Source organism: Tinamus guttatus, unplaced genomic scaffold, assembly GCF_059628265.1.
Source record: "Tinamus guttatus ecotype Peru unplaced genomic scaffold, ASM5962826v1 Tinamus_guttatus_pri_ptg000403l, whole genome shotgun sequence".
NCBI lineage: Eukaryota > Metazoa > Chordata > Aves > Tinamiformes > Tinamidae > Tinamus > Tinamus guttatus.
The window spans coordinates 1,798,843-1,870,412 of record NW_028288937.1 but is presented as its reverse complement, the minus strand read 5'-3'; the positions used below and the strand labels follow the sequence as shown (position 1 = coordinate 1,870,412).

At 41.3% G+C, this 71,570-nt stretch overlaps 2 protein-coding genes across 2 annotated transcripts; both read left to right on the top strand.

The window, feature by feature from the left end:
* Positions 1-14,238: 14,238 nt before the first annotated feature.
* On the top strand, positions 14,239-29,047 carry TMX4 (thioredoxin related transmembrane protein 4). The gene is made up of 8 exons (XM_088531247.1): positions 14,239-14,438; positions 19,403-19,518; positions 22,934-22,979; positions 23,810-23,938; positions 24,857-24,902; positions 25,475-25,576; positions 26,488-26,551; positions 28,038-29,047. The coding sequence occupies exons 1-8, from the start codon at positions 14,239-14,241 to the stop codon at positions 28,322-28,324; spliced, it is 990 nt and encodes a 329-aa protein (XP_088387373.1). The 3' UTR covers positions 28,325-29,047.
* Positions 29,048-34,646: 5,599 nt separating this feature from the next.
* On the top strand, positions 34,647-60,819 carry HAO1 (hydroxyacid oxidase 1). Its single transcript, XM_088531246.1, has 8 exons — positions 34,647-34,788; positions 41,953-42,104; positions 51,624-51,879; positions 54,224-54,399; positions 55,346-55,437; positions 59,517-59,675; positions 59,954-60,023; positions 60,695-60,819. The coding sequence occupies exons 1-8, from the start codon at positions 34,652-34,654 to the stop codon at positions 60,817-60,819; spliced, it is 1,167 nt and encodes a 388-aa protein (XP_088387372.1). The 5' UTR covers positions 34,647-34,651.
* Positions 60,820-71,570: the final 10,751 nt, after the last annotated feature.

Here is a 71,570-nt window from a genome sequence, read left to right as displayed (position 1 = left end):
ACTTAAGGCTTGACTGGCTGCTGAGACATTTCTAGGCCAGTGTTAACTTTGTGTCATTTTGTTGAAGGAAAATTGTGAAAACCTTCCAAGTCTCGGCAAGTGCCACAAAGCTGCTGTTGACGCCGAGGCCCTGCACAGCAAGCAGGGCTAGCAGTACCAGCAAGGAAACCAAGCTCAGAAACAGAGCGTTCGTACCGAGTGCCGATATCCTACAAGAAGCTAAATCCATTTAGCAGGAGCGGCTATCCTAATTTTGCTATCCTGCAATCAGCTGTTGACAGACTGTTAATTGACTGAGCGCAGCATCCACCAACACAAGCAAATGTTGAGGAGGACATGGGTTCTCTAACTGGATGCATTCCCAAGCTGTCATTGCATTTCCGAAGATAAGTACACAAGTGGCTCATCACTCAGACCATGGAAATCACACCTGCTACAAGCTGTCGTTAACATATTACAATGCCAAGTAGCTAGGAGAGAGGTAGAAACCGCCAATTGTACTGGCATCTACAGTAGGCATCTGCTTTCACCTCGTAAATCAGCGGTCCAGATTCTACCACAGTCAGTAGAGCAACACGCAAGCTACAGGATCCAGAAAGGATGTGGAGTAAATAGTTATTCACGATTTCTTACAGTGCTAGGACTAGGAGGCAAACCCTCAGATATAGGGCTGCAGGTCTTGAGCGAATAATGGAAGCCCTTTCACTACACAGAGCATAATAAAATTGTGGGACTAAAGGATCTCATGATGGTGAGAACTGTGAACAGGTTCAAAAAGAGGATAAACAGATTTACAGAAGCTGAGTCTGTTGCTGACTATTGAATTTGAATGAAATTCTTCTCTTCCGGATACCTTTGAGGTTTCGATGGGCAGATGTTTCCAAGGCGTAGGAGGAGGCACCATACCCTTTTTTTCTTGTACTTAGGTTGACTCTAGCTTAAGTTTAGTCAGATGAGAAAGAGGAGACAGGTCTCCAAAGCCCATAAATAGGAAACTAAGGAAAATGTAGCAGATTCACATAATCTTAGCAATGTGTAGAGGAGTTTTTCTTCTTTTTTGGTGGTGGGGGGGTTGGTTTGGGTTTTTTTTCTTTTTGTTTGCTGGCTTGTTTGTTTTTGGGGGGAGGTTGCAACTTCATAGTTTCAGACTGGGTTGTCACATGGCATTTGCTAAAATTTCCAATTTGTAGGCACATAAAACAATACAATATTAGCAGCCTTCACTATGGTGTTTCTGGTATACAAATAAGTGTTTTTAAGGATACTCCATTTATGCAAGGTATTACTGACAGTACCAGCAGCCGTGAAGGAGATATGTGTTGGAAAAAAAAACCCTTGCCTCATTTTTAATATTATATGGCTTTTCAAATAAAGCTGTTCACAGAGGTTGAGCCCCCAAAATAAACACAATGAGTTTCAAACCAAACTCCTAGATCTGCCAGAAAAATCTTTCAAGATGATAAAATAGAAAGCAGGCTGCAAAAATCCTATCAGCAAATACAACAAGGTAACACTTGGGCTCACAAGAATAATGGCTATTCAGAAGATGATGAGCTGCAGGCGTTTGTTTTGTGAGAACAAACGAAGTACCAGGAAGACACGCGCAGGAAAGACGACCGAGTTCTCCGAGCAGTACAAGGAAGGAAGCGGGATCCGTTCAACGCTCCTCAACAGACCAGACGGGTGACTTTGGGCTCTGTTGCTTATTCTTTATCTCCACCAGCTAACCCTATTGAGATATAAGGATAAAATACATCTAGAGTGTGCACATGGTATTATGGATAGGAGGGCACAGAGCCTCTCAGAACCAGAGACTCCAAATAAGAAAGTTTGTTTTACCCCTTTTGTGTTCATTTACACTCAGGTTCCAGCAATGCTCCAAAATAGTGAGATGTAAAATGTACTGGCAGAGGGGAAATATTTGTCTCAAGTCAAAGAGGAGGTTGATGTGATGTGATATTTTTACTAGGCAGTCATGCTGTGGAGGAGGTAATGCATTCCGTTATTTTCTTATGCCTCAGGAAGGCCCAGAAGTTCAGATATCCCCTCTAATTTCTTTCCTCTTGCTCTCAGCTTGTATTTTAACAAATTCTCTTCCCATTTCTTCACAGCAAAAGTAGGTTGACAGTTAAAGCTGTGAAAGCAGCATGGCAATGTTATTAAGTATGCCGGGTTTTTATGCTCTCCTGCAGAAAAATACAAAATGATGCTAATTAGAATCCAGCCATAAGGAGATGGGCATATCTGATTCAGTGAGGACTGAAACTGTGTCATTTTGTAAGGCTGCAACACAGTCTGGGCATACACAGCAATATATACATATTCCTTATCTAATTTCTCCAAGAACCCATTGCTGGCTATACGTGGAGACTGGATACCTTGCAAATGGATATTTCATCTTAATATGACACTTACATTCTTGCTTTCTGGTCATGCACACAAGTCATACAGAGGCTCTGGCTATAGCAAGCACTAAACATCTCACTTCTCGGCTCTCTCCTCCCGAGCAACTGACAGTAATCTGCATTTCTCTCCAGGCTGAAAGCAAGTAGCTTCTTTCAGAAGATTAGTTCAGCATTCAGTAATCTGTTTCTCTAAACAGCCTATTCTGAACTACAGAAGCAAATCCGGCTCTCTGTAATCCTGCTAGTTTCTCTGACAGGAGTGGGTGACAAGCATGCATCCCATCATAACAGAATGCCCTGCAGCACTTGCCATGCAGAAATGTTACCTTCTTTCCTTGTTTAGACCAATTAAACACTGAGATAGTCCAATGAGAGAAATGGTGGGTTGCCCATTCCTCAGGATTTTCTTAGCAAGACTGAATGTTTCTCAGCGTTACTGAAATCTGAAAAGAGATTTGCCATTAAGTTCGTAGGTGCAGAAACGCAAAGGTCCTTTTCATTTTGATCACAGGGAGCAGATCAGTGGTTGGCTGCAGCTCACACCAGGTATTTGACATACTATGTTTAACTGCAGCCGAGATTTGCTTTTACGGGTGCTTTTATGGGTGCATTCACCATTGGTCCAGCAAAATTTCCTCTATGCTAGTAATCATAAACTCTCACCAATAACCCTAATTCTGTCTGCCTCTGCCTGGAAATTGTAATTATTTCTACATTTTTTTTAAAATGGAAATGCTTTTCTCTGGCTGCTCTGGCTCTTCACTGTAGCTATTGCAATGGCTTTTGACACTAGTTTCTCTTTAGCAAGCACATCTACTGCAGTGGTCTCTGTCTTTCCATAGATCATAGAGTAGTAGAAAACACCTGTCTCACATTTTGAGCCTATGAAGGTGTTATGAAAGTAGCTATATACTCTACTGGAGTTTGTTTTACCCTTAACAAAGTGTTTCCACTTGGTCACATATACTTCAGAAAGCTGAAAATACCTGTGAGATTGCATTTTTCTTACACCACTTCTGTAAAACACGATTTCCAAGTCCGCGTAAGGTCCTGGTGGTTACTTTGTAGATCAGCAAACAGCCTAGAACACAAGGGCTGGCTTTATAAAAACCATCTGTATTAGTATCAGAAACCCTTCAGAAAATCAGAACAGACTGCAAAAAAAACACCAAGGCAGGAGCCACCTCTTCTTTTCAGTCCCCAAGAATCATTAGGGTTTCATACTAGGTTTAATTTTCACGGGACAGACCTTACTGGGGAATAACTGTGGTGCAAGTAGCAACAAATGGTGTGCAGACAGTTAAAAGGACTTAAAAAACACACGTTGCACTTCCCCAAGGCAGCCCTCTGTCCTCAGAGCGGGAGAGAGGAGCTCCTCTCCCAGGATGTGGTGGGACTCCCAGCACTGCCTCCCTGCTGTGCCTCCGAGCTCCTCTTCTGCCTGCTGGAACAGAAACTTCATGGCTGAATTTAAGAAGCTACTTGGAGAGTTTGGTCATATAAAATAATTTCTACTCTTTTTCCAAAGTGTAATAAAATGTCTTTTTCCTGCACTCTGATGAGGTACGTAATTCTGTTTCCCCACAGAGGTTTGTACAAGCAGCCTTTGTAGTCCCAGGGGAACAGGAGAGCTGTAGTGTTAGAAGTGAAGGTTTAAATGGACATATTCCCTGCATATGGGTCTGTACTTAGATCAATCTGAAAAAGGTAATTGATAGATCTACCATAACATTTCACTAAAGTACAACTCCTTATAAAGCCAAACCACAAAGTAAATTTCCCACTATTATGACCAAGGTTCTCTTAGTCTTATTGGGATCGATGTCTTCTCGGACATTTAATACAGCTGCTGCACGATACCTCCCCTGAGCTGCCCACAGAGTTACAGTGCTGGTCATCTTCTTCGGTTAATATATCTTTGACTGAGGCAGCAGCAAGACGTCTGCCTGGGGCTTTCAGCTATAAACCAATGAATCATATTAGAATGTCATTGTCGTCTCATGTGTTCCTGTTTTGATCTATTCAGTCGCCACAGAAAAATTAACAGAAAATAATGGGAGAACAAAGTGTAAAACATTGGTTTACAAAATATCTACCACTTATGCCAAGGAAGCACTTGGATCAAAAGCTGTTGTGCTGGGCGAGGCTCCGAAATATGAATTCCACCCTTTTCACAGTGCTTTGAACAGTAGGACAGTTGCATTCCCACTGGGAAAAAGCACTGTGGCATGAGCTATCATCAGGATCATGCGTGCCAAATGCCAAGTGGTGCATTTGCCTCGGGGATGGAGCTCTGCAGGAGTGACCGGAGCGTCACAGGACGGGAATGCAGGGCTGGGATCTTCACTATCCTTGCCAGAGACAGGAGTGTCTGACACCAAAGGGGACTCGCTCTGGCAGCTGCTGCTTAGCAGTTCTCGACTTTGCAGAGAGCCTCATTTCCCTGTGCTGGAGCATAAACCAAGAGCACAGTTACTACAAGGTCAGGACTGCTTCCCTGGAGTTAATCCTCACTGATTTTAATATAGCAAACAGTGTGCAATTAGCGAAGCAAGGTAAGTTAACCAATAGGTCGTGGATGGAAAAAAGAAAAGGATGTTTGGGGACATATAAATCTTTGTGAGTGCCCAAAACTTTTCAGGTTTCCTTTCAGGGGAAAAGGAGTTATTTCTGTGCGTGGGGAAGGACGGGTCAGGTGTCAGAGCACGTGGATGCAGCTCAAAGAACCATCAACACTCTTTATGAAGCTGTTGCCACCAGGAGGCTGCACCTTGGTTGGAGATATTCTGGCTTCCAAAACAGTGCTCTTCTGGAAAGAGCCATTAAAGACCACATACCTACATCCTTACAGTGTCCTTTGGATTGGTACCATGTATGATGTACTTATTGACCTGTTTTGTGTTGTCCTTTTGGGAACACTTAGGAATCCAACATTCGTATGCCTTACCAAACATGCTATTTCTAGATATCTGCTAAATCAGTCCTTGGCAAAAGGGCAGGAAGGAAAGAAAGTTTTAAATAAGCCACCATATCAGTGTGCATCCCCTGTACTTTTTCTTCCTTCTTTCAAAAGAAAAAAATAGTATTTGAAAAAGCTTGTGTGTCTGGCACCCTTTTCTTTTAGGGCTGGATCACACACGTACTGCACGTGAAATTCTTAGAGAAAAATCAGTACTTTCCGTTATAGAGATCACCTTCACTATCAAACAACATGTTTGACAGCTGCCAAATGCAGTACATTAAATATGTAGGGACACTTTGAATGTTGTATTTAATCCCAGGATGAGAACTAACCATGTGTCTTTGCAGACTTGAACATTTTTGTGGACTTGGCAAATAAAGGGCTAGCATTTCAGCAGCCTCTAAGGTTGTCTAGAGGGTTTTTGTTTTGTGGGGGTTTTTTTTTTGCCTTTTTTTTTTTTTTTTTGCTTTTTCCTAGACAGCTTGTGTTTAAGAAAATTTCTGCCTCGGTATATCCCAGCAACAACATAGGATTTCTCAGTGTAACCAACTGTAGCCTTATCCAGCACTAATTCTGCACCAGACCTCCTGCTACATCTAGTTTTGCCTGAAAAGGGCCTGGAACCGCAGGCCTGTGCTCCCTGTCCCACTAGTGGAAAAGCAGCATCGGGCCTGAAGGACCTTTCCACCAGTGGCAGCATTTGGGCCTGCAGCAGCTGCCGCGGAGCAGCAGCCGCAGTGCAAGCTACGGGACGCCCTGTGCCCGACGCACACGGCGCAGGAAGCAGAGGTATCCGCGGGGCCCATTCTGTTCTGCACCTGGAAGAGCCCTTGCTCACCAAGCCTGGAAACCCATTCATAAATATGTCCTTCAGATGCCTATTGATCTACACGCTGCCTCTCGGTGGTGCAGAGGGAAATATTTCTATGGGCACATAAATTACTATGAAATGTAAGCAATCTTCTCATTCCATTTTGTAGGAATGCTGCAGGGACAACTCAGCTCTCTCTCAACGGCAATAAAATCACCTTGTGTTGTCATCCTTCATTCATCTGCTTTTTGCTTATGAGAAGCAAAGGTTAGGAGCAGGAATTAACTTAACTTGCTTTACATTTCAGTATAGAAGAATTTTCGGACCAAACCCAATTCTCATACAAGTAACCTCTCTAAAATCAGTGGAGTTACTTGATGACTTTGACTGAAAGAGTGAGGTTTTATTCCTGATATTCCAGGAACAATCTGAGATCACTGTCAAAAAGATAAATGACCAGAAATGTCTAATAGACACTAGCGCTACGAGTGAGCGATGTGATAAACTCTGATTATATTGCAATATAATTCTTATTTCTAGTAACTTATTTTGAGGTGTCCCTAGAAAAGGAGAGCAAGGAGAATTACCCTGGCAAAGCTGTGGCAGAATATAGTTACTATTACATTTCTGCCAGTAAGTTTCTCTGCATGGGTAGGTTTCTCCACCACCTTGCACCTTGTATAGTTATTTACTTCCTTTAAACGTTTACCCCCGCAAAAAAAAGCCTGATGACATTGCTTTTGCATTCTCCTTGATCAGTACGTGGCTGATATAACACACAGGTTAGTGGGAAGAGAAGAGGAGAATTAATTCACAGAACTTCAGGTGATCAACAGCTAAATATGAATTCCAGGATAAGAATTTTATATAATTTATAATATTGCAGAGACAAATACTATTTCATGAGAACTCAAAAATGATTAGAGTCTATTCCCACAGGAGCCTCTGAAATTTCAGCATACATGTCAAGCCAATGTCCTCATTATTGTTCAGCTGGGGCAGGAACTGCCTTTTTCACAGTATTTAGATAGAACTGAGATTTAACTAGATTTTTTACTTACTGTAGGAGGGATGGACTACAAGCTGGTTTGTGGGGGTTTGTGGCTTTGATGCTGTATGCCCCCAAAACCCAGATCCAAAAACTGATTGCAAGCAAAACTTTGGCTTATGACATGTCAGTTTTCTTTTTCTTAAACAAAAAAATATGGCAATATTTTCAGGTGAGCTTTTAGTCTTTCCACAGAACGTTCCTAAGTATGTGACATTTAAAAAGCTTACAGCTTATATTTATGTTGCAGTGCACAGTAGGCACCCAGCTATCTGTGAGCTTAGCCTGGCTGCACATCCATGCCTTTGGGCAGTCTGCTTTGAGCACTCAGAGCAGGTTTAAAATGAGTGTAACATATTGCCACAGTATAAGGTCCTCGCTGTGCTCACTGTGCCTGGGGCAGCCCTCAGCCCTCCGTTCCTGTGCAGGCCCTGCTGCGGTCAGGGGAAGGAAGTGCTCCCTGCCTCTCACTTCTATGCGCTTTGAATCATCCCTTGAACACAATACGCAGCTGCTGGAAGGGAGCAGAAGAAGAAATATCTTTGAAATAAGACAACACTGATGGTAAACAGCCTTGTATAAATACATGTTCAAGCCAAATACAACAAATCCTACTCTCTATTGCGATAAAGATCTGGATTTTGGACTCATACACAGTGTAAGAAAGCATAACTCTTTTGGCTCTAATAGCATTATTCCTGATTTAGTTTGGGAGCACATTCAGAATCGTTCTACGTCAATGACTGTTCATGTTGTAAATCAATCCCTATGTCCACCTGTGCCTTTCTGACAGTTGCTAGAAGGGAACCAGTTTCAGGGGAGAGAGGATTACTGACCATACTCAGAGCAAGATGTATGAAAATAGGATTTGGCCATGGATGTTTGCAGTAGATTTGCAGTCTGACAAGCCTAGCCAGCTTGAGCTTGCATCATAATCTAATAAAAAACTAATAATACCTTTTCATCTAGCTCACTCAGCTGCATATATCAGGCTTTGAAGGTGTCAAGTCTAAAAAGAGAACTCTGCTTCTGTCTTGGAGATATTTTTATTGCTGAAGAAAAATATATTGCTAGGAACAGCTCCTTACCCAGAAGGAGAGTTCCATTTTGGAAAAATAAAACAAGGAAAGAAGAAGTCAGGCAATAAAAAATCACTTTTGTCATTCGATCTGTCCTGGTCTGATGCATTCAGACTTGAAAGCTTGTCCTCCTATCTGCTGCAACTTCCTTCTTTTCAGTTCTGAAGAGGCTTGACAGGCAGAAAGTGAACAGATGCACATTAGAGGTGGGAGCTGATCTTGTAGGAGGCCGGAGTTTGAATCTTGCAGAGACAAGGGTGTGGGCTGTGTGGAGCAGAGGAACTCCAGCATGCACCCGCTTACAGGATGGGATATTACATAATACCATAACATGCAAATGTCCTCCTCTTCCTCCACTTTATATCTGGGTGGATATGTAAAGGTACAGATCCAGGGACATTTCCTTTTGGCCCTGTTGGCATCTTGTCTGAATCTGGGTTTTTCTATCCCACCTTGTGACCTTCTTGTTTATAAGCCATCAAATACTCATTCTTCATGACTGTGACTGCTTCCTCACCAGACACAGGTTGTCCTACAGATTGCAAATCTCCTTCTTTCTGTCTCTGTTTCCTGACTCAGCGTCTTCAGTTCCAAGGCATCGAGGAAGCGGTTTCTCTAGCTTTCAGGTATGTATCTGCTGCCACCTGAACCCAGCTCTCTCTCATAATCCATAATCCCAGACCACTAAGAGCAGCCAGGTAGCCATGTGTGTGATGCTGACTTCCCTGTACAAGAAAACCGATGTGGCAAATGAGGCATCAGATTTTTTAAGAACTTTTTTCAATACTGAGTACGTCTGATAATGTAGCCTCAAATCAGGATGCAAGATAAAACAACTATAATTCTTCACATTTGTGCAGGACAGCAAATCTCAAAGCTTGACAGATTCTTAAAAAAAAAAAAGAAATGTTTAGCTAGAAATATCATGGGTAAAGCACCCTGGATTTCTGGAAGTGCAAACTAGTATTTCCTCTAGTCATTATATTCCTATCTTTTGCTGGAGAGTGAGCTGAAGAACTTTAAACTCATATGAAGAACAAAATTCTTTATACATGTATAGATATTGAGTATTCTAGGGAGTTTTGTATTGATTTCTTAAGAAGAGATACTAGCATTACTGAGCAAAAGTTAAACGTTTATATAAAAGTTTTGATTCATTTTAAATAGATACCAAATGTAGAGTCACGGAGAATTTCCAAGAGTTAGTTAACTGCACTACTGTGATGTCTTTACCAAGTTATTTAAAAACTAAAACATTCATCTTAAATGTGACATGCTTTAGGGTTAGCAAGTCAATGTTATGCATGGAATGCTTATTTGTGCCCATATACTGTTTATTCTCTAATAAGACTATTTGTCTTAACTTGTAAGTGCAAATTCTTTTACCATTCACGTACTGGGAAGTATATTGCATCTATTATTTCATTAGGCACATGGATGAATCAAATTAAACTTGAATTTTTTAAAGTATTTTTTAAAGGACAATAAGAAATCCTAAAAGTTGAGAAAGACATTTCTGGAAATCCAGTACAGAACTGAAAAAAAAAATATCATATAGATGATGCAATTAGGTATATTTTGGGAAAATGAGTGTTACTATAATCTATTCTGCTCTAGGGCTTGTCATGTATCTGTCATGACGGAAAGAAGTGAAATAAGTTACTTCCAGAATGCTGGAATACCTTTCTTTACCACAACACACCCACCCAAAGTAATAATAGCAGAAAGTTCAACTAGGTAGAAAACAAACCTAATAGAAACAAGCTTACAAAAGAAGTCTTGTAAACACACACTTTATCCCACACACCTAAACTGATGGGACTTTCATTGACATCTTTTTCCAGTGGAAAACCACACAATCAAAGAAGGATAAATTTTAGCTCAGTGAACACCTCTCAAACACTCCTGGAGCACAGTCCTCCACACAACCTTCTAGAAAAGCACACACATTTCTGCTACAGAATTCTATTTTGGTGTTCTCCTCTGTTTAAGCAGGGACAGACTGACACACACACCGACCAGTCATTAAGGTAAATAAACCTTCCAGTACAGAAATATTTATTACATGAGGGCCCATAGTATCACAGAACAGAAGAAAGACATTTTCTTTGTGCCTGTCTCTAAGTGCAGACACATTAATTTCTTTCCATATTGTAATTGAACTTTCCATTTTATAATCAAAATAGACCTGCATTTCCGGAGAGCACTTCTAAGCTCCTCGTAATGCCCTGTCCTCCTTTTGTTGGAAGAGACTTCCTTAGGCAGCTTCCCCCAGTAATACGTACTAAGGATTTAAAATAATACACTTGGCTGTGAGCATACAGGTAGCTGGAAAACACATCTGCTTCTGCTGCCAGGTTTGTAGCAGAAGGAGAAGTGGAATCAGGAGAAATTCTAAAACTAACCCTAAAAAGAGATTTTGAGGTGGAGGCTTGAGAAGCTGATATCCCAGTTTGCCAGATATTATCTTTGCTTTTTTTTGCGTGTGTGTGGGAGGAGGCGGGGGTATAACAGAAAGGGGTATATAGAAGTTGGAAAAATTTGGTTCTTCTGAGATCTCTGCAATGCCAGCAGAGCAAAGACATGCAAATGGAGTAACGTTAAAGAGTTTAACAGAGGCTCAGTGATGCTAAAGGACAGTAAGCTGTGTATGGGTCGGAGTGATTCAAATTATCAGGAAAGTAATAAACGCCCTGGCCCTGATTATTTCCTCTAACTGTTCAGCCCTCCCTAATTTTTTTTTTATCCATTTCCCATTCCATATTCCTAGTCAGGTTCAAATGAGATGTATCTGCTCCCTCTCTGCAAGCTTGACCTGCTTTTCTTAGAGGCATTAACAGCACTGTGGCAACTCTCCCCTGTTTTAGGAACAGTTGGTTCTGTTTTAGGAAGGAAAGTAACTCTGCCTTGTTCCTGTGCGGACTTTGCCTCAACTACAAACCTCTTCTATGTTGAATGTTTTTGTTGAATGAAAAATTATTAAAACCTAATCTATATTAATTGGCACTCAGAAGTTCCCTAGATTTAACCCAGAACTTTTGTTCTTTTTATCCTAGCTTGTCCTTTTGGATTCAGAGGAACCTCCTCATGTATTTGGGGCCATCATTTCATAGGCTCTTTCTTAGCTACATTACGGAAATCTGTTTTATGGTCTCTCCCATTCACACACTCTTTGAGATCTACTTATTTAACACCTTTTCCATCTAGTTTCACTCGTCCTCACCAAGCAATGGAAAAAAAAGTATTTCTGTACTATCCCCTGCACAAGGGAAGTTCTTCAGCTTATTACACATCTTTTCAAGTAAGTTCTCCTGCTATTCAGTATTTCTTTCTCTTCACTACTTGTCAGTATCAGGACCTATTCTGAGGGCTAAATATTGCTAAAATAACACATCCAGTTTTCAAACTAGCAATTCAAGAAGGGCATTGATAGATTAGAGAAAGTTTTTTTTTCTCATGAGAATAGCTACAGGATTACAAAAATTGTATTACAGAAACTTTACAGGTTCAGTCTATGTATATATATCAAATGGAAGATATTAGACGATACATATGTTCCATGAAACTTTCTCCTTAATCCTCAGATGGCATTAATTGTGTCAGTAAGAAGCTTACTGTTCAGAAAAGCAGCGTTCTCTACAGAGATATAAAGCTACAGACAAAAATCTTCTTTAGTAATAGCAGGTACTATTTTAATACCTGGCGAAGAGGCAATGTATAAGACTTTACTGAGTCATAGGGAGAGGTAACCTACACTTGAGAAGAGCAAAGGACTGAGGAAAATTGCTGTCAGTGTTTCATTTCCATGTAAAGCAAGTGGTGCAAGGGGCAAGACCATTTCCAAGTCGTGAAAGTCCACAGCTGCTTCCAAAGCCTTCTTGATTATGAGCTATGCTCTGCTTCTGCTCCCATGTACTGTCAATAACAATAAAGCCCACTTGGCTGTCAATAAATAAAGAACAGACTTCTATTCAAGCTTAAAGTAATGGCTTGATCACAGCCAACTTCCTTGAGGGAACATGGAAAAACTGTAAAGGAGCCTCATTAGACAAGCTGGCAAAGTGTGACAAAGTCCAGAACTGGTCACTGTTATTGTTTTCCCAAGTGGAAAAAAAATGTGTAAATGCATTAGCAACAGAGCTGATTAACTTTTGGCGCAACTTCTTGAAAATTCTTCATTACAAGTTTCTTGTAAGCCAAGACCCCCCTCAGAAAAACAAGAACTAATTTCAGGAAATCCTACAATCAACAACAGGCAGGAAAGGCAAACCGACTTCTCTTCTGATATATTCCGGTCAATCTATATGGCTGACTAAGGAAGTCGGCTGTCCAAATTACCATTAACTGAGGCAACACAAAGAACACCTCCCACCCATGAAGGGAGAAAGGCAAAAGTTCAGTCCATCTTCAGAAAAGGCTAGATGCCTTTTCTGTTTCTTTCTAGCTTTCAAGCTAGGGAACTACAAACAGGTCAGTCTCATTTCAGTCCCTGGAGAAAAAAATATGGAGCAAATCCTCTTGGACACCAAAATGGGAGCACAGTCAATACACTTGAGGGCAGGGCTGCCACTCAGAGAGACCTAAACAAGCTAAAGGACTAGGACAAACGGGAAGATCATTAAAGTCAGCAGGACAAAACGTGAAGTGCTCTACCTGAGATGGTGCTGGAGGCACTGGTGCAGGTGACACTGAGTGGCCAGGGAGCAAAGGCCCTGAGGGCCCTGGCAGACGGAGGACCCAGCACGAGCCAGCAGCGCAGCCGGGCAGCGAGCAGAGCCAACAGCACCCCGGGCTGCATGGCCAGGAACGGAGCAGGGTGACCATCGGCCTCACTCCATACTCGTAGCAGGACATCTTGGATACTGCATCCAGTCATGACCCCCAATACAGGAAATTTTGATAAACCTGACCAAGTCCAGCAGTGGCCACCACAATGAGGGCAGAAGCGCTTGCCTCGTGAGGGTCTTCTTGAGCCTGGAAAGCATTGGATTTGAGGGGGACTCAACAGCCACCCCTTAGTTCCTGCAGACAGGTGACCAAGAAATGGAGGCATTTTGCTGCAGATTCATTGCCGGGTGTGCAGTGAGGCAATAATCACACACTCAGGAGAGACATTTGCTTATTTATTTCGGATCTGTGCAAGCCCGGTGCTCCATGGTTTCCCACAAACCAAGCACACCCTCCTGGCTTTCCAAAATATATTTACGCTTAGAAGCTTCCCAAGTCCATCCCTCTTCCACTGGTTGCTTAGGAATTTACATACGATTCTAATATTGCTTGCTCAACATCTCCACTTACTTATGCTCAGGGGAAGGGTCTTTGCCTGAGCGAGGGTCTTTTTGACCTATGGGTGTGATTTTTAGAATTATAATGAAGACAGTTCGCTTCAGGATACATGGAGCTTGGCTTTTCCTGACAAGCTTGCACTGTGTCTGTGTTAAAAAAAAAAAAAAAAAAAAAAAGTATCCTTACAGCCTAGCAGTTTCAGGATGTCCTTGGTTAAAGAATCCTAAGTCTGTTTTAACGATCCCGCCATCCTACCCAAACACAGTGGACACCTGTCCTGCTTAGTTTAAATCACCCTTCAACAGTGGTGATTTCCAGTGGTCACTGGAAAACAAGGAGACAACGATCACAATTTGAAACGGGAGTGAACATTAGGGCAACTTATCACTACGAGGACGGTTAGGGGCTTGGGCGGCCGAGGCGGGGAGCCGCTGTGGGAGCTCCACGCGCGGGGCTTGCCCGGCGGGACGAGCCCCGCAGCTCCCGGGGGCGGGCGCCGAAGCCCGCGCCTCAGGCGAGAGCCGTTGGGCGACCGCGCCCCAACGGCTCCCGCGCCCAACGGCCGCCGCGATCCCGCCCCCCGGCCGTGCCCGTTACCGGGCGCCCGCCCCGCCCCGGCTCCACTTCCTGGGCCGGGCTCGCGCAACATGGCGGCCGCCCGCGGGGGCGGGCAGTGGCGGCGGCGCTGTCTCTGCGGCGGTGCCGCCGCGCTGCTTCTGCTCTCCCTCTCCGCCGGGCTCGCCCGTGCCTCGGCGCGGGGCGGTGGCGACGAGCCGCGGAGCCGCGTGCAGGTGCTGGGCGGCTCCAACTGGAGCCTGGTGCTGCAGGGCCAGTGGATGGTGGAGTTGTGAGTAACGGAGCCCTCCCCTGCCGTCCGCGCCCGCCCCGCCGCGTCCCGTCCTCGGCGAGGCGGGGGGCGCCGGGGGTCGAGGCTGCGCTCCCACCCCTGAGCTCCGGTAGCGGAGGAGCAGGCCGGGCCCGGCCCGGCCAGAGTCACCCGAGAGGCGCCTCGGCAGCCCCGGGAAGCGGCAGCCCCGGCCCTGCAGGCCTCCCCCGAGCCTCTTTTAGCAGCGCGATGCTCTAGTTAGTGTCTTTCCCCTCAGCTTTTCGTCTGGAGGCGTTGGCAGAGGGCACTCGAGTGCCAGCAGGCCAGGAGGCAGTGGCTTAACCAGGATTTCGGCGTCTCTGTGCACTGGTTACTCCCTGTGGGGTCACGCTGGGCAGCGTAGCCCTAGCTCTCACCTAGCTGCGGCTTTGGCAGCGTTTTGCACCAGGCTGAGTCTGGGGGTGCCATGCGCTCCAGGTGTCTGTCCTGATGGCACCTAGGGAGGGTTTCACCTCAGCTTGTAGGGACAGAAGTTTAAATAATTTCACAGATATTCTGGTTTCACTTGTGGTGTAATGCTGCTTGTGAAGTGCACGTGCTGCATTGTATTGAAGGCAACTCGCTTGTTTGTGTTCACAAGGGGAAAAAGAAACCTGAGGTGTTTTTAATAGAGCAGTGAGAAATAATTTGGACAGGTTGTATGTTCACATGGAATTGGTGTGCTGTGCAGCTGTGAAATGTTTTGCTTTTTCTGTGGCACGTGGGCAGCTTTGGAAGTGTTTTGACAGTTTTAATCAGATTAAGTAGTCATACTAACAAAATCATGATAGCATCCCATGTGATCATACTCGAAGATGAAGGAGAAAAACGTTTCTGGAAGAATATATGTCACAGTAAAGACAAGCTGCTTTTTCTTTAGGTGCTGCCCTGAGTTATGGTAGATGGCCAAAATGTGGTTGTTATTTAGCTGTTGTCCTCCAGACTTCCTAAAAGATGTGGGAGCTCAGTAGCTTGTTTGAAGACTTAGTGTCTCAATGGGTGTGAGATCAGGGAGCCTGTGAAACAGGATATGCACCATCAACATCTGAACTCATGCTCCTTCTAAATGCTTCTTTGAGGCTTGTTGTTCAGTTTTAGTGTTGAATTTGCATTGCTTTGAGTAGAGTTTCTGATTGGGGAAGAGGCTATTGCCTCGCCTATGACTTTATTGCCCTGGATCCTACTTTACTCATTAGTATTTATAGCTGAACATCGTTCTGTGCTAGCTATTTGGCCAGACTTGTCACAATGCTTCAGCACTTGTTAAGTCCCACTACCATGTTTGTCTTGAGTTTCAAAGGAGTAGTCTGAAAATCTAGCCGAATGTTTTGGTGTTTACATGGGATTAGTGCTTTTAAGCACTTTGGCTCTAAACAGCTTGTGTAAATAAGCTGATCCATGAATAATTCTACAGGTTATTTAACTTTTACTGTAATTTAGATTTAGAGCTCAGTGAGGTTGAGGAATCTTCTGACTGTAGCTTGTAAGAGTGTAGACTTATTTCCATCTTGATTTGTTAGTGGTCAGGTTTCTTTTGCCCAATTAATAAAAGGGAGGGGGGTCAATGGAGGGAATATTCAAGTTGCTAAAACTGGTCTGTTTGCAAAGTTTCTGTAGATGTTCTGGCAGAATTTAGAGGAAGTGAACAAATGAAGTGTGAACTCCTGTTAATTGATAACTGAACATATGGCCAACTACTGTGCTGCATATTGGCTGATCAGAAAATGATAAAATGTTAAACTGAAATACCCCTTTTAGCAGCTGCTTTACTATTGTAGGGAGGATGAAAGTATATAGAACGATGGAACTTAATTTGCTGATGTCTTGGAACATCTTTAATCGTTTTTAAGTGATCTTATAAATCACTACTCAAGCTTAAAACTCCTTTGGTGGCAAATGGAAAGGTTTTCTGAATTGCATATGGCAGTTTTTTTCCTCTTGTTTATTCGTTTTGCTTATTCCAAAAGGAATTACTTTTGGCTTTCTCTTCTTGTTCTTGTAATATTAAAATGTTTCTTTACTGGTCTCTAAAATAAGTAAAAAGCAGTGTTCCAAATATTGTCTTAAAGGATGCAATTGGATTATAGAACATCCATAGTATACATTTACTATCCCCTTGATCAATGTATTATTTAAAAAATCTATGTGTATCAAGTTAAAAATAATACAGTGGGGATTTACAAAATTACAGGTCAAGGTGGCAGCTCCAAAGCATTTGTTCTAGACTGTGCCTCAGTATGTTGCCAGTCCAGTCGCCCTGTGGCTGTGGTTAGTTCCAGCTTTAGCTTTGTGAACTTTTGTGATAGCTTGTGCAAATTGGCTTTGGTTTTGGGCTTGTTTGGGCTACAGCAAATGACCAAAGTAGTAACAAAAGTCAAAGTGGGGCTGTGACTCTTAAAATGGTCTCTTGGTAAACTTTAGTGAGATGTTGTTAATGCTTTGACATAGTATAGCAGTTCATTAGTGAAATGTTGAATCTCAGAAATGGATTTGTAGGAGTATGAGTTATTTAGTATCTAGCAAAAATCCTCAGGCAGGCCTGCAATTTGGAGGCACTTGTGTGTTTGGAGGAGAATCAGAAGAAAACCAAGAATTTCTTTCCTTTTTGATCTTCAAAATCTCTAGAGTTTCAGCAATTTTGAAACTTTTACCACCACTCCACTGGTGTGGAGCATCCACTGGGAACTTCTGTTTGTGCTAAAGTGGGAATGAGGGGGCAGGTGGCACTGGAAGAAACGTCCTGTGTCAGCGTTCAACATCTGTTCTGTTGTGATAGGGTTAGTGGTAGATTACAAGGACTAAAGGGTGAATCTTTGACTAGCACCCTCTGACTTAGTCAGTTGTACATTTTTGTTTGTTTTTATCTGAAACCTACCTTATCAGTTAGAATACCACCAGTCTTGCATCTAATTTTTCTGTTTTTTGTTTTATTTTTTTAAAGAACAGGTATGAATCAGATGATAGTCTTAAGATAACACCCAAAGAATCAGGCAATGCCTTTATTTTGTTATATATTTGTTTGGGAGGAGGGGAAAAAAAAAGTCCTAGCACACGTAATGACCAGTAACAGTAGAAGAATATCCCTCCTCCCCCTTAATCAGTCTAGAGCATCCAGGCTTCTGGTCTTTCTGTTGATCCAGTGAAGTTCAGTGTGATGGGCGCTGCTTAGTGCGCTGAATTAACGAACACGACTGAGTGCAAATAATGGCAATGTTTGGCTGGAATGACTGGATCTTGTACTTCCATCCTATTTCTGATATTAGTATAAAAACCAGGAAGCTAAACTAAGTTCTGTCATTACTGAATTGTGGCTTAAGTGGAGTTTAACATGTCTTTGGGCTAAAGAAAGGTGATTCTAATTGTTTGATATTATCCTGGCCATGTTGGCATTCAATTTTCCACTTTAAGTCATTTAGAAAGAATTCTTATAAATATGAAATTAAAACATGCATGTTGACATTTGCATTTTAAGGTCAGATGTTACTTTAAATAGGCTAAAGGATTCTTTAATCTTGGAAATCCTATGACATGAGTGTGGCACATCTAGAGGAGCTGCGTTTAGAATAAATTCCTAATTCTGTCTGTATTACAGAAAGAGCAGCAGCATTATCTGTCAGTCATGCAGTTTTTAACTATCAGTCAAGCTATTGTTACAAACTGTTGGTCTATTTTAATATACAGATTCTGTCAAGCTAGTGTTAAAAAAAAACTCTGTAGGCAGCATAATACAAAACAGCAGTTCTGCATGTGATATTTCCAGTATACTTCCAGTATATTTTAGAAAGCTACTGAAGGTTTGTTTCCAGGCAGGATAAGGCCCATGTTTTTTTCTGGATGCTGTAAGGCACAATGGCACTGTTTCACAAGCTACTGTGTTAATTTTCATTCTGAAATCATATATCTGTAGCTTTTTTTCTGTAAAATGCAATGCCTGTTTTTGACTTCATCATTTAGAACTTAAAAGGATACAGGTTCTCATGTAGAAATACTTACTTCGGTTTCAAAATTACCGTAGACTGTACCACGGGTAATGTTCTCATCTGAGGGATTAGTTGTTTTCACTTATTTTTGTCCAAGCTGGATGCTAGGTATGGATATCTCAAGTGCCAGAAAGCCATTAGGAGGTGTTTGTAGACCGTGGTTCTTCTCTCTTGCTCCCAATTCTGCAAAAGCATCTCCCTGATTATTTCTTTTCAAGATCTGGTATCTCTAATTTGATTAAGGCTGCTCCTGTTCAGGAGATCTGAGGTTATAGCTTTCTATGTGGTCACCATGAACACTCATAGTTTTTCTTATTATTCTGTATTACCCTTTCTAAATCAGTTCTTCCCTTTGTGTTTATGTTGTCAGTAGTAACTGCAGCTTTTTTTGATATTCCAGATGTTAGTATTGGAAATTCAACTATTAAAACATGCTGCTCTCCCCCTACAAATTAATCATGACAGTAAAGGAAGCTTGGAAGAGACACGGAATGGGCACTAGAAATTTGACTTGAACCTTTAAATCACTGAAGAGTGCAATCAAAAGGGGCATGTTTTGATGTATTGAGTAGTGGGATAAAGCAACTATTACTTCCAGAAATTCGGAGGTGTGTGGAATCAATATGAAATGTTACATTGAGGGATGCCAGGACAGCCTGGGTTCAGTAATTCAAAGAGCCGCTGGGTAAATTGATCCATTTTTCTATGTAAATATAGTAAATTATACATTCTGAGTGGTGAGGGATTTGGTTATGAATTTTTCAAGTATGGGGATTTGTTTTTAATAACATGAGGAACGTATGTAGGGATTGATGGAAAGCTATTTGATTGTCCTACTCAATAGACTTGATTAAGGACTGCAGTTTTTCTGTGATTGATTCTTTGGTATTTTCTCTGTGTGGTAAATCAATTTGAATGCATATAAGGATAAGAATACTAATATATTTAACCTGCTTCCTCCATTAGCTATGCTCCTTGGTGTCCAGCTTGTCAGCAAATTGAATTGACATGGGAGACTTTTGCAAAGGAAAGTGAACCTCTAGATATCACTGTGGGAAAGGTGGATGTCAGTCAAGAACCAGGTATGTGTGAAATAGACTGTGTTTTAATAAAATATTCAATTTAAGTAGCACCTGGGACTGTGCTGCATTCTATTTTTTTTTTTTTTTTTTAAAAAAAAAGCTCATTTCTGTCTTGGCTGATATCCCAGGAACTCCGATGATTTTATCCACATTTCACTTCATGTAGCTCGCAACTGTGAGCATAGGAGTTATAAACTTAATTGTAAAATTAAAAAAAAAAAAAAAAAGATGAGTGATCCAACATATTGCTGTGCTAAAAGGGGCTTATTTTTGATTTTAATCTGCTTCACAGAAAGCTGTTGTCTGTCTCATTCTTTGTTCTCCCCACAGCTATATCCTGTTCCTAGCTTGAAGTCCCTGAGATTTTCAGGGTGTGGTAGTAATACTATGGTGTGAGTCATCTTTAAGTTCATTTCATTTAACTGTTTTCACTATGGTGCTGGCTAATTGTCTTGTTTAATTGTAATAGTGCATATGACATTTTTGTTGTGGGAGAAGTGTATATGCAGAAATGACTTCAACCACTGTATTTGCGCTTATGTGCATAGGTAGGAAGCAGCCTTATCTTTAGTGACTCCTTTCAGAGTTTTGAATGCGTGTTTAAGCAATACTAAGACTGTTTATACTGCTACATGTTTTCGGAATACTTCATGTTTATTTTGGTTTTGAGGGGATGAACATTTGTATCCATGTGTGGGTTTTTTTTTTTTTTTTGACAGAGGTGGGGAGAAATGTTACTAGAATTAAAAAGGCAAAACTTGGCCTTTTTTTCTTTAAACCTTTTGAAACATGTGCAAATCTTCCCTTATTATTCAAAAATGTGGTTTTCCAAGTAAGTTAATTTGATAAAGTTAATAGCAAAGGGATGATTTACAATTCAGAGCCTGAGGTCACAGCTTAAATTCATAAGAAATGTCAATTGTTCCAGACCTAAAGTTGTTTCATGTTTTGTTAAATGTTTGCAGGTATACAAAACTTTTGATGGCAAAGAGCTCTTGGTGTGGGCCTCTTTAGTGCATATACTAATCATTAACAGCTTAATAAACAGAGGATTTTGAACATTGGAGCTTTTTGTGCAGAATAAACTTAATTTAAGCCAACTTCTGTTGCTTCATGCTGACAAAATCAGAGTGCTTATTGTGGTGTTCTTGACTGCTGGTTAAGGCTACGTTTGGGGATACATTATAAACCCATCCCATTATCTTGTCTCATTTATCAGATAGCCAAAAGAGTACCTTACGTAGTGTTGAACAAATAGGGTCTTAGCCTTGATTGCTGCTTTTAGGTGTGACTAACCTAAAAATGCTCTATCAGCAGTGAGGCCATAAAAACAGAATATAGAAGTTCTTAAAAGTCTTCTTTCTGGTAAAGACCTTGAATAGAAGTACTGGGACCTGGTAGGGTAAGGGACTATTTCTTTCATTTCTTTGTTTTTGTCTGAACTCTGACTACTGAGTATCATAATTATGAGCACTTAAATATCTCTTAACTAGAAGTCTTCTTAGATTGCAAATTCTCATCAATATTAGATTTTAAAACCTCTAAGAGTGTTTGACTTCTGCAAGTCAAAGGGCTGACCAAGTGATGGATTCACAGTGGTAGCAAAGCAGGCCCAACAGTGCTACAATATCTACTTCCATATGAGATATCTGTATCTGCTCTATCCACTGTCAACTGTGTCCACTTGTGAAACTAGTGAAACAAACTGGAAAACAAGTATTTATTACTCATTTAACCTTTTGATGCATTTTTAAGGCGTTTGAGCTCTTTAGAAGTATTTCCAAGTTCTTTGGGATATTTTTCACTGCAGTTCTATGCTTCAGCCTTCTCCTTGATGTACTCTCAGTGCTCCATCCCTTATTTATTTATTTTTAAAATCTACTGGATGGTCCCTTAATTAGCTTTGGTAATTTAACACCTTCATCAAAATCAATGTAGTCACATTGCACTACATACTTTGGATATATGTATAGTTGCATGAAATTGCACTTCTAAAACCTGGAGGAAAAAGTTGCCATTCATGGTTCTTAATTACAGCACATGCCAAAGAATGGAGGATTACAGGGCTAGCAGAGCCTTTATAGAATTACAGCACACTCCAATCACTTTACTTGCCAGTCTTAATGTGCATAGTTTCCCCTTTGTTGCTACTGTTGAAACATTCAGCATATTGAGACCGGAAATGGGGATGTTTCACTGGGGTACCAAACACAGCAGTGATGCTGGAAGTCCTTTCAGTTATTACTTTGTAGTAGAACTGAATGGAAGACTAGAGGAGTTCAGACATCACCACTCACATTTTTATTTTTCTTTATAATTTAGAGAATTTCCTTGCCCTGTGAGCTGAATTGCCCTGTCCCTGGTAAATTGATACTTGTGAAGAAACTTATTTCCCAGTCGGTGGGACAGCAGCCACCACAGCTCCTGGTGTGGGAATCACTTAGCCTCATGAAGCCCTGCTTCATCTTCCTTTGTCCTTTCTGCCACCTTTGGTGTAGGGCTCAAAATGCTGACATGACACCACATTTTAGGTGATGAAAAAACTGTATCTCATGACTAATTTTGCAGTATTTAGCAAAACAGAATGCTAAAACTTTCCAAGCTTTACTAGCAAGCTGTTGGCATTCTTTTTTTGCTCACCTAGAGGAAAATGAGATAAGGGAATGAAGAATGAGAACCTAGAATCTAAAACATCGTCTTCTAACCACAATCATGTTTGAAGGGGGAGACTGTTTTTCTACAGCATATCAAACAGGCTGGTTGAATTATTTGGAAGAATCAAGCAAGCAAATATGGAAATAAATTTTCTGTCTGCTTTGTGTGACTTCAGAGTGCCTGAAATAGGAAGTACAATCCTCTGAATAGTTTCACATCAGTCGGGATGAGTTAAAATCAGGGACCAGATTCTGAGAGCTGGGGGTAAAATCACCTGAAGTAGCCCAGCTTTCTCAATTAAACAGTGATCACCTATATGAGATTAGTCACTGATAAAGGTTCATAACAATTAATTCTTTGAGATGTTACCTGAATAGATTTCAGTCTCATGCAAAATGTGAAAATAGGTAGAATGAGTGCATTTATGTGGTATTCCTTTTGATTGGAGGGGCACACTGTAGATGTAGTCAAATTTCAAGTGTGTGCAAATATGCATCCTGGGTGAGATCTGTGCAGAAAAATCATTCCATAGTAAGCATTTCTTCAAGACAAGCATTTTCCCTTAACATGGCAGCAGTAGTTAGAATCTGTTACTGTTTGCAGGCAAATTGTAACCATGTTCATATGAAGTAAAGCTAAGAACTATGCAGACTGTTTAGTCTATGAATATAGTATTTAGCAGGTATTTACTGATAATTTAGAATGCTGAGAAATTTCATTTTTATTTGTTTAAATTTACTTTTTCCCCCCCTCTTTCTAGGCCTGAGTGGTCGTTTCTTTGTCACAACACTGCCTACAATTTACCAGTAAGTTCATAATCATGAAAGCAGTTGCCCATTCTGTACATATTTATTTCCTCTCTTGTTTACTGAAGGGTAGCATGGTAAATGTAATGGAGAAGTAGCTTATTCCAGTTTTTATGATCTTGAAGCGTTTCTCAGGAGTTCAGTATGGTTATGAACATAAAGTATGTAACTATATATTTTTAAATTATTTGAAAGGTTTTCCTATATCTATATCCAGATACATGATGCTTTCTTCACTGAGGAAAAAAATATTTAATAATACTTGGAACAACTGCTAAGTTTCAGTAAGAGCTTTTAGAAACCAGAGTATATGAGATCAGAAACATTGGACCTTATAAAAGCTTCTTATTTCGTCATTTGTATAACTGACTATATAGATAATATGGAAAATAGTGCAAATACCTTTCACTGCATAGGTAATAATGTAGAATTTCAGTACTGTTGGGATTCTTAATTTATTGATATAGAGTATTAATATGCACTTGTGCTTATGCACTTGTACTTTTCACCTTTAAACTGCGACTATAAAATGTAGGTGAAAATGAAGAAACCCTCTGGCTTCTAATATGAATTCAGACTATTGCTTAGAACTCTGATGATACTGGTGAAGCTCTTATCTGTGTCTTTTCTTTAGCCTGAATGAATTGAGTAAACTTCTTTCCTATAAATACTGTTTAAAAATTGAGACTGTCCATCATGGATACAGTTTTGAAGCATTGGAAATCATATTGCCCAGAAAATTGAAAACCTAGCAAGTATGTAATTTATATGTTACAATATTTTTTACCAGGTAGAGAGTTATGGGATTTGTTATGTATTTATGCTTTTAGTGCAAAAGATGGAGTATTTCGCAGATATCGAGGCTCACGGACACTGGAGGATCTTCAAGGTTATGTTTCAGAGAGAAAATGGGAAGCTGTGGAGCCTGTAGCAGGATGGAAGTCTCCCTCTTCTATAATGTAAAACTTTCTTTTTATTAAGAGTGAATATAGGCATTATAATTCATTAAAGATTCTATATTGACAGCATAAAGACACAAGACCTTTATTCCTTAATCATGTAGAATTTGCAGAAGCAATCTCTATGGGCAGTCTGTTTTGCACCTCCCACCTTTCAAAGTAGTTTATTATCTGCACTCAATTTCGTTCATGCCTGCTGAGGCCTGTTTGTATCGCCTTTGAAGATCCAAAAAAAAAAAAAAAAAAAAAAGTATAGCCATGACCATTGTGCAAGTGTCAATTATCTGCTAAGTTTTGGAATGAAGTGCGTATTTATGTAGGTCTTTACTGTGTGATTTCTGGTCACGTGGGACAGGCAGACAGACTTGAAAAATTTCCTCGTAATCAGCTTTTTTTTTTTTTCTTTTTTCTTTTCTTTTCTTTTTTTTTTTTTTTTTTTTTAAGCCCATCATCTTGTGCCCTTATTTGGGACATTAGTCAGTCTTAGTGCTTGCATTTCCATGGGGTTGAGTTTGTTTTGAAATAACATAAAATGCCTGCATGATTTAAAAGGTGAATCAAAGTTAGATATTCTCTGCATTTCGTTCTGGCTCAAGGTGTTCTGTATAGCATGTATTAAAAGTAGAGATTTAGAGGATATCCTTATTTTTCATCTGAAAATGCAGGAGGCTTGCAGGGTATTTAATAGTAGGGAACATGACTACGAGGCTGTATGCTGCTAGGAAACGAATTATGCCCAAATGTAATCTCTCAAGTCACTATGCTATCCTAGTCAGCTGTATGTTGAGCTGACTACATTTTCCCAATATTATGTTCATTTACTTGCAATTTCTAGTGACAACTGTAAGTATCCGTTTGTTTGAAGTATTTTAAATGTTATTGGGCTTAAAATCTGTGCTTCTGATCTTGATTTTCTAGGATGCATGGCATGGCAGGACTCTTCCATCTCTCTGGGTGGATCCGGGTAAGTAACTGTGGGGTAGTGCTTCTATTTCTAATTTTCAAGAGAAACTTCAAAATGTCAACATAATTCTGAAAAAAAAATAGCAAATTTCCAAATTTTAACTTCAAAATTTTTAATTTTCAAAAATACAAATATTCACATTTCAACAAATGTTCAGTTTTCAAATATGAAATCTCAAATGTCATAAGTCAAAACTTCAAGATTCCAAACACCAAATCTCAATATTTCAAAAGATCAAATAATATCAAATGTCAGTGTCAAAAGTAGATTTTTCAAGTCTTCAAAATTTCAAAAATTCAATTCTAAATTTAAAAATTCTAATGTCTTTTTTTTTATTTTCAAATTTCAAGTTCTTAAAATTTGAACTTGTAAAATTTGTTCAAATATCAAACTTAATTTTAAGGTTTAAAAATTTAAAATTAAAACAAGAATTGAAAATAGAATTGGGCTCTGAAGGATGACTAGGATTTTAAAGACTTTAGTATAAATATTTTTGAATGAGAAGTCTCAATTAGATGCTAAATTATTTATGGTGTTATAAGTGATTCTATAATAAGTCTTCTCATTTGCAGCAAATTCATAGCTACCTCACTGGCACTCTTGGACTTCATGTTTGGGTTTCCTATGCAGTGTTTGTCTTAACAACCTTATTGATTGGCCTGACCCTGGGTTTGGTAAGAGCTTAGTATTTTACTTCCTTAGACTTTCTTAGAACTTTTGCTTTAGTGTAATTTAGAGGTTAGGGAAGGGGGCAGAAAAAAAAAAAACAAACTCCAAGTGACCTTTTTTAAGCTGCTTTTTATGTACACCTGCAACTAAAATTCTTATCCTAGGTATTTGGCACTGCGGTGTACCGTGTATACAGCTGTACGTATTCCCTCATTGAGGAAAAAGTACCATGTTTTACCTGTAGACCTGAGATGGTATCCTCTCCTAATCCTTAAATGATGTAGCTTTAACCTCTCTAATACCTATGTCAAGTTCTTACAGGGCTACCTGTAGAGGTGTATGTGCCTGATCTGCAACTCCCAAGACAGTTTAAAACATCTGGACTCATATCCTGAATATTAGAGCTCTGTGGTTGTTAGAACATCTCTCTGCCATTTGCATGACTGGCCTAGGGCAGTCACAGCTGTCCTCACTGTGAGCCAATCTTAGGGAAAGCTTTCCCTAGTAAATATGAACACTGGGGGGTGACTCTTAGTAAACTAACAAAACTATTGTTTTGGTCAATAAGGATCTGAATTTTTAGAAAGTGACTGGAAAGATTTGTTAGATTATATGTTGGTACTGTTGGTACTGCGTCCCTGACAGTGGAAATCTGAATTTCTTTTAGAAATATGTTTTCTTTTTCTGACACTGCAGGGGCAAGATGATAGTTTGTTGTGTTTTGTGTTGTGGTTTCTTTCTTTCTTTCTTTCTTTTTTTTTTTTTCCCCCTATCCTAGAGAATGCTCTATATTTTACTGCAAATTTTATCTTTTAGTTCTTCCTTTTAATGGTATTGAATCACCATTATGTTTTTCTGATGTGCTGCTGGGATAAAATGTGTATTGTTAATGTCATATTTTATTCTCTTTACTCAGGTATTGGTTTTGATTTCAGACTGCCTTTGCCCATCCAAGACAAAAAACAGAGATGAAACATCTGGTAAGAAGTTTAAGGGAGTGAGATACTATGGATTTTAAATGTGCATATTTGGGAAGGAGGGCAATAAATTGTCAAGGATTTAGTTGTGAACCAATAATCAATATATTTCAGTCAAACTGTGGAAAAAAATTTGATAAGCACCAAAATATTTTAAGTATCTAACTTTCCACCTGGAGGTCAGTAAAGTAACCTTCTGTCAGATAAAAATTCACTACTCAGCCTATTCAGCTGTGGAAGCTGAAATAAAATGGATTCCAAATCAGAAAGTCTTTTGAAGAGAGGCGCTGGGTTTTTTAAGTTTTTGTGCAGCTGCTCTATTGCCAGATCTTTTATTTAAATCCGCAAGGAATCTGCTTTGGCTGGATGTTTCCCCACCCTTAAACAAACTTCATACTGCATTGGAGGTGCTGCGTTCTGCATATGTGTGGTTGAGGGATGAAGGAGGTGGAAGGAAGAAAATGAATTTAGAGTCTATAGGATATAATAAACTAGTATAAGAAAAGAAGTTCAAAAAAAATCCATATTTGAGAGTGCTGGGTGAGCAGACTTCAGCTGTGTTGTCTCACTAGCTGTGGATCACACCTGGTTGCAGTGCTGAGGCTTTGAGTCCCCACAAAAACCTTTGTGCGAAGAAAGAATAGAACCAAAGAGTTCCTAGCTTCCAGGTTCATGAGATGATGTTTTTAAATTATATATCCTGGACGAGCGGAGTTTTGGGGTAGATGTGTGTGTGGTTAAAGACTTTCTGCTGCAATACTGGTTATCCCCCAAGCTTTCTAGGAAGTAATAATGAGGAGGGGGGAAGCATATGTGGGGAGCTGTTTCTGCATCGTTTTTCCTCTGTGTAGGAGATGTGCTTTCCTGAGCCTGAACAAGGCACTCCTAGAAAAATGTTCTGCTCCCTATATTTATGGGAAGCAAAAATTTGCACACAAATATCTTACCTGTTTAATCCTTTATCAATACAAGGTGTGCATTAGTTTCCAGAACACCTTGTGATGTGGTTGTGGTTCCACTATCAAGTGGAAGCAAAACTTGCCTTTTAAATTAAATACTGATTCTTAAAGTTCAGTATTGGTGTGTATGTTGGGTATGAAGGTGCATCTGTGACACTTGCCAGTAAGGCACTGGCCAAACCTAAAATTCCTAAGCATGCAGTATGGTCATCTTCAACATCTTGGCAGTCCAACATCACTGTAAGGAGAGAAAAACAAATCAAAACCCATTGCGTATGTGTGCAGCTGATTGACTTGATACTTGATAGCAGATGTTAGTGTCAAAACTTACCAGGATCTTACTGCTTTCTTTCCGATGCATTTGATGATGATCTCTTTGAAAGAGTTAAGTATACTGGATCTGTCTTTATAGAAGTTGCCAACAATGATCATGACTGTTGCAGAATACCTACCTAGTGATGTAACTTTAAAGGACATGCTATTTTAAGATTCCGTGTGATCTTCATATTTGCAATTCTGTCTTTATTTAGACGAAGTGATTGAAAAGGAGAATGTGGAAAATGCTGCATTAGAAGAACCAGAGGAGTCTGCAGAGCTTTCAGCAGATGATGTAGAAGAAACTGCAGAGGTAAAGGATCTTTCAGATGCAGAAGATGCAGCAAATTCAAGTGCTGATGACTTGGAAGAAGACTTGATACTTGCTAAAGAATCAGAGGAAGAAGAAACAGAAGACTTAAGTGAACAACGTTTAGCTGATTCAGAGACCGAAAGCTCAGTAAGACAGCGTAGAAGTCAGGTGGCTGATAGTGGCCTATAGTTGTTATGGTGGCATATTTTGTACCCTTGGACCAAAGAAGTATCAGAACTTGGGTTGGAAGCTGAGGCTTACGTTTGACTTGTCACTTTTGTTTACGCAGAACCTCTGCTCTGTCAGTAGGCTTTTTTTTTTTTGATAATACTTGTCCATTGACTCCCATTTTATAAGCACACATGCTGTGTATATAACTTTTGCCATGACAATCAAAATGAGTGTATTTTATCTGTTTTGAAGATGTCTTAAGAGTCTGAGTCCAGTTGTTATGAAGTGGTCGTCTGTGCTTATGTCCTTTAGTAGATATTGACCTAAACAAGACCAGGATTTCTAACCTGGTTGTGACCTTTCTGCCTGAATATGTATTTACTTTCCAAATGTCACAGAAGCATCAAACATATGATACAGTAATGAAAGAAGGCACCTTACTAGTCTTCTATTTAAAAAAAAAAAAAAAAATGTCCATGATGGTTTATTTTTATCATGTTCAACTGAAGCACCTTTATCTTTCTGTTTTCTTCCAAAGTTTGTTTTGAAAGTATATTGCAAGAGTGAGCTTTGTATTCTGATTGATGTGGCTCCAAATCTTTTCAGTTTTTGGTAATTAAGAAAGCATTCAAAAACCTGATAAATTCAGCTTGCTAAATTTGAATCATCGAAAACCTCAGGCCAAGAAAGGATTGCAGCTAGATGCTTGAAATATGTTTGAACCTCAGAGGTTTAAAAGAATGAATTTTTTTTTTGGGGGGGGAGTGGGAGAAATTTTGCCAATGCCTATTTAAAACATTTTTTTTTTCTCCTTTTAAGAGACTGTAGCAAGAAGTGTTAATTTTGCAGCCAGTAAGCTGTGTATTTCTTGCCAATACAAGCTAGTCCTATGGAGCACAGTTTTGTTATTTCTAGCTCAGAGTGGTTTTGGCAGAACTCGAACTGCTTTAATAATATTAACTGAAAAGGCACTTAAGGTTTAACCTTTGTGCCTTTCTCCTTTCTCCCATTAGAATCATCTCACTAGGAAATGGGAGGGATAAAGATAGTGAGAGGAGAGAAGCTTTTAATTTTGCTACTTTTATCTACTTAAACATGTATCTGTCAACCTGCATAAAGTGAAAATAGCTTGTCAGATAGGTGGCAGTAAGTGTGATTTGTAGGTGGCATTATTAAGGATAGCAGTATTTCCTTCAAGTCATTAAAACAAATCAGTGTTTTCCTCTGGGTGATTTGGTCAATATTGAAAGGGATGTGGTTACAAACAGCAAACCTTTAAGTGAAGAGTATCTACAGTCAAATCCTATATGTTCCTGCTTTGTCAATGTGTATTTGTATGAATAAGATGTCTTAATGATGTTTTTTGTATTGCATAACATTGCTGGTAAGCATGAGCTTCATGTTTTTTTCCAAGAATAAAGAGCGATCAGAGATGAAATCATATTTTTTATTAGAAGAGACAAGTGCAAAAAAAAAAAAAAAGTCTTCCCTGACTAATTGGGTCAATTTGTCTTGGAAATTGTTTTAATGTTCATAATGTGCTTATTTGCTGGGGAAACTTGCATTTTCCTGTCTGTATTCTGTTACAATTTGTGTCTTGGAACTATATGGTGCAAATTTTGCATTTGTCTGTTACAGCTGCATAAAGAAAAAAATCAGATTACATATGTTGAATATGAATATTCTTTAAGTAGTGTATTCAGTCCTGAAGCTTTCCATTCTAGAGTAATGGAGACTCGTAAATATGCTTTTACAACTGTGAAAGGATTCAGTTGATAAAGCTCATTGCACTATAAAGAAAAGAAGTAGCTTGTCTTGTTAACACGGGCTGGGTTCGGTCTCCTGTACATGAGCAATTCTGGAAGCTTATGAACAGTGGAACTTTGAAGCAGTTGAGGTATGCACTTTTTTAAAGAATGGGAAACTAAAGGAAAAATTCAAGAAAATGTCTACTCCCTGTGATATAGTTTTACTGCTTCCATGATGTATTTGCTTTTTTCATTATTTCATAAAATGCTGAAAGGAAAGCAAGACTTTAACAAAGCTGCATGAGAGATTCGGGAGCCAGATGGATATCTTCAGCTACTTGGACTCAGGTAGGATAAAAGTTGACATATCCCCTCAGTCATGGATCTAAAACTACCAGGTTATGAAAAATATGGAAGACTGTATTCAGCAGAGATAGTGATTAGTGGTTACTTTGTGTAGGAAAGAGAATATTTTATACTGCATGGGGTCTTGTTCTACTCAGGAAAACTGTATAAGATGGAACATGTCAATAATCACTTGATCCAATTTACTTTCACTTTTGTAAGAGCCATGAAGCCAGTCCTCTGAAACACTTTCTAGCTTTCTAACTCTTTAAAGAGTATTTTAAAAGGTAAAGAACACCCTTATAGCTCACAGTGCTTTATACATTCACATTATCTTATGTATTCTTAATATGTGCTGTTGGGGATTATGAAATGTTAAAGTCCAGTTGCTTGTTTTCAGAGCTTGAGATCAGGCATTTGGGCTTTTTGCATGTTTAGGCAAAGTAGGTGCTCTTGCAAGAGCTGAGTTTCATGGCAGTGTCTTTGAATGAAAAATAATTACTAAATGGCTTTTCTTGTCATGCCAGATGCAGGTTGTTTTAAGTTGCCATGAGAAAAATCGGAAGATGCTGTGTGTGATGACTCTCTGGAGTCTCTGCTCACAGCTCTTCCTTGCCACTTTCTTAAATGTCACTTAAGTTTGGATGCTTTCAAATGAAAATATTAATCACTTCCCATTGTAATAGAGCTTTGTATTTGATGGACAGATTACAAAGGAGGCAGTAAATGGCAGCAGTTTACTCTTTGTAGATCTCTCTTGCGAATCTCAGAATGAGCAATACTAGGGTCTTAACACTTCACAGTATAATATGTATGTCAACACTCCTGTATTCTCATGAATAAAACAGAGAGTATTAATATTAACTTGGATTTGACTGATCTTGTATATTGGGGGTATCTGCAGAATTCACTAAATTGCGCTTAAAGCATTAGAGCAAGTGCTGTGCAACCTATAATATCTCCAACTTTCGTGTGATATAGGTGGGAAGAATATTGTGGCAAAATACTGGAGATACTCAACTTTGCAGAATATTTTGTCTGGCTAAAGTAGCAGTTAAATGTTCTAAAAGCTGAATTCCTCTGTAACAGACCACTGCGTATGCCAGCAAGAGTCAGTGTGTCTTCCAGAGTCAGGTTTCCCCTCTACCCTCAAAAACACATCTTAAAAGAATCCTGTGAGTATAGGTTATTAATAAGGTGATCTAATTAAGTGAATACGATGATATCAAGCTTGGTGTGTTTCAAAAAATGTCAATATATACCTTGTGTGCAGTCTGAGTGATCTCTCTGTCCCTGTCTCTGCTAAGAATCATCTTCAGAAGTGGAACTTGCACTTCCAATTGCAGTTTTGACTGAACACCCCTGGAGAAGCTGCTGCTGGCCCTGTTCAGAATGTTTTGGCTAAGTGCAGGGCTGTTAACTGTGCAGCTTGTATATCAGAGCTATGTGTCAAAAATGACCATGTTTTTGAATGGATTTAAATGTAAAATGAGATATCTATCACTCTAAAAAAACAGCCTCTGATAGATCTGAATATGGATGCTTAAGTTGTGCAAAAAATTCGGTATGCAACTTTTTAGAGGGCATAAATACATATGGCCCTTAGACTCATACCTTGAGAAAAGATTTTCTATTACTCTCTATACTCTAGATCTGTGCTGGCAACACTTTTTATGCAGCCTGCTTTCACTGAAATGTTGTACAGGATTGTCTTTTTGTATGGAAGTGATGCAGTTTTATACTACGAGTATTTGTACTGGAATTCCCTATAAAGTTTGTACTGAAGATTTTGTATTAGTCTTTGTTTTTAAGTGTGCAGAGAAATGTCCTCTTCTATGTCACTAACAAAAGATTAACATCATTTTCTAACTGATACGAGAGGTGATGATTTCTTTGCAAAGATTGCTTAATCCTTGCTTTAAAACAAATCTTTATATTTAGCAGAAGGAATTGCTTCCTTTTACATTAATGAAAAAACACCTGGAAGCTTATGCAGACTGAGACTTTCACGGTAGTAAGTCAGGGCTGTGCAATAGGGTTTTGAAGGTATTAGATGCACCTGGGCCTAGACTGTTGCCAAAATAGTGCAACTTTGACTCCTTGAGGTTTGACACTTCTGATTTGTGTGTTTGGGAATGTTTCTGTGCCCCCCTCTGTCTCTGGCCCCGCTCCCCCAGAGTAATCCACTGTGCCTGGGTTTGAGAGAGGCTTTTAACATGAGACTAAAGATTTTAGACTTTTAATTAACATTAAGATTCAGTTATTTATTTTGAACGAGTGTTTTAAAATGCCAAGTGATGTGATTTCTAGGTGGATGTGTGACCTTGCACCCTGGTCTTCTTCAAGGTGCCACAGGCCACACTATCGTGTTTTGTTTTTTCACTTGAATAGCTGTGGAAATGCAGCACAGCTATTTGCTTGTTTGGTGTGTATATAGACATGGTAAAAGTGACGATCAATGGTGAAAAAGTGTAGTGATATTCAGCAATTTTTGTGTAGATTAGCCCAGATAAGCTCAGATCACCATTGAGTTTAGTTACATATACTAAAACCTGTAGCTTTCATGGAATGTTTAGCCTCTAGGATAAATGCCTGTTTTTAGCCTAAGCAAAGCAAATTTTAAATGGGGAGGAAAAAAAATCCCAGTTTATGCTGGGAGCATAGAGAAATGCCAGTTAAGCCATTTGGGGTATGGGTTGAATTTGACACTGTGGTAAGTGCTCTAAATCCTCTATGCTGTAGTTGTGTGTATTTACATTGATAATCTTGAGTAATTCCTCCTATGGAAATTCTGAACAGCTATAAGAACGATCACCCCCTCATTCCTCACTGTGCTAAATTAAGATGCTCTCATCTGGGAAAGCAATTAGAGAAATAGCTGCAAGTCTCTAAGAGCCATAATATCCCCTAGATGTTTCCCAGTGCTGACCTGACAGTTAGCACCATCCTTCCCGTTTCAATATTCCTCAAAAGATGCTTCAAAAATCTTTGAATCTCAAACAGTGTTCTCACTCTGCAGAATATGATGTTCTAACTGTTATTTATAAACCAGCAGCAAGGAAGATGGCTGTGGTTTTGACAGAGATATATATGTATTTGACTTGACATTGTGTGAATTTCTCAGCCTTGTGTGAATTCCTCAGTCTTGGTGACTGAAAAAATCAAGTTGCTCAAAACCCTGTGTTGCTGGGGGAATTGAGGCTATATTTACATTACATTGCACTAGTTCATCTCTAAATGCGCCACAAGTAACTAGCAGTGAATCAACAGCAGACCAGTAGCCTGTTAGCTTACGAGGAGGTCAAGAAACGAGGTCTGTTGGGTTGCAGTGACCGCAGCGGGTGCCGCTTTGTTTCTGGTGCTCTGCAAAGATCTCCTGCTCCTCAACCTTTGCTTTGGAGGGGTCGATTCTAGTTAAAATATTGATTGCTCCCTCCTCCCAAACTCTGCTTAAAAAAACAAGCAAACAGAAAAACCCTGCACTGTTAGCAATTGAAATGTGCACAGCAGGAAAATTGAATATACCCAGATATGTACATTTGTGACTTCTCCCTATCAACATTAAAAAGCATCTCCTTATATACAATTTATAAATACTTGTTATTTGAATTTTGGCATTGCAGAAATCTTGCATTCTGGATGAATGTCAGCTGCTTGATGGGCTAATTTTGTTTCTAGCTAGTGAATGGATATGATTTAATAACAAGACTGTGGAGGCTTGAGAAGAGAGGCTTGTTTGCCTGAGGACATTTTAGATATCCAGACAGCTGGAGGCCAGGTCTAGGCACCTTGGCAGAGTCTGGAGTTGTAGAAACAACTGGAAACATTAAATGCCAGTCCAGACTTGGACCTGCTTTTATAAGTCATCTAAATGGAAATTTTGTTCTTTGGATGTAAGCAGTATTTGTCTCTTCTATTTTTCAGCATCCTGCATATTTTCAATAATGAAGGCATACACAAGAGACAGGACACTCCTGTTGCTGCAGATTTCATGCTGCACTGATGTACTACTTAGCTTGCTGATGCATTTTCTTTCCTTCCCCAAGTTCTTACTCCTATAGCTTTGCTTGTCACTGTGAAATAGAACAGGGCTGAAGTCCAGAGTGACACAAGAAATGTGTGTGTTTTTTCCATGTGTGTTTATAAGTAGGTTAGATCCTGATGAAGTCCAAAATTAATGATTTACAGAAGAAGATACAGAGCTTAAAAGAGAGGGAAGCAGGAATAAATTTGGCTTGTGAGATCTGTGAGAATGTCTGGAAAACCAGTTTGTCTTGCTGATTATGAAGAGTATGCTAAAAAATTTCTTCCAAAATCTGTGTATGATTATTACCGATCGGGAGCAGATGATCAAGAAACGTTAGCAGATAACATAGCTGCATTTTCAAGGTAAGAGGATGACTAAGCTATAATACATATACGGATATATGTATGTGGGTGTATATTGATTCTGTTTTATTAGTATATGTGGGTGCTTTCTGCAAAACTTCTCACACAAAAACTTTCACTGCTCCTCCTTTTCAGGACCACCTAGCAGCTCTGTCCTTGACTTCTCCAATGATTATTTACTATCAAATGCATTCCCCAAAATACACTGGAATGTGATTTCTAGCTTTGCCTGTTTTGTTTCTTTTCTGTTGCAGTTAGCATAAAGTCTCTTTTCTTTTAGTTCTGTCACAACCAATATCAGGTTGGATGATGAAATGGTAGTTTCTACATTTAGGCTATAACATAAACATGGGGCTGCTTCTGTTCTCATTTTTTAGCTACTGAATTGGTTCCAGCTCTCACCTCCTGTTAGCCTCCTGAGATGAGTGTTTTGGCAATGCTGCTAAATCCAAGCCAACCATCCGAGACGCTGCTTGGAACCGAGTGGCCAAGCTATGGGCAGGCGTCCCCCAATAGCGGGGTCAGTGCTATTCCAGTCAGTTCATTTCCAGCATGAAATCCTGTAAATGATGGGAGCTCTTATAAAGCAGTTCCAGTTTACATCTGGTCCCTTGTACAGCTTGCAAAACTTGAGGTCTTTCGGTTCAGAACCACAAGAGGAACAATTTCCAGGTAGTTTTTGCTGTGGAATATTGTAGCTGAGCGTCAAAGCATCTTTGGAGTCATTTCCCATGTGTTGTGTTGGTTCCCTCTCCCTTGTATCTCCATTTTTCTTCTGCCAACAGAGCATTAGCCCAAGCACTGCAGAAAAGAAAGGCAGGCTAATTGCATCATCCCTGTTAAGCCTAGTCAAACAGTCTAAACAAATAGCTGTTATCTTCCATTTTCCCCTTTCATTCTTGGGCTTTTGTTAGTGCAGACATCTAACTGTCCTGCACTTGTTTTTGTTAAGATTTAAAGGCCCTATCTTTAATCCCATGTGTGTTCTGGGTGTCTAGCAAACCAAAACAAAAATTTCCAATTTATTTTTAGTTTGTCACTTTCCCCACTTTATTTCTCCTCTCAGATGTCAAACATCCAGGCCAAATGACAAATAGTTTGGGTTGCTGCTGAGAAAAGTGTCAAATATACATAGGTGCAATGTTTGATTATAGGCTAGGCTGAAATCATTGAGTACATTTTTCTCCATTAACTTTACCATCCTTCATCTTCTGTGTTACTCTGCTGCTGAAGAGTCATTGAGGGAGATGGTTCTAAATCTTTGTTAACCTCCTGGTGTATTGATGTTGCCATGTGTGGCGATGGGTTTGTTGACCTGGATTTGCACCTCCTTGCAGTGCCGCCTTGCTCTCCTGTAGCACCTGCCATGAAGGAGACTCCAGCTCGTTTTGATGAGGTGTTGGATAGCACTTGTCTGGGTAGAGGAAGGACAGACACTGATTTCATGGTGATCTTCTAGACAGCTTGGGGAGTTAGGACCTGTGCATGGGGCTTGTGGCAGGTGTGGACTACCAGGCCCTGTGCCTTCTCCAGGGGCCTTTCCACCTTCTCTGGAAATCACATGCAACTTCTTAGAGATTCTAGAGAACTGTGACAAGTCCTTTAGCTGTATCTCGAAGGTCAGAACCCAGAAGTTAAGAAGAGCTTAATATTAGGGACTTGAACATATTTTTCCTGCCATTTTTTGTATGTATAAAGAAAACTAACCTATACTGCAGGCAGTACTTTCAGACCTCTGGCTACATGTAAGCACTCACTGAAATGCCATTTGCATTTGGTTCAGACACCAAACCAAAGGCCAGCCCGTACACCAAGGGGTGAGTAGTAGTAGGAGAGGATGTAATAATGCTTGCCTTCCAATAATCACTGGAATGCTTCCAGATGATTTATAAAGATTATTTGATAACAAAAAAAGATGTTAAGGAAAGGAGATGGAAAGGAAGTGCTTGGAGACAACTCACAGAAGTAGCAGTGAATTTTTGTAAACACTACAATCCTGATTTAACTAATGTAACTAATCCCGATTTAAGCAGAAGTCGGGTCTAATCTGCTCACAAGTATGTTAAAAAGGTAGGTAAATTTGCTTGCCATCCTCAGCATGTGGGATGCTGTGATTAGCAATTTCTTTGACCATGTTTGCAGTGGCTCCCTGGTAGCATAGTATCTAGAAGGAGTGGGGTAGCAAAGCTGTTTAAGGATTTCACAGCATAAAACTTGCTTGCTTGGACCAAGTGGGTGTCATTTAAACACTCCAATAATTCTTTTTCAGTGCTGATGGGAGAAGCACGATCTAATCACTAGAGCAGGATTGCCACTGAATCTGGGTTCAGGCCTTGGTCTTGCAAAGTCTGTGTTGAACATGTTACAGGTTATCTCCCTGTTCCTTGGTGCAGCTCCTGGGGACAAGACATGCCTCATGCCTCCTGCTCCCAAAGTTGTCTTTATTCAAAGAAGTATGTTCAGCTTCATTTCTGATCACCTCATAGCTCTCTTTTTTTTTGGCTGGCAAAGGCGCAGTTGCTTGCAATTTTAGCACACGGTGTTCAGCTTGATTGTATAAGTTTACAATCTATTTAAATATTCAGTATATGTATTTTTAAAATCTTTTTAAATGGAAAAAAAAATCAAAAGCATTAATTCTCACCCCATGCATTTGTACAAAATTTATTTAGGTGAGTAATCCTGTTAAGAAGGGTACTGTCAAGGAAAATAACCATGTCAGGTTGTTTGAATGTATGTGAGATGTGTGGGTTTTTTTTTTTTTTTTTTGTTTTTTTTTTCTTTTCCTTTTTTCTCAAGCTAATACCTGCATTTAAAGAAAAATGGACTGCTATTGCTATTAGGGAATGATGCAGCAAGTAAATGAGTATGTTGATTGGTAATCCAATATCTTCTGGAAGATGCAGTTTCTAGAAAAGTAAAATTCAAATGCCTTAGATTATAAAACTAATATCCTGACCTTTTGAAAGCATAATTTGTGGGAGTTAAGTCCTTTAATCAGATACTAGATTTTCAAGTTCCAAAAGACCGTTGGTAAGGATGAGGTTAACATGAGGCAGTAATTCTTGTGTTTTCCTGTTATTCTGGGATTGATGTTGCAGTGAGGAACCAGAGCTTGTATTTCAAAATCAGTCTTTTACTGCTAAGGCCAGATAACTCTTTCATCACGGTTTTGAAATAGTGTGGAGACAGCTGTTGTCTAACTGAAGCATTTAGGCCAGAGAAGGTTTTCAGATGTCACAGCACACATTATTCCCTATGGATTCTGACTTTATTCACCTTGCATTTATTCTGTGTCACAAAATACCATGTGTCCTTCCAACACTGTGCTTGTCTGATGATTGAATTCACTCTCAAGTTGCCAAGGAAGCAATCGGGCTGAATAGAGAATAGATTTTATGACAAGGTTGGGTGCCTTAAGCTTGATGGCACTCAAGAAGCGATCTGAAATCTCCTCTTTCAGCATTTTAATGAAGATGGACGCAGGTGTGTAAGAAGACATTTCTAATCTGTTGTGACACAGTCTGCTGCTGACTTCCCAGGGGCCTTTGGAAATGATATGTTATGTTGCCCTATATATGGAGCAGGAACAGCTGCTGTATCAGTAATTGCACTGATGCGTATTTGCTGCAAACATCATTGTCTTGTAGGTAGATATAAAAGGCATTAAAATAGCTGGACCTTTAAGTAATGCAAATACTGGTTAAAAGTGCAAAAGGGAATGCAACCAGGGTCGAGCAGGCATGTGCAGTTGTAGAGGTAAGAAAGAGGGGAATGCTCCCAGTAAGCTGCTTACATTCTGCAGTGTCCTTCACCTGAGATGCTTGGTGTGCTCTGAAAAGCAGAGCACTCTTCGCTGCTGAGATGGTAAGATACCCTGCAAGATAAAATGTTTTTTCCTAAGTAAAAGCAGTTGTTGCTTGATAGTGCACAGCACTAGCACATCAGGGAGGCAAAGGTAGCAAAAAAAAGTTGGAATTGGGATAGGGACTTTGCCCAAATAGCAAGTTCTCCTCATACCACGCTGACAGCAATGCAGTGCCAAGGCGTTATTTATTACTGAGCTGGAGGCAAGAAGAGCTGCTGCAAATGTTACATCTTGGGAGTTTCAGCAGCTTTTCACAGCTGAAAATGCGTGGGGAAAATACTGAATGCTTTCCTCTTTATCTTAACCACCTCATGTGCATTTGGAAAGTTTTGAGCACAGAGGGAAGAGAGAATTTCTCTGTCCTCCTCCCATCCTTCTTTATAAATAACTCCTGGTTAAGTCACCTGCCGGGTGGGGAATGCTTATGGCCTTCCCCTGTGTAGCAGCTCCCCAGGTACCAGCTGAGACAAGAGGTAACAACTGATTATTGTGCATGAGCGTGGACTTTATCTGGAGAAAAATGTGGATGACAAGGAGAAGAAGAATAAAAAAAAAAGTACACAAGATTATTACAAAATGCCTGGAAATCTTTATACTCAGTGACTGGGAGGAAGCAGGTGCTGGGAGGCTGTGCAAGGAATGCAAGCCCTCATGGTCCCTCAAAACTCCCTGTGTTTTTGCTTGCTATTGAGGGCATTTTCGTATGGAAACATCCCTACGGAAGTATCAAGCATCTGACTTAGCAACAGCCAGAAAAATCCCCCCCTAGAAAAGCCACATTGGCAGGAGCAGATTTCTGTTTGTTTGCTTTCCCTCTCTTTTCTTCTTTGAGGAAGACTAAGCTGGTGATCCCTTTAATGTTTTTTGTGGAATCCAGTAAATTTTCCCTTATGGCTGTTGATTTCATGATGCTCAAGGATGTGTGGCCCAGGAAGCAAGGCGCAGAGGAGCTGCAAAGGGGGTCAGAGGGGAGGATTCAATTTTCAAGTCTGCATTTAGCAAATCTGATGGCCCAGGGAGGTTGTGGCTGGAGTCTCTTGGTGGGATGTGACGGTGAAGAGGGTGTTTATGGCCACTCGTAATAGCATCACATTTCTTGTATGCACTGTTAGGAGCTCAGCTAGGGGAAAGGTTGTGCTTTTGGCACTTCAGGACTGATCCTTAGATCTATGCAGTGCTGAAAAGGTTTACCTGGTTTATACCTTAAGCTTGATACTGAACCTGAGCAAAGACATTAAAGGATTATTATTTTTTTTTCTGGGAAAAGATGGCTCAGAATTAGGAGAAAGGCTTTGGAATGAGTATTAGGAAGGAAAAGAAAGTCCATGTTTTGTTTTGTCCCACCCTCAGCCTGTCCTCCCCTGAAAATAATAATCTGATCCAATAGCATGAAAACAAGCCTAAGGATACATACTTGCTATGTGTGTCTTGGCTCCAAACAATACAGCTGACTCCCACAATATCATCTCTTCTTCCAAGCATCATAACCATCTTTCTCCTCCCTGAGGAGTGTGTTTGGGAGAGCTGGCACAGCCTGGTACTCTGGGGTTTAAGAAATTTGGGTCTCACCTTGACTGTCCTGCGTTTCTTGTGGAAATCTCTCTTGATCTTTTTGCAGGGTAGAGATATTGAAGCTTCTGTGCGTAGCTCTTTTCCTTTTTTTTTTTTTTTTTTTTTTTCCTTCTCCTTTCAGTTTAGTTAGTTAGTACAAGGGCTCAAACTGACTACTAGTGAATGTCAGAGTGTAGTCCCAGATGTTCATTTAATGCTCATAGTAATACTGGAGAACACAAGCCCTCTAGCACAGAGCAGGTAACCAGCTTCAGCAGTGCTGGTTAGCTTTGTTTAATTGAAATTCAATAGCTATCACCTGAAAATGCAGAGCCCTTTGAAAGGGAAAGATGCATGAGCAAGACAAGGATGCCTCTTGGTCCTTCCCCTGCTAACAAGTACCCTGGGGTGGCTGCTAGCAATAGGGGCTGTGCTACAACTCCACCTGGTTGGAGAGAGGCATCTCCCTCATGAACGTAATGTACTTGTATATGTTGGGCTACTGCAGGGTTGCCTGCTTGACTCAGTGAGAGGAATCGTAGTCTTGCTTGGTTGGCTTTTGCACTTAAATTTCTGTGTCCAAGCATATGATGTCTTGTCTGACTTCGAAAAACTGCAGTTTCATGTGAGGGTGTGTGTGACTTAATTTGGTTGTTGTTTTGGTTTGTTTTTTCTCTGCTTTAAGTCAACTTTAATCTTCACTCTGGGGTGAAGCTCCTAAATGGAGAATGAAGCCCTGCTCTGGGTCGATGCACTTTCTAGTGGACATATTAAAGGCCAAAGCAAGGTCTAGGATGGGTGAACAGCTGCTGGGCCAAGTCGTTCACAGACAAGACTGTAATTTGATTGCAACTTTGCCAAGTTACAGTTGCTGTGTTTAGTTTTTTTCCTGGAAGTCTCCAGTCCTTGTGGTGTAACGGGCAGTCTCTGGGCTTGCCGTCCTGCTTGACCGAGACACATGTTGAACCACGGCTGCAGGGAACAGGCTTTTCCAGGCCAAGCAGCTCTACTGAGGTGCCAAGAGACACCAAGAGCAGAGCATTTCCCTGCCTTGGCTTTGCTCAGGACAGGGAGCCTCTCTGCCCCCTTTCCAGGCATCGCAGCTCGTGTCTCACTGCAGAGACCCTTGATGCAGATGGTCGGTGCCCCTTGTTTGTTTGCCCACAAGTGTGGGCAGGAAGGTGTAAGGGGAGCAGAAAATGCAGCAAAGCGCAATGGAGCGAGAGGCCCTTAGATAGGGACAAGGACAGGCAAGAGCACCGACCAGGCTGGTTTTATCCAAAAATCCTTGTTTTCTGTGTCTCCCAGGTCCACAGGAGACGAGATAGAGATTAGTGGCTTCTGGTGCCCTCTGACACCCTCATCGTCCAGTTTTGCCCAAGGCTTTCATGGAACCTGGGACTTATTTTACATGTTACTCTTCTCAGCTGTTCTCTTTGCTTTCTAATGGCAGTAGCCAGGAGCACTGTAAGTCATTTTGCCTCTTTCACCCTCTGCTGACCTCCCTCCCTCTGCCCGCTCCCTCCTGCCTTTGTGCATTTCAGCAGGTGACAGCAGCTCCAGGTGATTCAAGAAATATTTATTCCAGCTTTGACACCCCCTCGCAAATAGCTCTGGCCTCTTCCTTCCCTCCAGCTTTCCAATCTTTCTCCTGACAAGAGAAGTCTTTAGAAAAGCCATTAGAAACTGTAAATAATGGACTCGCTGCCTGCTTTTTAAAGCTTATCCATTTGTCTCTGTGCCAGATGGAAGCTGTACCCCCGGATACTCAGGGACGTGTCCGTGATAGACCTGTCCACCTCCGTGTTGGGGCAGAAGATCAGCATGCCGGTGTGCGCCGCAGCGACCGCCATGCAGCGCCTGGCTCACGCCGACGGCGAGACGGCCACCGCGCGGGGTAAGCGCTGCGGAGAGGAGCCCGCAGCAAAGCAGGGGGAGCAACAGCATGAACCCCCGCCTGCTGTTCCTGCAGTCCTGCTCTGTTTCTTGTCTGCACTGCTGTGGTCCTGATGGGCTTGAGTTGTTGCCCCCGTTGATTGGTTTTATATATTTATTTGTTTGCTTTTATTGCCTTCCTTCGTAAGTGAGTTCTCATCACTCATGTCAGGGGAGAAGTGCAGTTTGCAATGGGGAAATGGTTGGGAAGCTGATGCGGAGAACCCAGTTGAATAACTGTTTTATAACTGCCTTCACATCAAGTGCGCATCACTGATGAGAACAAGCACATTAAAATTTATACTAAAGTTTCAGGAACTCATGATAAGGCTGATGGCCTGCAGGTGGGTGCTGGTCCTTTCTCCTGTGGGTTCTCTGGTCACTTTGAAAGGCTGGCCCTTAGCTAGTGAAATCAGCCCAACTCCTTAGTGTTGGCCCAACTTCTTAGTGGACCTGTGCTGCTTTACACGAACTGAAAATCTGGCCTTGGGAGAAAAAGGATCTGACCTGCTAAAATCAGAAAGCCCCTGGCTCATGCTGTCTCTCTTAAAGTCAGCAAGGTATAGCAGGGCCATTAGAAATTCTCTTCCTAGGAAATGTGATGTTCACACAATCCTGGCTTTGAGGTCTTCAGGGTTTCAAAATGACTTGCAGCGTCCATATTATTTGATTTTTCACATGTAGCCTCCATGTTTTTGCTGCACAAGAGGAACCATAGGCTCAAACACGCTCCCTGGCTACACGTAGTCCCCCATCTCATCCCATCCGTCTGGAGATGGGGCTCCTCCGAAAGCTTTTTCAGTAAAACGCATCCAAAGTGCAGCTGGTGGCAGTGACAGACATGGGGAGCGTGAGGAGCGCACGTGGCCGCCTTCCACGTGTCACAGGCCCTGAGCAGCAGCCTTGGCAGCTTTGCCTTTGGCCCAATGTCTGCGCCCCTCCTGTAAGCATTGTGTGAAGAAGATTGGATCTTTTTGCAAAACCAAGGAAGCTTTGTAATCTGCTGTAATACAGGTGAATAGATTCATGGATTTTTGTTGTTGTTGTTCTATTTTTTTTAAGGCCAGGAAGATTGTAACATGTATGCAGCAGGAATTCCTGCGTAATGGTAGTCAAGGCTGGCAGAGATTTTTGCACAACTTCAGCAATGTCTCTTTTAGGAAAGCCTGTCAGGTTTGATTTGGGAATGAAATCATAGAGGAATTGTCTGTTTCTTGCCTCTTCTGTTGCCAAAGCGTAGCCTGATTTTTGCTTTCAGTCTGCTTGTATTTTTCAACAAAACTGCTACTGCCCTTTTGGCGAGGCTGAAGAGCCACCTGTTGTCAGAAAGCTGCTCTCAAGCTCCTCCTGCCCATCGAGGTACTCGCACCATTACAGCTGCTCTGTTTTCTTACAAGGCATTTAGGCCTCCAGACATTCTTCTTATCACTTGAACAAATAAAAATGAAATTTATATCTACTATATAGTATACATAGTCTATAAATATAAATGCATACATTTTTTCATGAAAATGCATGCTTCCTATCACAAAGCTGTTTATGCACAGCAGTGATGATCTGTGTCTTTGTCCCCAGAAATTCAGAAGCCTTTCTTTGCCTATGAAAGACACTCACATTGAACACAGCTCTCTGAGTGCGTCCCCGGGAGCCACCAAGATAAGGACCCCTCTGGGGTAGGTCTGTGCGAAGATGTCCATGAGTCTGAAAGACTGTGCAAAAAAGATATTGGCCACGCTTTACATGTGAAGCTTCCTTATCCTGAGCTGCCAAATGACACACAGTCATTTAAAAACAACAACAAAAAAAACCCTGCACCTGTTGCATATGAATAGCTTTGGGCAGTCAATGCTATGATCCCACATGGGTAGAATGAACGAGGCCCCAGAATGAAAAAACCTCAGTCCAGCTCATAGCTGAGCTATTTATTTAACAGCATCTCCATTACTAATGCAGCAGGCACTAGCATGAAGTGAATCTCGTCACATGTGGTGCAGTGAGAGCTGCTCTTAACTCTTTTAGAAGCAACGTGGCTGTGACAGGCTGCTAGGGTGAGCTGCAACACAACTTCAGAAGAGGGGACAAGGATTGACTCAAACATAGGCCTTCTGCTAGGCTTAGACTTGAGCCACAGAGAAACAGAATTGTATTTTCTGTAAAAGATTTCTTTGATTTCTAGTATGTTTGGAGATGTACCTCTCATTCCTCGAGAGATTTATTGGGAAACCAAGGTTTTGTGCATAGTGTAGGTGCAGCCCCATTCCACACGATGGAGCTCAAATACCTTGAATCGACTTGGGAAGAGGCCTCCTACCCCAGTCCCTCCTGCTAGTGCTGTCCCGTCTTTGGCAGCTTTTGCAGATATTTCTGGCCCGAGTTCTGCTGATTTCACTTTGCAGAGGAAACTCTGAAGCGTAATACTGTTAAATGCAAACATATTAATACAATGTTAAAAGGGAGACTTGAAATGCACTAAATTCAGAACATTCCATATCCCAGATTCCCACCCGTGCTACGGTCTGGCCCCATTTTAAGACATAAATCTTTAACTGTGTATACAGTCAAGTGATACAATAAGCTAACTACCAGGCCTGAGTTATGGTTGTGGTAGATAACTTAATTTTGGAATTTCCTGGCTTTTGTGCACTTACTGTTTCAAACTTGAACATGATTATTGCGTTTAATTTTCCTGGATTTTAAATCAAAATTAGAAGAGCTTGGTGTACTGGCTACAATTGGAATATGTGGCCAAATAAACATATCCTTGAGAGTCAGTTATTTTTTCTTCTCTTTCAAAGGAGAGGGTAATTAAAATCACACCCTCTGTGTTGCATTAACTTTTCTTGCAGGGGGAAAAAAATAAGTTCAGTTTTGTGCTCCTAGAGGTGGAGTGGGGCATTCGGTGCCAAGCTTTTGGTTTGACCTTATTAGATGACAGGGATTAGCTGTAAAGTACACGTTTGGCTTAGAGCTTCCCTTAAATTTGGGACATTCGGGGTCAGGGCTTTTGTTGCATCCAACATCTCTTAAACTCTTAGGGATACCTCTGAGACGCATGGAGCCGACTGTTGGTTGCTTTTGGTCAGCTTTGCTTCAACTGTTACCACTTACACAAGCCAAGAAAATCTGATACGTAATCTTGTGGCTTTTGGAAAACACACTGTACTTTATAGGCTTGACTTTGGCTCCGGTGTGCAGAAAGCAACGTGCTGTGAGGGGTGAAGTGATGGCCCGGGGGTCCCAGAGTCTGACCTGGAGCAGCTTTCTCGCAGACGTGAATCTTGTCACTCTTCAACACCCAGGTGTAGCCACCAGCTGTGTGATGTGGACATCCAACTGAGGAGACCCAACCTCCTGGTGGTGGTGGCACCGCGCTCGCTGGCGGAGCGGGTGGCACAGCGAGGGGAAGAGCAAGCCGTCTCCTTCCTTGTATTGAAAACGTGGTCGCCGAGCCTCTCGGTGACCTCCCTTAAACTGTAACGCCGCAGCTTGCTTTAAATGGCTATTCGTTCTTTCTATGGGTTTGCCTGCACTCTATAAAATAAGTAGAGGTGTTGTCTTGTTGAGGATGCACCTTTATTGGCTGTTCTGTTTTATTAATAAGGCATAAGTTCTGGGGAAAAAAATAAATTTTGACTTTAGAAACTCCGTGATAGGCGGTCCTGCACAAGAATTGTTAAATTATTCCAAAAGCTATTTCCACTCTTAGTAATACAACCATAACGATTGTCCAAATCTGTGTAGCTTCAGCTTCCAGATGTTGGATCTTATTGATACTTTTGTTAGCTAGACTTAAAAAAAACTCTCTACATAGGGTCTAATAGATTATAATAAGGTAATTCCTTAGTTTTAGTTGACCTGAGTGGACCTGGAATCTTTCCTTACAGAGAATATTTCCTTATCCTTTAAATGATTTCATGAACCCTGTCTCATAGACCTGGTTAGAAATTGTTCCAGTTTTTGATGTTCTTTCCTCAATATATTGCATAGTATTTTTGTGGCAGTTCATCAGTGTGTATTTGACAGTTTTGCAAATAATGGATTTTTTGTTCATTAGGAGCTAAAAGTTGGGAGGAAAACTGTTTTGGATCAACTGAAATGTTTGATTTGATCCAAAACACAATGTTTTATTTCATTTTCCTACTAGCTAATGCTTTTAACCATAGTTCTGTTTTGAAACAAAAGTGTTAGTTCAGAAGAAAACATTTCCATTGAAAATATCAACACATGACATTTTGACTTCTGTGAATTTTTCTTTTCCTTCCTGCTCTCACTTTGACTTCTTAACTAAAAATATTTGCCAAATTTGATGAATAATCTTAGCCACCATTGGAGAGCAAAGGGCTGGTCTCTAAACACTTTTTAACCAAAATGAACAGAACTGTTCTGATCCTGTGTGAATTCTCTGTTCATCCTTTGGAAGATTCAGTGTCCCTTCATACAAAGACATTCCCGTGTCATGCTGATTTCATCCTCCTTTCACAACCAATGCGATCTGCGTGTTGTCTTCAGAGTTCACACCCCCTTAGGGAGGGCAGTTGTATTTACGGTCCTTTAAATAACGCTCATGTTCAAGTACACTGGAAAAAAAAATCTTGTTCACTCTCCAGCTGCTTACCAAGGAATAGCAGTCTTCTGAAATGCCAGTCTATAAACAGCTTATAAACAGATAGGTAGTGTTATTTTTGACAAGATTTGTGGTCTGTTAGTGTGGATGCTAATTGTTTAAATGGTCTCAATTCTTACAGATTACCATATTTAATATTCTGTTTAGTCAGAAGCACTATTGCAATAGCTGACTTCTGTAGACTTGTTGAAAATCAGCCTGAGTATCTTGACCATTTTCTTGGCCCCATCTTTTGGAAACTTTGAATGCTAGTCATTCAGACCTCACCATTTTGTTTACCCTCTGTAGTTGCTCTCAAACAACTTCCTGATTTCTTGTTGATGCAAGAAGGGTTTCACCATCACCTGCGATGGGACCGTACTGTTTGCTTTACCAAAGAGAGAATAGCAACATTGACTAACAACTCTCCCGATGTGCCCCATTTTGTTACTGGAAAGTACCTTATTTCCAGCTAGTGAGGGACAAAATGCTGCTGTTCCCCTGGTTCTTGACAGACTTTTAATATTCTCTGTTAGTTTTCGTGCCACTGACCACCTGAATTGTGGCTCTCTGAGCTCTCCTGCTAATGGCAGCTGACAAGCCCATGGCTTTGAATGAGGAATTTTGCAACCTGCTGCTTTTTGTATTGGCCCCTCTGACCATGGCAGCACTTTGTATTCATCTTTTGCCTTTTACCTGTGTGCTATCTCCTTAAAATGTTAGTTTTAGAGTGGCTGTCAACACATTAGGCTTCAAGGAGCCTCAGTGGAGTTGCTGGGAGGAAAACACTCAACTTGCTTTAGTTTTTCCCAGAGATGGCAGAGACTGGCATATCTGGGGGATTTTCTGGTGCAGCTACGCAAGCTGTCTGACATGACAACCCTTGCTTCTAGACCAGCCAGCTCTGTTTCATATTTTCTCTGCTGCGTTTGGCCTTCCTGCACAGCTGACAAAATGCACTGCATCAACAAACCCATAACCCACCCAACTAGCATGCGGTGTTTTGTAAGGAGCAAGTGGGGTAAGGCTGGGCAGGGCATTTCTCAGCCAAGTGTGTTTCAGCAAGAAAGCAATGTTAAGTACTTTAAACAATTTTGTTTCTTAGGAGATGCAACTGCAAAAACATAGCTACTTTTCTTGAGAAATACCAGGATGCCAGAAGGACGCTTTGTTGATCCCAAACAGTGTACTCTGTCCCCTAAGTTAGGGACTATGTAGTTACTGGTGGATTCAGGTTAGAATGACCAAATGGGGGAAGCTTTGACTGCCTTTCTTCAGAGATTCCCCTAAAAGGGAAATGATGAGAATTTGCACAGCAAGAGAAAAGTTCCCACTAAGGCTACAGAGCAATCCTTACAAAACATTCAGGCTTAAACTAAGCTCCTCTTTGGTGTCGTACCCTGAAATAAGATGCATCTGTGTCCTTTTCATACAGTTGGAGTGATGTCTTATCAGAAGTTGCTTAAGGAAGAAAGAGATTGAGAGGTTTAGGATTGAAAAAAGAGGGCTGAAAGACGTTGTCACCTCTATAGTGTTCTCCTGTGTTCTTCTGAAGTTGGTCCTACCGAGTGGTTGATCTTGATTTGTTGCCATGTGAAATATTTCAGTTGAATTTCTCAAGAAATTTTACTGTGATTTATCTTCCTTGGTGAGAGTTTTTCTCCCACGCCTCCGGCACAGAAGGCTCTGCTGGCCCAGGGCTTCACTGGATCAAGCAAAGATGTGGAGCTGTGGGTCGGAGCAAACGGTGTCTCCCCGTTGGCATGGGCTGGCATGGACCATGCCCTGGTAACGCAACTCAGAAGTGAAGACCATGCAGATTCCCCTTCCCAAGTATTCCACCACAGTCCTCGTTATGGCAAAATCTGATCCTGAGAAAAGACAAAGCACGAAGAGCTCGAAGTCTTATTATGCTGATAATTAAAACTCCTCCCAAACTCCTGTGTGTGCCTCGTGCTATGTTTGTCGGAGGCTCTCACTGCGTATAAAGGTAAGTGCAGGCTTTCAGGCAATGCTGTCTGTTTGGGCTTAAAGCTGGACCCCACCCTGCTCCAAAAAAGACTAAAAGTGAACTGAAAAGGACTGAAGAAAGGCTGATTTACAAAAATCTGATTTTCAACTTTGGTAAATGTCACACTGCGGGAAGAGTGTCACATGGGTATATGGATCCAGTACTGAATCTTAATAATTTAAAATATTTGTAGCACCCCAAACTTGGCATGTTAAATATGACTGTTAGAGGAAATGAATTACTTGTGTTTTCTTAAACTTCAGCTAAAATATCCTAGTATAGTGAGCATATTTTTAGCAAAGCTTAATTCTAGGAAAAAAAGGACCTGGCAACACTTCAAGAGTATTTATCATAAATTTTTGAGTCTACAAAATTGTCAAAATAATCTTAAAATGATCAAGACAAATAAAGCATAGATCAGCCTCCTGATCTAGCCTCCTGAAAACTGGATCTGTAATTTCTGCAAGTTTGTATAAATTTTGTGTGTGTGTGTAGACTTTGAATTTGATTGTGCAGATCTAAATTATGACTCTTGAGTTAATTCCTTAGCAAAGAATGGTTAATTTTACAGGATACACAACAAAAGTTTTGTGGATATACTTCTGTGAAAGCTCTGTAACCCAGTTTGTGATGGTTGAACCCAGATTGAACCAAATTACTTTAATCTGGAATAAAATGTAAATGTTGTCTTCTCCATCTCCACGTATACAAATAAATGGAGAGGATACGGGGTTATTTTATGTGTCTAAAAAATTCCATTCACTGAATAGGTTGCAGTGCAAATTTTGTTTTTGTTAATACATTTGCAACTGTTCTTGTGCCCTTAGGGCTGTACAAGTAGAGTTGAGAATAAAAATAAAGAATAGAAATACAGATACCTAAAGACAGATTGAACCATAACATTTACATTTTTTTCCCTTATCTGATCTGAGGGTTTTGCAATGACTGGTTAGCAACCCTCCCCTTCATCCATGGACATGTATTTGATGGAGGACAGGAATGCTGTTCCCTTGCTGCTCAGCGTCCCTTCAGGGACTTAATTCAGCAAATGGCTTGTTACGGGATTTACAACCACCCACCACAGGAAACTCCCAGCTATTGCTGTTTTATTTAGGCATTCAGTTTACATGAGCTCTTCAGAAACTTATTTCTAGGTGCCTAATGTGGGAGAGGGGAACACTTTCAGTAACTTCAGGGGCACTAATTAAAGGGCTAGGATTTAAAAGTGTTCAGTTCTTTGATAGATATGTGCATGTACAGCCATCGTAAGTTCTTGTTCTCTAGCAGAGCAGGTCCCAGCTGTGTAGAAAACTTTTTTATCATTATTATTATTTACTAGTGTGAACTCAGCCTGGGCTTTCAAACTGGCATGAACTGTTTTGGTTTTCATCACTAAATCAGATTATGCTTTGAGTCAGTTAATACCTGCACCTTATTTCACCCCAGTAAATATGCCAGCAATTATAGTTTAAAAATGCAGTGATTCAGCTGGGCAGCTAAGGTGCAATTCATCTCACCTACCTGAGTCATTTCTATGTGATCTGTTCCCCTGCAGCGTCTGGTGTAGTCGGTGGGAGATTTGTACCCTGGAAATGCCTATTGTATTTCACTGGCTGAAAGTAGAGTATGGGAGAATACACCATGTGCAGATGCCTATATTTTGTTGGACGCATCCAAGCTGTTCTTATTTAATCCAACAACAGATGTTATTTCCTGACAGATCGATAGATTATTTAATGGTGTTCAATAACAAATAGGTGAGGATCTTTCAACTTGGTGAGTAATTTGACCTGTTTAGCCTTTTGAGTAAATTGCAATCTGCTTGCAAATGATTAGTGAAGACGAATCGGTGACTTAACTCATCCATGTTTGGGTAGGCAGGAAAGTGAAAACTTTATTTCCCACTAGGACTGGGTAGATGCAAGAGATGAATCTACATTGCAGAAAGGCTGCTTATAAGATGAACCACCCTCTGCCACCACTTGAAGCTGAGGCCGAATCTGAATAGAAGTAGAGAGCATTTTCCAAGGCTTATCAGGTGTTTGTTCTGGCTACTGCTTGAAAGGTTTTGCCTCTTACAGTTTACAGTTCTTCATAAGGTAGCAAAATCTGCAAGACAGAAGAGCAAAGACAGGTTATTCTCCCTGACTGAAAGCTGCCTGAGGTTGTCAGAGGGTATAACCAATTTGTTTGAATAAACTGTTCCTAAGTTTCCACTCGAAGAGATTTGTAATCCTTATTTAATAAAATGCTACTTTTTAATACCTCTATAGACTAGAGATGAGGTTTTGAAACAGAGGCCCATTTACATTAAAAGTATGCATACTGCGGTAGACCAAGAAAAACAAGGCTTTGTGTAATATTTTTGCATTTTACAGGGTGTTTTCCTTTATTTTATATTAAGCGATAGATTACACCAAGAGAATAAGTGATAGATTCATAAAATCTAATAGCATGTGGTTAGGTTTGTAGTGCAGCCCCGTGTGGAACTCGCCTCTGCAGAGGCCACCAGTCCCACGCCAGGACCTTACAAACCCGGGGCCCTGTAGGAGGAGGAATTAGTAACATGGGACGAGGCTCCGTGTGAGCATCACGTCCTTCGTTTTCAGTGCTGGCGCAGGGATCATCACAGCGAGCTGATAGACAGCTGAGCACAGAGCATGAGCTGGGGAGCTTCACAGCAGCCCAGAGCTGATAGTAACAGGGCTGCTAATCAGCTAGGGTTCCCTGGAAGACTGGAAACGTGCGTATGCAGCGAGGAAAGGAAGCGTGAAGTTACATGACCTGATCCTGTCTCGTGATTCATGCCGAGTGCTCCTGCTCAGAGGAGCCTCCCTGTTGACTCTGGTGTCTCTGTGTTCCTCCAGCTTGCCAGGCGGTGGGGACAGGGATGATGCTGAGCTCCTGGGCCACCTCCTCCATTGAAGAGGTTGCTGCAGCGGCTCCCGACGGCCTTCACTGGCTGCAGCTCTACATATACAAGGACCGGGAGGTCACCAAATCCCTAGTGAGGCGTGCGGAGAGAGCCGGCTACAAAGGGATCTTCGTGACGGTGGACACGCCGTTCCTTGGCAGGCGCATCGACGACGTGCGCAACAAGTTCCAGCTTCCTCCACACCTCAGGTATTTGCTCGCGAGTAGCACAGGGTCACGGTCATCACCGCTGCTCCCTTCCCTGGGATGCTGCTGGTGAATTCACGACACACTTATTCGGGGTGACATATACTACCTTTGCTTTCCTGCTAGGAACTGAGCACGCGTTGCTTGCTTTGCTCCAGCTGTAGTCCACCTGAGCACAAAAATAAGTTTTCTTGTCTGTTTGCCCTCTGTAAAAGATGTGCAGTGTGCCAGGAAGACTGCTGAAGTCAGTGCGATGGGTCATTTTTTTTTTTTATACGTCTGGCAATATATCTTTGGAGATACTCAAAATTCAACTGGATGTGGCCCCCAGAAACCTGATCTAACTTTGCGTGTGGTCTAATTGCCAAGTTGGCTGTGATCTGACTGGTGAGTTTGGACTAGATGGTCATGGAAGGTCTCTTCTAACTTATATTTTCCTGTGACTCTGTAGTAGGTCCAGAACTATATTGCTATTGCTTTCAAGCAGCTTCAATTCTTGTTAGTCAAACACAGAAATACATGGGGGTCAGCCTCTAAATGATCCATGAGGGCAATTTCCACCCTGACTCATCTTTTGAGACTTCTTTCTTTAGCTCGCCAGAATCAGTGGTTTTATAAGAAGTGACTTGTATCTGTATGTGAAATTAATAAACAATATGGTAAAGGTTAGCTTAGCTCTGCTCACACTGGTGTTTTCTTCCTGCGTCACAGTACAATCCCAGGAGTAAAAGCATGAATGCCTTGAGAATCTAGCATTCAAGTGAAGCACACTGATACGCATATGCCCTAAACTTTAATCCTGCCATGGATCTCCAATTGCTAAAATGTTATTGATACTTGCTGTCCTACCTAAGGAAATTATGTTTTTGGGGGTGGAATAGCTTTTCTTAGGGGCAATGTTATTTTAGGAACTGGGGTTAAACAGTTTGAGCGTGAGACAAATAATCTAAAAATATTTGAGAAAAGCTCACTTTGACCCCACCTAACACAAATCATAACAAGTTTTGTTTAATTGAGTGAAACATATGAAATAATACAGAACTGGAGTAATCTTTGGAGGTTCAAATTCATCACTTTAGATTTCAAAATGACATTCGGGTGGCGTTTTGTTGCAGAGTCAGGGGTGAAATTCTCTAGTGTTGAGCTCTGCACGGTTATATGATAACTTTTTCTTGGCTTTAGACTTTCAACAAAGTTTTGAAGTAACAACAAGGTGCCATTGTGCTCAGAAATGTATGTAAGGCAACATTCATTCAAGTGTTGATCTGCATTTCACAGTCCAAGAAAAACAACAGTTATTTATATAATCTTATCCATGGTTCTGTTTTTCTGTGCATACCCCACCCTCCCCAAGCCAAGCTGAAAAGCTGGATCTCGCTGAGAGCGCCTGCTCCTGTCTCATTTTCTTCTATGCCTGGAGCTGAGAGGGAAAGCCATGTGAAATGCTATTTGGTGCAGGCATGAAATCAGAAGTGAAACTACTCCGTTTCCATGCAGAAATATTGTTTATTTCTCAAATGTGGAATATGAGAATAAAATAGTCCAATATGGAAGGAGAGACAGTTTCTGCCATCACCCCGTTAGGTTTAGGGCCTGAAAGATCGCAGGCCTTGCGCTCCTCGTGCTTGTGTTCCTTGACACACAACTTTGGGCAGTTTGACTGTCATCTACTGGGAGATTGAAGGTGCCTGGGAAGATTCCCACAGCTGGGACTGACGGTGTCCTTGGCGGCACTGGGGTCACTGATCATGTTTTAGGGCTTGCGAGCCTTGGGGTATCTACTTCAACTTTCCTACATCAGCACAGCCTTAGCTTTTTGATGGGTCCTTATTTCTCCTGCTGCTCTTCTGCCTAGTAAGACTGTAAACTCTCGTCATTTTCAATTCAGTTCCTAGGACTGGTGAGATGGGCTTGGCACTTTAGGGTAAATAAGAGCTTACACTTTTATATGAACTTTTTTCCCCCCTACATTTTCCATGGAAATGCACATAAAGGGCAAGGGAAGAGCTGGCTGGATCTTGTATTTTTTGGATTCTGTCTCCTGATGGCAGGTTTGATCCTGAAGCTTTAGATTCTGGGTTGGTCTTATCTCTCTTGAAAATAATTGGAGTGTTGCATTGGACAAGAGCACTTTGCACCAGTTATCAAGTGATTCATCAGCCCAAAGGTTTTGGCTTAATAAGGAACGTGATGTGGCATGCTTATGTAGGCACTTTCTTCTTACCTTGTAATTCAAGAGAGAGGTGTGTTAAAGGCTGGTGTTAAGGACTGATGCTATTAATACTACAATGAATGTTTCTCAGACTCTTATTTCTCAAACTGTTTTTCTGCATCTTTGTCATTTTAGATTGAAAAACTTTTCAAGTGATGATTTGGCCTTCTCTTCTGGGAAAGACTTCGGAGAAAATAGCGGCCTGGCTGCGTATGTAGCCGATGCAATTGATGCCAGCATCAAGTGGGAGGACATTAAATGGCTTCGAGGCCTGACGTCGCTGCCCATCGTTGCCAAAGGAATCCTCAGAGGTGCGTCCCGCCGCGCTGGGGACGAGTAGGGGCACCAGGGGTGGCAGCGTGCTCGTGCTGCTGGAGTTTCTGCAGAGCTGCATTCCAAGCAGTCCCTCATCACTACAAGCACCTGCTTTGCTGATGCTGCATGTCATGGGATGCACATTCACGTTTGTGTGCTCTGTTGAGTTGGGAAGGTTTGCCAAGACAAGGCCAAAAATAAGAGGAAGCCTTTTTCTTCCTGATACGTGGTTAGGATTTGCAAGGTGGCAGAGTCCACTAAATGCCTGTCAGTTCCAGTTGGGTTCAGTTCACTGGGAACTGGGAAGGCTATCTGTTATGTTGGCTCTGTATACAAGCTCCTTGTATGAAGATGGTCCCTGAGACAGGCAGATTCTTCTTCCTTTTGATAAGCAGTGACTGAATTTTGTTATTTCTTTGGCTAAGAAAAAGTCAAAAAAATAGATTTTGTGTTTTGCTGGTTCAAGGTACAGGTCAATGTTGTGGCCAGGATGTACTTCTTACCCTTCCTGACTGGACTGTAGAGAGTGTGTGAAGGAACATGATTCCAGCAGCTAAAACATTGGCAAAAGCAACTGCTTAAATAAGTATCTGGAATTGTCAGATGGTTTGTATGTCTGTGCTATGGGTGTCTTCATATCAGTGGCTAGGAACTGGAGTTCCATACTTTAGAAGGACAAAGCCCCAAGTGACTACCTTTTAGCTGAGAATGTTTATATATATATAAATATATATATATATATGTATATATATATATATATATATATATATATATATATTCTCGGGACCTCTCGTGTGTGGACATGATGCTTAACTCCTTGGTTACTTCACTGAACCTTTCCCAATACATATATATATGTATTTTAGCGATGCCCTAATTTCCCTTGTGGAAGTGTCAATGAGTTGCCAGTTCTGGAAGGCTGTATCTTCTTTTCTTTTTCAGCTGATGATGCTAAAGAGGCTGTGAAGAATGGGGTGAATGGGATTCTGGTGTCAAATCACGGAGCAAGACAGTTGGATGGGGTCCCTGCAACTGTAAGTACTGGTGCCAGGATCTGCCAGGATTCTCTGATTTATTCCACCCCATGCCATTTTTAAACTTATGGTAGCTGGAAGGAAAACCTCTAAGTTGATAGGCTGTACACTTAATCCATATGGTATACACCTTGATCCGTGAGCAGCAGTCTTTGCCCATTTCTCCTCTTTTCTGTCATGTCATAACATGTTCTGAGGTAGATGCTGTCACCCTTGTGTCAGATCAAATAAAAAGACATAGAAGGCTTTGTGTGGCCGTTTCTTCAAGCTACCTGGACACCTTGTTCTGGCTGCAGCATCCTGCAAAGTAATCCAGAGGAGCAAGTTCATATTAGCTCATTTAAGAGACATTTCATAGCAAGCTCACTTAAGAGATTAGCAGAAGGGCAAGACGCTTTGCATTTGAGAGATGCAAAGCTCTAGCTGTCCGAGGAGTTTGGGCATGTGTCCTTCCTCAGCCTGATACGATGAGACCTCAGCCTTGCTGGCAGATGTGGAGGCTGCAGCACAGAGTAAAGGCTCTGGAGGCAGTGGGTCACTGAAGAGGAAAGTTGTTGTGGCTGAAGGAAGCTGCAGTGGCTGAGGTACCTCAGTGTTACCATAAGCAGCGAGTCCTCTCCATCGAGGACTGAATGAGCTCAGTCCTTGGTGCTGTCCTGCGTTTACATCCAGGCAGGCATGGTCTGCACCTCAAGGCAGCAGGGCTGCCCGTGGGGACACTCCTGAGCTAGGCTCCTTCCCCTTGAGTACCACAGGGATAACACGACCCATGGAGCATGGAAACTCCAGAGGCTGCAAAACCTTCCTCTCTGCTTGGGGATACCCTCTATGGAGCTAGCGGTGCCTGACAGGTTTGTCCACACACGAGGTGCAGTCTTGCATTTTATTAAAGTGTAAATATCCCTGGGAGTGACTGGGTCTTTCCCTATCAGTCCTGAGAAAGCTTGGCAACCTGTGAAGGATAAATCTGTTTTATTTTATGCAAAGTTATGCATATGTATGCTCTTACCAAAGACTCAAAGAGGAAGGTTCCATACATGGAACCAGACAGGAAATAATATATTTTATTGAATGAGATAGTGAAGGAATTATAAATGATTTCACAGCTATTTTTTCAGGAATGGACCTGTGGAACCTAATTTTACTCATTTTACTTTTTTTTTTTTTTTTTTTTTTCCCTCATAGTATCTTTAAGGCATATTATTTTCAGTTAAGTTTTTAGAAAGTGAAAACTGTTTAACTTTTTCCATCCCTCCTTTTTTTTAACCTTTTTTTTTTAGCTTATCCTTTCCCATGCCTTCCCTTCGTTGCAGTTTGCAACAAGTGAAGGTTGTGCTGGAGTTCTTTTCCATGTCTCATATTCTCCATAGGCATCTGAAAAGAATAGGGTTACAGAACAGGTAAAGGAAAAATGAAGCTCTCCTTTTTTGCCTTTCAAATGTTTTTGCCTTTGGAAATGGTATGATGTGATCAAGTTACAGTAATTTTCCTTTTTCCTTTTCCTTGTCATGGTAGTTGATACCTTTTCCAAAGGTGAAAAGGGATTGGAGAAGTTCTGAACTGGCAAAGAGAAAGAAGTAAAGAAAATGAAAAACTGTGTTCAGACTGTGAGAAGGGGGGAAAAAAACACACACAAATATTTCAGTCATCATTCATCCTGCTTCAGTTGGTGTGAGAAAATGGTGCAAGAAAAAAAGACTGAAAGGGAGGAGAATCAAAGCCTAGTTGTAACCGTTTCAGGGTTCTTAATATGCCTTTAATGAAAAACCTCCTGCTTTCCACGATGACTTTCTGGAAGAGGAGGAGGACAGGTAAGGCTTTTCATTCAAAAATGTTTTGAATGTCAAGTTTTATTCACTGAACTCAGTAGGCTAGCCTTGCACACCCCCTCCTCCCCAGGACCCCTTCTGCTCCCTGCTTCTCTCCTTGGGGGCAATCCTGCTGATTTTTTCCACTCTCTGCTTTATGGAGGTCCTTATGTGGACCCATCAAGGTCCTTACGTGGACCTATCAAGGTCCTGAATGTGCTTGCAGCCTCTTCTTGCAAGCGAACGTACGAAGCTGGGTATCAGGGCGCCGAAGGCCAGGCACAGAGGGTCTGCTAAATGGCTAGCGCAGTGCAGGAGTCGTCCCTGGAGAAGCTCTTGCCTGGTGATGTCTCCAGGCACAGCTAGGGACCAGCAGGAGAGACACCACAGATGTCAGGACTTCTCTTCCAGTTTCAAAAGAGACGGCCCGAGGATGTCAAACATGTTGTGATTTTTGGTGCTATTGGCGAGGTGGCAGCTATTCAGTTTTTGACACCTGCAGACTCTCTGAATTTTCAGAGTTGGGCCTAATATTTCTGAAAGTGACGTATGTTTTGTTTTGTTTCTATTTACATCTGTCACCTTCATCTCTTCATTCTCTTTTGGGAATGTATGTCCCACTTTCACTAACTGTGTTTGATAACCTGGGACATGTCTGGTAGGAATGTAGTAGCATATTAACAAATTGCCTTGAAATATGAGAAAACCTAAGAAATCTTTTTTTTTTTTTTTTTTGCACTAGAACAGAAATTAAGCTTAAAAACAATTTTTTTATTTCTTCACAACACTACAGTGCAGAGGAGAAGGCACTATTACAGCTGTATTCACTGGATTTTGTCTTATACAAATTTCATATTTCATTGTGCAGTTTTCTTAATGTAAATATCTGTATCAGATCATGCTTAAGTATTTCTGTTTTTGAAACATAACAATTTGGTTTAATTGCATGGTTTTTCAGAACATGAGTTGAACCCAAGCTGGTTAATATTTCTAGTGTCTAGTTACACATTGAGGAAATCTATGTTTTAATTATGGTTTGCATCATGCTTTAGTTATTCTATCACTTTAATGTTGGTACAGTTTGTCAGGATGTAAGAAGTGGTCTATATATACGGAAATGGATCCAAAATATGTTTGGCAAGAGAGCAAAACCAAAGGGAGTGGAAAAAAAATCACAGCACGTGCCAAACTTCAGGAAAATTTTAATCCAAATCTAAAAACAAACTCTACTTTCAAGTTTTTTTCCTCCCATCTCCTAGTCATTTTTTATCCATTAGAAAGGAAATGAATTACTTCCGTTTTTGAAAGACATTTTTTTGTGTGTCTTTTGTCTTACTACTATATACTGTTTCCAGTCTCCTTAATACTTGCCTTCTAGCCTTGCCCTTCCTGATTTTCCTGAATAGGAACCATTTAGGTGTTATAGGAATGATTGGTGTTTAGTTAATGCTTGAGTCTTGAATTCAGGAGTCTCTTCTCGGGACCTCTTGTATGTGGACACGATGCTTAACTCCTTGGTTACTTCACTGAACCTTTCCCATCGCTAGGGTGTAAGCAGTGCTTGGTGGAAGCAAGTGTACGTATGCAGTAGATGAAAACATTTCTTACCTTTTTCATGTTAAAATGTAAAAACTGCAAAAGTGCTTGGAGAAAGCCATGTTTTTCTTATATAAACAAGTTCACCCCAACAACTATTTTCTTGGTCGTGGTGTGTTCTGAAATGGAAAAACTCATTTGTGAAAACTTGGTCACATCCTTCTCTTATTCCACATCTATCAATACATGCCTGCCTTGGGCTTAATTAGAGGTGATTCTTAATGCAAGCAAGAAAGCAAAGGTGGATATTTAAAAAGAAATTCCCAGAAATTCAGTTTCACTCAAACTGGTGAACTCTATAAGTTAAGGTGGAAATTCTAGGGAAAAGCTTCTGCGGTTCTTGCTGTTTCTTTTATGCTTCTGAAGTATCTAATGCTGGTTTGCGTTGGATGTGTGTCATAGAATCAGAGAGAAATTCTGTGTAACCCTGGTGATTATCATTTTATTTATGTGACTATCCAAATAAATTTGACTTTAGTATATATCTGCTAACATGCTTAGTCACTTCCACTTTTGAATACAAAACTGCATTATTTGTGCATGTGATTAGCCATGTATTAACCATTTAGCTTCTCTACATTTGGGTCCTAGACATTATTATTTTTTTTAATAAACAGGGTAGCAGAAATGGACAAGTGGTATTTGTGTGTGGTTTTTTTTTTTCCACTTTTCTAGATTGATGTCTTGCCTGAAATCGTTGAGGCTGTGGGGGGCAAGGTGGAGGTGTTCCTCGATGGTGGTGTGAGAAAAGGCACGGACGTTCTCAAAGCATTAGCTCTTGGAGCCAAAGCAGTATTCATCGGGAGGCCTCTCATCTGGGGCTTGGTTTATCAAGTAAGTCAGGAAAAGCTCAAATTCACGTTTGCAGATTCCTGGGCTGGCTGTTCTGGCTTAGTTCATGAACATATGTGTGCACATACATGTTTGTGCACTTGCAAGGATACTGGAATGCATCTGTGCGGATCTAAAACTTGTGATGACATGTGCTTAAGTGCTAAGAGTTTGCATGTCCATAAAACTTCCCACAGATGGTATTAACACATATGTATATGTATGCACACAGGGCACTTACTTATACATGTGATAATACATATTGCCTTCTAATCCACTAGGGGAAAGAAGGAGCACAGGAGGTTCTGCAGATGCTGAAGGAAGAGTTTCGCCTGGCAATGGCCCTCACAGGTGAGACATCTACACTTGCCAGTAATAGTCTATCTGAGTTGCATTTCCTAATAGTTTTCATCTTTGAGAATCACAGTGATATTAAGAAATTTGGCCAAAATCCTCCTTTTCTCTCATCTGTGAGGCAGCAGAATAAAATGACAGACATGCTAGCTCCCTTCCTCTCTTGGTGCCAGCTAGGCAGGGCCTGCAGGTATTTAAACTCTCTCTCTCCTTAAGGAGGACTTCAAGGAGAACTTTATTATTCTAAATTTAATAGCCAGGCTTCAATACCCACCCAAAGTCAGGGCCTCAGTGCTCAGTCTTCAGAATCATTGCATCAAAGTCTTTATTGATTTATGCTGTTTATTATGGGGAATCCAGGTTAGAGGATGTTAGAGGACCCCTTGAGCAAAGTGCTATACTCACCTATACAAGAGAAATGGAACAGTTTGCAATATAGACAAGCTTCAGGGTGGATTGGAGAAGAAAATAGTTATCCCTGTCTTAGAGTTTGGGAATCCAGTTGCAAATACATTAAGCAAAAACCAAAATAAAAATAAAAAGGAGAGCAATAATTCTTTGATAAGTAGTGGCAAACCCCTCCGTCACTACAGGTTTTGTCATCTGACAATGTAGTTTGCTACAGGAAGAGATGTTCATGTTGAAGCTATGTGTGCCTGGTTCTCCAGGGCACGGTGCATTTAGGCATGTTACGATGTCTAGGGTAACCTTGGTGCAGCCACCTGTGCTGCGGCACAGCTTGCAGCCAGTGTCTGCAGGGAGCATTCGCAGCCAGTCCCCTGACCAGTGCTAGGCAAAGGCCTCTGCTTAGGGTGTTGCAAACTCCTGAGGCTGTGAATGGACAACATGTTGTGGAATGCTGGACTCTGCAGAGCTGGTATCTGGGCCCCAACTATGAAACTTCCTTCTTAATGTTTTACAGAAGAGTGGGGCTTTCAACTTACCTATAATTTCTCCATCAGGATGCCGCAGTCTGGAAGAAATTGGAAGGGCACTGATTCGAAGAGATCAAATACCTGTTTCCAAGATTTAGGATTGAAGACAGTCACCACAGCTGTTGGAACTTGTATGTGAAGTTTGTCACTGGATAAAAAGAATTGCATTCACTCTCTGGGCCTCACCCTGCCCTCCTTGCTGAGGAGGGCTGCCCTGTCACTCTGTATGAGATCATTTGTTCAAGTAGCATTTGAAGCACTTTCTACAGGTGTTCCCATATACTGCTAGGCTCTTCTGGAAAGCTGCCCTGTACTGTGAGTTATGATTACAGAGATGGGCCCTTATACTAGACCAATATACAAATTCAAAGGTGTTTCCTAACCAATCGTGTGTGTAAAAATGTTAATGCTAACTTGCATGACTTGAAGTAACTTTGCTGTTAAAATGAAACTATAGAGAGAAGTGTTTTCATAGCAAACAACTATCAAACTGTGGAACTTTAAAATGCCAGGAATACTTCTTGTTCACTGTTGAGAGAAATTGCACTTCAGATCATTGAGATTAAATATTGCTTTCCTGTGGACACAGTATCATTTCCCTATTGACTTTATACACTATTCCTTTATACAGTGTGGGAGTGTTTAGAGGACTGGTGGTTATAAAGAACTGAACAACAGTGCAAAACTGTCTGTTGTTTAAGTGACACAAACTCTAGCAAGGAAACGACCACTACACATGACAGGTGAGATCTTTGACTTGGGCAAATGCATGTAACCTGATTGCCTTCCACAATATGCTGACTGCACCCAGATGCAATGCTGAGTCCCATTTCTTCACTCATTTTTTGGACTTGTTTGTTGACAGTGTTTTAGATTATTTCTTGGATAAGTCAATGGTGTAACAATGGCCACCTACTGCACCTATTCCCTTGCCATGAATTTATAGATCTCCATGCTTCAAAAGAGGGCAGTGTGTTTCTTGCTTCCTGACTTGTATGGATAGAGAAATTCAGGTGCCAAAAGGTCACAAGTGATGTGTTTATGGGTGTAAGTATAATGGAGCTTGCACCCCTCTGCATCTCTCTGACATACAAAGCAAGCTTAAAATGCTTCATTTCTGAGATTGAACCTGAGATTGAATATTATTTTTGGAATACTAGAAGTGCTTAAAAACGCACATTGGCAATATCTCCGACTGATTGGAATCTGTTTCTGATATAAAACATGTGCGCAAATGCTGTGAAGTTCCTCAAATGTTCTAATGGGCCTATAAGTAAATCCTCAGAGGCACCTGGCCCTTTCTGGGCCTTGGCTAGTCTGCATCCTGAATCTCACAGGCCGGAGCTCCTTCTGGGAGCACAGCAAGCAGCAGCTCCTGCTGGCTGGAATCTCTGAAATGAGGAAGTCTTTTCTGTGCACTGGGGGTCCTAATAGAGCCTCGTATGATTAACCCATTCTCGTACAGAAAGCACCATGTTCCTGAGGAGGCACAAAGCTGGGGTTTGCAGTACTTCAGTTGTCTCACAGTAACTGCCTGCCCATTTTCTTGGTGATGTTTTATTTCACAGGTAACAGCACTTTTATTTTGGGGCAGAAATGGCAGAGCACCTGATTAACTTTATGCCTGTCACCCTTTTGCCTTTGGCAGCCCCAGACTCAAGGACCGTGTTTGGTCTTTCAGAACTGCAGCCAGCTCTCCATTTCTGTGGTGATGAGAAGCTGAATGACTTCAGGAGGGAAAAATCTAGATAAGGAAGGACCATCAGGTGCTGTGGGGCATCAAGTGCAGACTGTGGGGCATCAAGTACAGAGACACTGTAATGGCTCGAAGATCAGTGCAGCACCACCGAGGCCTATGGGCCTCATATTTTCAGTCAGAGCAAGCAAGTCCTGTTGGACGTGTGGAGCTACTTATAGGCCAGCAGGAGTGTTTTTGATTCCAGGAATACAGTGCAGAGGCGCTGGAGTAGCTTCTGTCTACAGCTCGCCTGAGTCTCGCAGGGGTGTTTAGACAGTGCAGAAGCTCTGCAGCTTTTCAAGTGTGCAGCACATGCTTTGAAGTGTGCGGCTTTTCCAGAGCAGCACTAGTGGCAGAGGCAGAACCTGCATGTGAGCAGTGTTGTGCCTAAGGCCTGCCAGACCCTGTGGCTTCACAGGGACTTGCCAGGCAGCCTGGCACAGCGCAGGAGCCACTGGATTATGTGTTCGGGGCAACTGAAGGCCTACACTGTGGGAGGCTTTGTAGATCTGTAGCCATGCACAGAAGAGAAACTTGAATAATTGAGGTTCTAACCCAGCATTTGGAAAGGCAGTACTAAAGTACTAGTGCATCCATATGGTTTTCTAGAATACTCTTTAGACAGACAAAGCTTAGGATTAATCACTCTGCTTATGATGAGGATACACAGCTGTACAGGATCTGCTTCTCTGAACAATCCAAATGCCCCCTGAACCCAGGAGAACATTTGCAACTATAAAGAATATGGGAACAGCTGAGTGACCTGAGTGAGCAGGCAGGGCAGGTAAGACTCTACTAATTTAATGCTTGGCAAAACTAAGGGTGGCTCTTCAATATCTCACTTCTATCATGATGATAGTAATGTCCTCTGGGAGCAGGGAGAAACCACTAAAGAAATCTCTCAAACTTTGCTCTGGAAATTTAGTGCTCATTTTTAAGGAAGATTTAAAAAATAAAATCTTAATTTCATTCTTCCACTGTTATCAACATCATGGGCCATTTTAGTGCTGATAGAAACTGGGACAGGTTCAAGCCTCCTACCATTTGTTTCTCATCAGTGTCAAAGGACTCATGCATCCTGATTCCCCCTTTTTGCTGTTTGAGATATCCCTTACTGAGCTTTAGAGGCAGCTTTGTAAATAAAAAAATGGAATATTACAGTGGGAACTAAAGCTGGGGCTGGAACTCAAAACGTGGAGAAACCCTAGAAGACCAAAAGTTTGCCAGTTGTAAAATCCGTACTCTTATTTACTGCAGAATGTAGCGTGTTGTGTGAGGGTTGCATAGCAACAAAATAAAGTTTATCTGTGTAAGGAAATATGAATGTTTCTCAGCGCATAGAGAAGCATAATTTCTACTGTTTACTGCACTTATCGTATCTGTTGCAATGTGGACTGTGTCAGATGTCAATTACAGACTAACTTCAGAAAAACTGTTTATTTTAGATAATATAAATGTTACTTAAAAGTTAGGGGCATAATATCTTATGTTTACATATTTAAGATCTATTTCTAAAGTTTAGAAGATGCAGTTTCCTGTTCTTGCCTCAGCCTAATTCAAGGAAAGTTCCCTAATTCTGTGGTCCAGGCTAAATTCTGATAGTGAGGAAATGGGCTTTGTTACTTGTGCCTAGTTAACTATTTCTAGTTCCTTTGGGAAAATGGAGTTGTGTTATTTTTCCTGCTTATTATCTGAGATGCATTAAAAACAAAAACAAAAAAACAGAATTACAGCCACATATTAAAAGGCTGTGAAATGTTTTTAACCGAAGTGAAATTCATTTGTTGGGCAGGTGTCTGTATTTTAAAATATTCCATAGTCAAGAGATTTTCCCTAGGTTTTGACACCAAAACCAAACAAGATTCTGGTTATTCAAGGATTTGGGAAGAGAAGGTCAATAAGTTCCCTCAACAACTTAAAAAGCTGAACAACGCCCAGTCTAAGTGAAACAGATTCATGCATTTATTTTTCTCCTAGCAAGATTTGAGAAGAAAACATTGCACAACGGGTGCTTGTGAGGATAATAAGCTAAGTAACAGGAAAAAAAATAAAACCAGGTTTTGTGGAAGTAAGTAGAGCAAGTACAACATTTGTCTAAAGTGACAAGTTAACACCCCAAACTCCTAGGAACAGTAAGGCACAATTATGGCGCAGAAGTTGTGGGGGGAGGAAAGGAAGATGTATGTTGTATTTATGATGCTTTAGTATGTCTAAGTATATGTCAAGTAGCAAAGATAGTTTCTAAGACATATATACCAGGAGAAAATCTCTACATCGTGAAATTCTAGCAAGGGGGCAGCTCTGCATGGTGTTTATCTGCCTAGAAAGACGACGCTCAGCTTGCACGACGATCACCTAGAACAAACAGCTGTCTGGGAGGCCAGTGACTGAACAATTAGTCAATGGCATATCTAGCCATCCTTGAGGCAGACCAAGGACATTTCCCTGAAAAGGACTGCAACCCTGAAGGAAGTTATATCAGATGTTTTGTGGACAGAGAAGAGGCCAAAAGTAAAACCTGAATGTGTAAAGGGAAGGAGTACCCTAGATTTTTAGGAGAAAATGGAATCTTCCAAGACACTAAGATGTGAGCTTCTTCATCTGAAGAAAACTGATGAGCCTGAAAACCTCACGGCAAAGTTTGTCTCCTTGGCCCTCATGAACCCAGAGAGGGCTAAATCCACTGGAGAGAAAGCAGAGTGAGGATGTTGAGAAAGCAGTGGGATTTCCAGCTGTTCCAGCCCTGGTTGCCCTGGTTGGGCTGGAGTCCCACTTCCAGTAAGAAGTTCTAAGAGTACCAGTGACAGGGCCGGTGCCAAGATCCTGCGACATTCTCCAGGCATTGAGGAGAACCTGCCAGGGCTGACGAGCCAGGGAGCAGGGCCCTCCTAAGCAGAGCCACCTGCTCCTGCCAAAAAGGCTCTGAGCTGCAACACCAAGGCAGCTGGCACAGGGAGGACAGCTGGGCAGCAGTGACAACGTGCTTGGTGGTTACCTACCACAGGGAAGAGTGGGGAAATGCGCACGTCCTCACGCGCGGCAGCCTGAGGAGCAAGGAACAGCAGGAGGCAGCTGACGGCTGAGAGCGCATCTGGCCTTTTCAGATGTAAAGTGGACAAGGAGGTTAGTCAAATGTGAGGACAAGTTTTACTTTCTTGCTTATCCTGTCAGTTCTTGGAAGCGGACACTTGCTGTTTTTGAATGGTTGGAGCCTGTACATGGGATGGGAAATCCAGGAATAAATAATAGGCGTTGTAATTCAGGAAGCTGAAGAACTGTGAAAGACGTGATCTGTTTTCTTGTGACCTCCACCTCTCACTATGGCCCTGGGACACTTGATTGTATTTTATTTTTCTTCATGGCCAAACCAAACAAATAGCTCTGGATTTGGTAGGAACTCTACCTCCACCCCCATTTTTTCAGGTTGAGCATGAAACTTGTCTGTCTTACAGAGAATTTCTGAACATAAATAAACAGACACTTAGAGTAACTTGCTTTGATAAATGGGCAGTGTAGGTCGGGGCCTGCTGGATATGCATAAGGCTCAAAGAAGCAGCAGAGCTGGGGAAGTAGGCAGGAATGGCTCTGCTTTTCTTGGCGTGGTTTCAGATGGTTTACAGGCTGAAATCAAATACTGAAAGCACAAGAAAAGCTGGCTTCTGAAGTCATGATTTTGCACTGAAACTCACTATAAGGATATCTCTTATAAAGCTACTTTTGATGTGGAAATTTGGCTCCAAACCACACTGAAGGCCATTATAAATAACCACTTCATCACAGGACACACAGAAGTTGGCTTCCTTGAATGCTCCTAGAAAGCAAGTCTAACGTTATTGAGCCATAACCTCAGCTAGTGTAAATCAGAGAAGCTCCATTGACTTCATCAGTTTGTACTGATTTACACCAGCTGTGGCTGCGGACCACGATACTGCAGGATATGTCAGCTTTTAAATTCTATCACTGAGTGTTGAACAAAACTGTTTTTAAACAGGATTGCCAATCCCAAATTTAGATACTAATGAGACACAGGACTGTAATTGTTTCATGATGCCTATATGCTCTGTTTTGTTTTCATTTGGCCTTGCTTCTGTTTTTCTTATCTCCTGCCAAACAGAGGGAGAGTGCCACATATGTTACATTCATGATGGAGATGTCTTGCTGCTTTGTGAACATGTCCTCCAGCTGCAAAATGCTCTTGTGCTGTAGTTTAGCTCCCTTCTTCACATAGGTACATTGGTTATATGCCAACGTGAGGATGTCCTTGAGGGACTGGCCAATTTTTCTCCAGGTCCTGGAGTACTCTGAGCAACAGCTTGAGATTTGTCCTAGCTAGACTTCTGAGAGCTGATTTTCCCTTGAGGACTTTTAGCTCCTAAGTCACCATTTCAGAGGGACAGTGTGAGGGTTTTGTCCAGGGCTACCCTGACAAAAATGTCCGGAGATCACCCGTGCATATCCTCTGTAATGATCCTGCAGGATGCTTGTGCAGTTATCATAGCAGCCAAGTCCCTGGAATTCCTGTTCCACACCCTTAACTCTAAACCACCCTGTTTCCCACAACACAAATAACTATGAGGGGGCATCACATCACAAATGCCCAACAACCTTTGCAAGGTTCCTGAGATGGACTGCAGGACACAGGTAGACCTGGGCCACAGGACAGCCTTCAACTTTTGTGCTTTTCCTTGCAAAAGCTGGTGTCTCAGGTCCAACACCTTTCTCTTGCCATGTGTCTATCATCTGAACTAGAGGTGTTTTTATTTTATTGTTTGTTTGTTTTCCCTTCCTGGTTATCTATTATGCAATATCTTAACATGGTTTTCTACATGCCTTCAACACTCCCTGCTACACTAGTCTCTTTAACTCTGTTCATTGTGTTTTATTACACTTTCCTGATAAGAAGAATCAAAATAGTGTATTTAAAGCACATTTTAATAATTTATTATAAAGGTTCTGCAAACCAGGCACTTGGGGCTAGGAATGTATTCTTCATGCTTACTTCTAGGAAAGAAAAAGAGAAGGCCTAGTATGTAGGAATTTCATTTCTAATGAAACTTATAATCAAGAAGGGCCACTGAGCCATCAAAGGAAGGCACAAGAATCCTACAGTAAGTTGTGGCACACCTTTAGATCTCCTATGGACTCAGTGCACTGCTGGTAAGAGATGAGCTTCAGACCCAGAACAAGAGGAGTGCACAGAGTACACTGTTCTATGTGGAAGGTTGAGAGGATTCATTCACTGGGTCCAGAAACATGGCCTGGACATAGGAGAAAAGATCTTTGTAACAGGTGAGATCTGATTCCTGATCAGAGATTGAAATCTGAGCAGCAAGATCATCTCACACAAGCAACGCTCCTCTGAGTCTGTGCACATGCTCTGACAAACAGGGGAGCTTGGCGTATTGAGGAGTGTAAAGGGGGTCTGTCATCACTGATTCCAGAATTATATGTCTGCAGCCTTCCCATCAGGTGATTAAAAGCACAAAAATACCAAATCCAGTATAGGTAAACTCCCTTTGAGGAACTTGGAAAAACTAAAAAAAGTGCCCTTCATACAAGAAACTCCACTGACAAGCTCTCTGAAAGAGTTACCAATGCAGTAATTTATATTAGGAAAAGAGAACTCAGTCACAGTCTTAGGAAAATACAACAACAGAATATAAATGCAAATAAAGAATAAAAACTGCCAAAACCCCACATCATTTCTTTCCTGCCTACTGGTGAGCTTGTTCCACAGTTTCTAACTGTGGCCACATGGCTAGGGCTGCCAGCAGTGCCTGATCCCGCAGAGCTATTCTGCTTTCTTGTGCCTTTGCAGCTCCTCGTACCCCACGTACAGCCACTGTGTCTGCATCTGTCCTCCCGCCACGTCCTCAGTTTCCATCTCTCACAGTGAAGCCAGAACTGGGGGGATGCTTGGGACCCTTGGGCAGAGTCCTTGCCATTTGGAAACACTTGAAATGAGATGTGGACACACGTGTGTGTTGGCAAAGGGCTTTTGGCCGGAAGGTAAGATCCCCTTTCCTTTTTCAAGTTTTCAAGTTGAAGTCTAGGTATAGTGACTTGCCAGATGGGGCAAGGAATCTGCATTGGTGGGGCTTTGGCACCAGCCATAGGTGGCCAGTGATGCTGTGGCAGTACTTTACACCAACGAGAGGGTACAGAGCACTTGTCCCTTAGAGCAGAGGATTCCAGCCCCTGGTTGCCTGAGCAGGCACTGCTTATGGTCATGCTAAAGAAGTTACCAAGGAGGCCAGCAGAGACCATAACATGCTGTTGCCTTCATCTGATTGCTCACTCAACAACGCTGCTGTGGGATCAGTGAGGTTAGGCCTTGCTCTTCCAGAACTTCTGAGGCAACGGTCACGCATTTGAGTAAACAGAGAAGCCCACCGCCATTACAACATTTATTCCACTTCATTTGTTTAGATGCTGATAGGATCTTTGTCTAAAATGTTTAGGTCCAGATCTTGAACTAGCAGAGCTCTGTTGCAATCTGTGGGTTGCATAGATCAGTCAGTGGATTGATCTACGTTGTCTGAAAAGCTGAGCCTGCAGGCTCTCTTCTCCCTGCTCTCCTGAGAGGTACCAAAGTCTTCATCAGTGTCACTGAAAGCGCTGAGTGCCTCAGGCCAGGTCCAAAACCCTGGACTGGGTGGAACTTGCAGTTGTCGCACTGGATGCCCCATGGTCATGTTTACCAGGATTTTTGAGAAAACGGCTGGTAGGAAGCAGCAAGTTTTGTGCTGAGGCCATGATAAATGGTGTTAGTTTGGCAAGGCTTATCCAGTTAGATGCTCAATATTGTTGGTGTTTCCCAGCCAAAAGTGTCTTTGTTACAGAGTTGACAGTGAACATCAGACCTTTGTCTTGTGTATATATATGCACAGCCCTGGCATATGACACAAATAATGTGAATAAGCATGTGTGTTATGACTTCTGAACACCCTGCACGTGCTGTCTGCCAGTACACTCTACCTTATCTGGATCTAGTCTCTCTACTTTTGCATTGTATGTATTCCCTGTTAACCTGGAAGTCTTCCACAGCTACACAGGGTACCCAAAAGACATCTCAGGTAGTTTTGTCCCCAGATGATTTTCTGGTTTCAGCAGGGCCAGAGAAACTTGAAGACCTCATGGCGCATCGTTCACAGTATCCCCTCGAGTTAGTGTCGCCCACAGAACAGTTACACAGAACAGGTTGTAACTGCTGGTGTAACTGACTGCAGCACTGCTAAATAATCTGCTGTCATGCTAATGAATGGTTAACCCAGACAGCCGAACCTTCTGCATGCTCTGCTTTTTATCAGCTCAAGTGTGCTGTGTTCTTCCCCTACCCCTAAAAAAACCCCATAAAAACACACTTTTGATCTGTTACAAAAAGGCCCTTTCACCACAAAGATAAAAACATTAAAAAGTATTTTATTGATTCGCAATCCTTTTCCATTATTGCTCTGATATGTATGGTAGTTGTACTGTGAGTATTACGGATATAATAAAGGCAGCTGTGTAGAGTACATGTAGCCCGCAAGTCTGTTTGCTAATGTTGCTGTTATTGATGTGCTTGGAAATCTTCAGTCCTACAAGAGGAACACAGGCTTTGGTGACGTGAAGTAAAGCATTCAGAAATCAGCACTGCATGTTGCAGCCATGACCACCAGAGAAGTAATTGCAGTGGTTGGGGAGGAAGTCTCTGTTCTGACTGAATCTTTCCTGTGATGGACTGAACTTTCTGGTTATTAATGCAGAAAGAGAAGTGGGTAGGAAAGATTATCTTAAGCTTCATTGCTTTTGAGAAAAAAAAAAAGAAAAAAATACAGTGACTACTAGACACTTCAAAAGAATTTGACATCTTACTAAAAAGTATGCACATCATATGACATGATGCATCGCAATCAAGCTCTCTGCACAGAGATCAGTCCTATTAGGTAATATTCCTTTCTTTGGCAGATAGCTGCCTTAATTCCTGAGAAAAAGGACTACAGGACAACCTTTCCCAAAGTTTCTCTTTCCTTTGCTACTCAGAGTTATTGGAAGGAGAATTCCACCCTCACTGCCTGATTGGCTGTAGGAAGGCAGTGTTGTGATTTATTTTGTTTTATTTTTTATTTCCTTTGTTTCCTTTTTAATGCTGGCAATAGTTCCTGTCCTATAATGCTGCAGTATCATGGTAAATGGTAAGTAATTGTTTCCAATGTCAGAACAGCTCATCTCTGTGTCAGCACATTCAGTGAAGTGCGTCAATTAATTACTGTTCACTTATGCTGTCACAGAGGCTCTTCCATTCCTCTAACGGGATACTTCTAAGCAGCATGCTAGTATGTAAACAGCTGATAAAAATGGGGTCATCAACACAGTAAGAACTTTGGACTCTGGATATAGTGTAATTTACTGCAAGATAACAGCATAAAACTCCAAGCGGGTGTTGGTGTCAAGAGCAACAAATCCTGAAACATCCTCTGTATTAAAATCTTCCAAGTTTAGTGATCTTATGTACATTCCAAACCTTAAGTTTGAAAACAAAGCCTCATGTGTCTGTCTGGCAAGGGGGGGCTGCCTTTTCATCTTATATATGTATATATACATCCCAGATACATGCACACGCAAAGCAGCTACTTGCGTATAGGAGTGGAGAAGCCATAAGAAGGTATGTATCCAGTATTCGCCTGGGAATTTTTCCTTCTCTGATCAAAACTTTGGAGAATTTAGCACTCCCCTAGAGCACTGAGCACTTGAGAAGTTTTTAAGCCTCCAGGATCCAGTGTTGCCTCAGGCCACGGTACTCACCTGGGTCCATCAGTACAGTTCTGTTGGCTGGATCGGTACCTTGGTGCACTGCCCTAATTAATAATCTGAGCTCCAGGCTTGTTT

Coding starts and splice junctions, on each gene's coding strand:
- TMX4 (XM_088531247.1), top strand. CDS start 14,239: ATGGCGGCCGCCCGCGGGGGCGGGCAGTGGCGGCGGCGCTGTCTCTGC. Junction 23,939..24,856: donor AAGTCTCCCTCTTCTATAAT/GTAAAACTTTCT, acceptor TTGATTTTCTAG/GATGCATGGCATGGCAGGAC. Junction 25,577..26,487: donor TTGGCCTGACCCTGGGTTTG/GTAAGAGCTTAG, acceptor CTCTTTACTCAG/GTATTGGTTTTGATTTCAGA.
- HAO1 (XM_088531246.1), top strand. CDS start 34,652: ATGTCTGGAAAACCAGTTTGTCTTGCTGATTATGAAGAGTATGCTAAA. Junction 34,789..41,952: donor AACATAGCTGCATTTTCAAG/GTAAGAGGATGA, acceptor TCTCTGTGCCAG/ATGGAAGCTGTACCCCCGGA. Junction 54,400..55,345: donor TGCCAAAGGAATCCTCAGAG/GTGCGTCCCGCC, acceptor TTTCTTTTTCAG/CTGATGATGCTAAAGAGGCT.